This window comes from Leptosomus discolor, chromosome 13, assembly GCF_034619465.1.
Source record: "Leptosomus discolor isolate bLepDis1 chromosome 13, bLepDis1.hap2, whole genome shotgun sequence".
In the NCBI taxonomy this organism is placed as follows: Eukaryota; Metazoa; Chordata; class Aves; order Leptosomiformes; family Leptosomidae; genus Leptosomus; species Leptosomus discolor.
This window is the reverse complement of record NC_141403.1, coordinates 9,398,964-9,470,564: the sequence shown is the minus strand read 5'-3', so window position 1 is coordinate 9,470,564 and position 71,601 is coordinate 9,398,964. Positions and strand designations below refer to the sequence as shown.

Sequence of the window (71,601 nt, the reverse complement as noted above, 5' to 3'; positions counted from 1 at the left end):
CCTCAGTGGCAAATTGATGAAGTACAGGCTAGGTAAGAGGACAGTGAGTCGGGCTGAAAATTGGCTGAACTGCTGGGCTGAAAGGACAGTGATCAGCAACACAAAGTCCATCTGGCAGCCACTCACCAGAGGGGTACGCTAGGGATCGATACTGGGGCCAACGTGGTTTAACATCTTCATCAGTTAACCAGACAGTGGGACAGACTGCACCCTCAGCAGGTTTGCAGAGGGTACACAACTGGGAGGAGTGGCTGCTTCACCAAATGTTTGTGGCTGGAGAAACAGGCTGACAGGAACCTCATGAGGTTCAACAAAGGGAAATGCCAAGTCCTGCCCCTGGAAAGGAACCACTCCAGGTACCAGTGCAAGCTGTGGGGTCAACCAGCTGGAAAGCAGCTTTAATAAAAAGGACCTGAGGGTGAACAATGAAATGTGCCCATGCAACAAAGAAGGCCAACAGCCTCCTGGGCTGCACTAGGAGGAGCGTTGCCGGCAGGTGGAGGGAGGTGATCCTGCCCCTCTGCTCAGTGCTGGTGAGGTGAGTGTGTCCTGTTCTGGGCTGTCCACCACAAGAGACATGTAGAGCTACTGGAGAGCCCAGTGAAGGGTCACGAAGATGATGATGGGACTGGAGCATCTCTCTTGCAAGGAAAGGCTGAGAGAACTGGGACTATTCGGCCAGGAGTACAGCAGGCTCAAGGAGATCATATCAACATGAATAAATACCTAATGGAGGTGAGTAAAGAGGATGGAGCCAGGCTCCTTTTGTTGGTGCCCAGTGACAGGACAAGAAGCAATGGGGCAAATGAAATACAGGAAATTCCACTTAAACATCAGAAAGAAATGTTTTTTACTCTGGGGGTTAAATACTGGCACAGGTTTCCCAGAGAGGTGGTGGAGTCTCCATCCTTGGAGATATTCAAAACTGAATGGGATGTGGCCTTGAGCAATCTGCTTTAGCTCACCCTGCTTTGAGCAGGGGGTTTCGGCTAGACAGTCTCTGGGGATAGCTGCCAACCTCAGCCACCCTGTGAATTCATTGCTTATATAAAAAACCAAGAAGTGCTGTCTCCATAGGAAGCCCCATGGTACAGGCATGGGTGCAACCATGCTTTTCTACTGTTAATAGGTTCTATTAGAAAGAATTCACGTATAAACCTGCGGGATGTAGGTGCACGCAGGATCCTGACATCCGCAGAGAGAGCAGGGACCTTTTGTCACCTCTTTCTGGGGTCGATGTGGGATTCTTTGCCCCTCCTCACCAGCTGCAGTCCTTAGCGGCTGGGCGATCCCAGCCCCAGGTAAGGGGCACAGTGAGCATCACGACCTTGGTCGGTCCAGTGCGCTGGAGAGAGGAGCGAGCTGGTGGTGGGAGCAGCCGGCCGTGCTGGCACTGCGGCAGCTGGGGAGCCCTTCTCTCAAGGAGAACCCGCAGCTGATGTTTCCAGCCTACTTTCTAGACCTTTTGTGCTGATCCCACAAAGCACAAAGGGAATAGAGCAGGGCTGGGAATATGTGCGAAAAAATATCTCCCCCAGCCTTTTAGGTACCGAACAGAAGAAATATGTAACAGCACGACTTTTGCACCAATTCCACAGGGATAAAACCGCTTCTGAAAGCAGTTTTTGGTTGTTCAGGAAAACTCATTTTCTTCCCAGGTTTGAATTTAGACAAGGTCATTTTATTTTTTCTTCAGTTTCCTATTACTGTAACAATTATTATCATCAATGAATTACTCTGAACATCAAGCATACGGAGCAAACTATACCCTTTTTTTTACATCATCCTTTGAATGGTAAGTTTTGGCCTGCGTTTTTAACAAATGAGGAACCACCACTTACTCTGTTTAGGATTAATGCATTCCTGAGTCTTATTTTCAGTGGCTGTGAGGGAAAGACAACATTTTAAAGCAAATTAAGGTAGTTGGTATCTTCCCTAGTGCATTTTTAATGTATGAGACATCATAAGGACCAGAAAAGCATTCTGTGCTCTACAATACCATTTGACAACAAAAAAATTGCAAACCAAAGAAAGATAAAAAAAAGCTAACAGAATGTGTGGAAGACGGAAAGATACAGCCATGCTATTAGTCTCCAGTTAAATAATTTTACTGGGATTTCCAGCATACATTGAATGATAATGATAATTGGTGAGGGGATGAGGATGTTGTGATATTAATAAAAATGTAATTCCATATGAAACTGTCCTGTGATTTATAGCTAATAATATTACTGAAATGAGGCTAATGAAGGCAATCAATCCCATATAAACTTTTATCATAAATCTGGTTCTCCAAGCATTTCTGGTAGAAAAAGGACAGATTTGTCTTCTCGTCCCAGCGATCCCTCCTGACATGAGAAGTCCCACTGAAATCAATTGACAAGCAGTCTAGGGAGTGAGCAAAACTCTGTGGACGCACTTCTGTTCTGCCTCACTTCTGTAGTTCCTCTCTCGTGACAATGTCCTCAGAGCCACGTTGTCTTTGAGTAACAAAACTGTGCATCTGGAGCGCAGTTACAGAGCTTACTGGTGTTCTAATAAACTCTAGCTGCTCTGAAAGTTACCTTTGGTCCTGCTGACCTGGGCTCTGGTCACAAAGGCTTTTGCTGGGCTATACCAGTCTTCCCAGACCTTTGGGTATATATATGCAGTTAGCTGGTCTGCACCCACACTGCGTGGTTTCACAGGTGTTAGTGCTGGAGTAAACTGAAGCAAGGCAAGCTTCGCTGTGGTTACACATCTTGCAGGAGCAGCGCTGACTGCAGTGCACCTCCATTTCTTACTGCCACCTTTTCCCACCCCAGCCTGCCTTCGTCTAAGAAACCGAAACCCAGCTTCAGTGAGATTTGGCAGAGCCCTGAAAACCTATGGACAGACACTTTTCCTCCTCTTTGTGTTCCTTGCCTGTTTTGTTACCCATTTTCCTGGGAAGGGCCGATGTGGTTCAGAATATGTATCTTTATAGCATTGGGAAGAACAGCTATTTCTGCAGAGAAATGTCATGGGATGTATTCAAAACCACAGACATTTAAGAAATACTAGAAGTACTTTTACTTTGCTTTGCTTCAGGTACAGAACTCATAGTTCTCCTTACAAGGGAATGCCTACAATGAAATTAGTAATCTTGCAAATAGTTTTGCGGACATTAATGTGTGGCCATCCTTCTTAATAGACTGTGAAGAGAAGCTCCCCCACATGTTTATTTCCTCAAGACCAACACCTTCCCTCTAGGATTCTGGAAATGGGCATTCTAGCGGAGGTTGCTGTCTCCGTCACCATGCTCATTTAAATAAGTCAATGGCAACAACCTTTTTGATGTAAGAGAGGCATGATAAGATCTTGTTCAAACAGACAGCGATCATGTCTTTCCTCATCTGAAGAACCTTGCTGATAGCTGATTTAACACCTTGCATGTCCACCTCACCCAAATACATGAGTAGGCACAGCTATGTGACAGCAAGGAGGTACAATGGTGAAGGAAAGGATGTGAATACAAGGTTGGATTAAAGGTATGGCGTTATGGACAAGATCATGCCACCTATTTTTCTGTGCAAGGCTTTTTTCTGGATCGCAGTTCCAAGCAGCTGCTGAGGCTAGTGGCATGAAGCACGGGAGATTATGGGCAAAGATGTGTTTGAAACATCAGATGCTCAGAATAGCTGAAGTCTTATCTGAGCTTGGTGGGAACAGTCTGAGATACGACATGGACTGGAGAAACACCAGTGACACAGCAAACAAGGGAATGGCTACTGGTTTCAAAAGAAAAATGGTTGGTTATGTTTTGTCAGAAAACAAAATATTTTAGTTGGAGTCCTGACTGGTTATTTGCATTTATGAAACTTAGGAAACTTATGAAAACCCCTTACCGCAGAGCAGCTTAGATCCTAACGCTGTCATGCTGTCATCACTGTGAATTCCTTAATGTTTCTCTAAACTGATCTAATGCCATTAGATTGCCCCATGTCACATGTGTTGTGCCCGTGAATGCTCTCTTTGTCTCCCTGCTTAACACAGAAGGTGAAAGGCACTGGAGTTGAACGGATTTTTCAAGCCAAGACTCTTTGCAATCATAAATAAAATAAGTCCCTTCAGCTTAACATTCGTTGCCTCCTTTCTGCTCGCGAGACAGATGCCAGCGCGAGGAGAAGGCAGGTGCAGGGCGCCTCTTTCAGTGGCTTTTGAAGGAAAACAGGAAGCGAGTAAGTGGCAGGGAGATGTGTTGTACGTGTCTTTAGAAAAGCATTTGTAACTTCCAGATACATTTCTGCTAAGGAGGGTGTGAGATGCCACAGCTCTGTGGAAGCTACTGCGCTGTTGCACTCTCATCCACTCTGATGGCTGCGGTTTGTTTGGGAGTATGATTTAAATATGAGGATGTGAGGGATAATTTAGTAAATTACCAGAGAAACGACTTAAGAAAAAAGGCCTAATACTAGAAAAAAAAGTCTGCCTTAGTTGAATGCTATTAGAACTACAAAGTTTGTTTTAAACCGGAACTCCCCAAATGGGTGCTCTCCGTACACTGCAGCACTGTTTGAATCTGCGTATAAATACCCTGAAGTAGTAGCTGCAAAATGTTATCATTTACGACAACCAGTGTTTTAAGTCCTGAACCTAATGAAGGCCACAACCTTATTGTTGCCAATCCAATTATCGGTGTTAAAGCGAACAGCAGTGTAATCCAACCCCATGCTCTGCTTGGGTGTGTGGTGAGAATGTGGATGCTGCCTTTTCCCCCTGAGGCAATCCAACTCTCACATAAAACATTGCCATTTTTCAATAAGGGCCAGATTAGACCCAATGTGACCCGCAGCCTCTGTGAGATGCCGGACCGAGGTAAGTAGGAAGGAACAGAGAGTGCCATAGCCTCTCTCCCCTCTCTTTCCACTTCTATCAGCAGAGCTGGCTTGATGCGGGTGGAAACACTATTCTTTGTAAAGAGCTGGCACAATTTGCCCTCATTAGCAAAGCATGCCCACTTTTACTTGCCGCTCTTGCAGGACCTCATTTGAAACACCCTGCTGCAGGGATTGGGTAGAGTCTCTGGGATTTTAACTGTGAAAGAAGAAGTTTTTCTTGTAAACTCCTGCAGCTTCCTGGGCTTGATGAACTGCACTGCCTGGCACGGATTTCACTTTCCCCGTGACATTGCAAAAGCTCTAGCTCTCCTGTCACAGAGCCACTTGTTTCAGTGCCCTGCGCTAGTGAAGAAGCTCTGTGATAAGCCAGCTTTTAATTTTGTCTTTCCCCACTTTTGGTTTACAATCTGCAACTTGACAAAGCTGCGTGTCGATGACTGTGCCAAAAGCCCAGCCCCGAACAGGGACGCTAAAAGAGGTGTGAGGGTAGGGGAGAGAGTGCTCACAGGAAGCTCACAGAAGAATCGTGCTTTTAGAAGCTTTGGTAGGCACTTTGATTTAGTGCCATCAGACTTACTGCTGCAGGCCTTCTACTTATTGTGAATGTAGGCAGTCTAGGAAAAGTCCCAAGAAACTCTAAATGATGCCTTTCAACCTGAAAAGTATCTTCTGCCTCCCTGAGTTCCGAGGAGAGATCTGCCAAAGCCAAAAACGAGCGGGGACTCGCGAGGAGCCTGCCCTTTCATATGATAAGATCTCTCTGGAACAAACTTGTTTAATTGAAGTATACAGGTAGGCAAATCTCATGGAGTGTCAAATTTTTTCAGCAGAAAGCCCTGCTGGCTCCTTCAGGACGATGCCAGCCCAAGAGTGTTGGGTAGAGCTGCTGGAGATGGGCCACCTTCTGCGTGAAGGGAATACGCAGCGCTGGAATGTATGTTAACATACGCAAGACAGAGCTTGTCAGTGCCAAAATGTGGTTTTAAGTGCTGAACAGGAATAATAATAAAAGAATTTAGGAGAATTTCAGTTTGCTGTGAGAAATACTGACCCACAGCTGGGAGCCAAAAATAAGCTATTTCAGAGAAAGTGTTTACACACAGCTGAGCGGTTTGGGAAGCAGCACAGGAACATACACAGCAGAGGACCTTGTCTGCTTACCTGACTGTTGTCTTGTCCCCTGAAACCTCCACAACAATCCTGAAGTACTGCACTGTCTCCTGGTGCTCTTCCTCTCCCCTTTTCCAGATGAAGAGAGGCTGAGCTTATCTGCTTTGCTGATGTAGATACAACAAAGCACATTATGCTACGAACTAACTCCCTTCCTGTGGAACAAACATTAGGAAGCAGCTGAAGAGATATTTAAGACTCCCATGTTTCAGTGTAAACCAGAAAATGCCTGTTTTCAGGTTTTTGTACAGGAGGGTGAAGACTGTGAAATACAAAATCTTATAGGAAAAAATCAAAAAGGCTTATATCAAACTCTTCTTTTTAGTGGAAAAGTCTTCTCTGATGCCCTTTCCCCCTCCTTTTTAAAATAAAATTGCTGTACAGGGATGTATTCCAGGACATTGATAAAATTAGAGCCACTGGATGACTTACTCATGGAAATCTGGGGTATTTTGCGCAAAGAGTTCATGTTCAGTGTGTGAAAGGATTTTTTTTTTTAATGGCTGATGTCTGAAGTTGATCAGTGGCTTGGAATGTTCGCAGTCCCTTCGCACTTCTGAGTATGGACATTTCTGTGTCCGGGTAAGATCTCAGTGTTTTGAGGTTGGGGATACAAAGATAAATCCCTTTAGTGATTCTTTTTACAACACATCCAATCTAAGGCAGGTGTTACTACATTGTTTCAGATGATATTATCACCCTGGAAGAATACTAATTCAAAAAATCAGTGTTCGGCATTCCTACCACAAACATTTAAATTAGAACAACATCTGTTGTTTCTTCCTAGTTATCTACACTGAAACACGATTAATGAATAGTAAAATCTGAATCTGAATGGAAACCTCTCCTGTTCCCAGGTTGCAGTTGAGCTGTTTTGAATTGCAGAACTGAGGATGTGAGTTAAGAGTCTTTCTAGCAGCATCACAATGTTATCTCACACTGTCCTCTGCCATTTACTGCCTGGTCTCCCTTTAAATTCTTGCTCTTTCATAATTATCATCTGCAGTTGACCACTGGACTCTGAAACTGCAAACGGCTTTCCATATCTTTTGCTTCCTGCTGTATAGACTTTGAAATCATATGGTTTGTTTTCTGTCACTAAGATTACAAGTGACATGACTTGCAAGGAAAAAGGTAGAAAAAAATGGAATGAAGATAGGGTTGTCTTCAATTGCTGTAAAACGTGACAAAGTGTCACAACCAAAAAAAAAAAAATAAAAGAGCCCCTGTACGTAGAATCCAGTGCTGACTCAGTGGTGAATAGAAAAAAAAAATCAGAAATAAAAACTGTAATAAGTGGAAAAAGGAGCAAACAAATATTGATATGAAGTAGAAATGGTGGACTATAAGAATATAGATTTTAGGGAAAAATCCATAGCTAGAGTTCACACAAATAAGTAACCATTTTCTAACCACATCAGTGAGAAACAAACCACAAAGTCAATTACTGGCTGAGACTGTGGAAGTGTTAATGATGACAAAGAAATAAAATATTAATAACTATTTTGGGGGTTCCATGTCTGGAGAGGAGGAGTCTGATCTTATATCATGTATATGTAAAGAATTCTGCAGTTCATTAACAGCAAACTGGTATTATCCAATATCCTAGAAATTAGAATGTTAAAATCTGATTTAAATCTATGTACTCACACCCCAGAGTTCTACAGGAACTGGCTGAACAGATCTTCAGTCTTTTCCGTAACTTTTTAACAAATCCAGGAAAACGTTACAAGACTTAAAGAATTTTAACATTATGTAACTATTAAAGAAAAAAGAGAGAAATGAGATAACTAAGGTAATGACCATCTAGTTAGCCTGACAACAGTTCCAGGAAAGATATGAAAACCATTGATATGGGATTACAGCCATAAAAGCTTGACGGAGAGGAATACCATTAATGCCAGTGACAATAGTTTTCCTGAAAGTATGTCTTGCCAAACAAATATATAGAATAAGATTACAGATTTTTATGAGGCATATGATTTACTAGTGTACGAGACTCTGACTAAAAATGAACACTAGGAATCACTCAAATCAATGGCATGTTAGGTCAACCAAGTGTAAAATGATAATGCAGGCTGTGTCCACAGTCTGTAGTCCGGCTCCTGAATACCCTGACTCAGAAAGAAGATTCAATGTTTATACTAAACAGCAGCAGAACAGGAGCTCCAATGTCTGGTTCAACAGCAAAAAAAGACTCCTGTGAATCGTCAGTGTGCAGATAAAAAAAAAACTAATGAGAACACAGAGCTGAAAGCAAGAGCTACACAGGAGAGTTGTGGTGTCTATATTTTTAACGTGGAAAATGGGAAGATGTGCAGAAAAAAGCTAAAACCAAGATATCCCGGTCTTAACCCTCCAGTGAGTGTTAATGAGCTCCTTTTGTTTAGGCCACACAGAGGTGACCAAAGCGGGTGAGCACACCAGAGAGAAAACGCAAAGCAGTAAAGGCTCTTCCATCAAGGCAAACAAGCATAATGTGAACCAGCGGCTGCAAGTTAAAGCCAGATTAATTCAAACTGGAGCTGGGTATCCAGCACTGAACGGGACTAACCACTGGGACAAACTGTCAAACTAATGAAGTCTTCATTTCTTGATGTCTTCAGGTCACGCATTTCTGGAAAATGTGCTGTCACAGGACACAAGTTATTATTTATTGGTGGTCAAGTAATTAACTTAATACATGAGTAACTGCACGAAATGTAATAGTGCTACAGGAAGCCAGCTTGCGCTCCGAATGTGTGATTTCATAGCTTCACTGGAACTGGGCACGTGAGCACTTTGTCATCTGTGGATGTTTACACATTGATAAGCAAAACTTTGTAGAATGAATGAAGAACTGACTCTACTTTTGCCATCATTTTACAGAATCAGATGTGTTGCTATCCCCCGGCCACTTGACCCTGATCGATTCTCCCCTGTTCTCACCAGCTTCCCAGATGAAAAGCCAACACCTTTAAGCCAACACCTGCTTGTGCTCTTCCAGTGAAAAACTGCTCAGGCTCATTATTTAGCTAATCGTCTCCTTTTATTTTAATCTGTAGAAGACACTACTGCTTTCCCTGATTCAGTGCTTCTTTTTTAAACATTTAATTTGCAGGTAGCGGTTTTAACATCTATCAGTTTCACTGACAAAAAGCCACTTCATTTCAACAGGCATTAGATGAAACTCATAATCCTTCAGGAATCTCATCTAATGTTAAAGATCTGAAATTATTACAGTTAGGTAAATAAATATTTAACATCTTCTTTTTGCAGTTTTTTCCTCTGAGCATCCCATCTTCCTTGAATTTGGGTCTGGGTCTATCTTTAGTACTGCTTCCTTCCTAAAGAAGTACAGAACTATTTATGTAGGAGTTTTGCCATGTCAGGGCCCTTGGTTATCGTTTGCATTCTGTGTTTCAGAGACATCCTATTTCATCCTTTATCTCTCTCTTCCTTTTAGCCTACTAGAGGAAAAACAACCAACTCTCACTTCCCTTCTACTCTTCTATTGTCTGCAGGATTTCACTTTACTTATTTTGCTTCATCAGCAATTCCTGTTGTCCTTGCCACTTTTTATAATTCTTTAGAGATTTTTTTTCAGGGCTAAACCCTGTTCAGGAAAGGAAAAGCTCCAGGTGACTACAGTAGATTGTTCTCTAATTTTTTTAGTGTGCCCTTAATTACACTGTATTTTTTATTATTTCTTCGCTTCCCTTTTGAGTGTGATATTTTCAGTCCTTAGAAATGGCTTCCTATTCCTTGGATTTTCTTCAAAGAACTTGAAACTATCCCTTCATAGCTTTAGTGTCCTCCAGCTGTGTGTGTGAGTTCTCACAGGCGGCCGTAACAGCCCCGTTCCACACGTTTGATCACTGGCAGGATAGCTGCCAACCATGCCCACCGGTTTAGGAATATTAGCTTGTTCCCATTTTCCCTTCGTCTCTTGTGCGCTCTGACAGATGCAATTTTGCACGTAAGGGTTTTATACCTGTGCTGTAGAAAACCTGTGCGCACGCTTTCGGACCAATGTGTTGATCTTTTAGTTCCCCCCAAAACATGTGTATTGTGAAGTGAAACGTGCAAGGTGTGCGCAGGACCAGCCCGCTACCCCGTGAGCTGGCAAAGCCAAGAAGCACAGATTTACACTTACAGACCGTAAAACACACGGGGCCACTGAAACCACCCTTTGGTGTGGCTGTCAGGGGAAATGGGAACCCAGCTGACAGATTTTGCAATGTTTGCAGGACAGCCTTTGCCAATGTAAACCTGGCTCGCAAACATACGGAGCCTTTCACTGCAAATGGTTTCTCTTTGCTGTAAATGGTCCCTTTATTGAAAATGGTCTCTCTTTCCCTTTTCATCCTAGGCTATTTATACCACCCGACCATCCTTTTCCTTTTTGTAACACGTTACTTCAGCTGCAGAAAAAAATGACAGAAAAATAATATTATTCCAGGAATACTGGAATATTATTGCTTGTGATGAACTAGTTCCTTTCAAAACGTGCAGGGAGATTTTTCAATGTTATCTATCAGCTTGTGCTTTAACGGTCAAACGCAGAAACGTTCTGCTTACACTTCTAAATTTGGAAAAGAATCAAACTTGTTTGGGAGAGCAACCTGGCAAGAAATAAAGATAGAAACAAGACCATGTGAGGGATGATGGCAGGCCAGCCTCCCAGTCCGACGCAGGAAGCAAAATAGGAAGCCCCGTTCACTGAAAAAAGCTCGATGCTCCTTATGCTGTCGCTTGCCTGTGTTGCTGTATGGACATCGCCTTTTCTCTAAGGACACCTTGGCAAGAACTGAGATCTGGCTGAATTGCCCCAAGTGGAATACTCCAATATCCCACAGAACATTTCTCTCCTCGTAATAATATTAAGTCCTGTGTGACCTCAACTACTCTATGCTGGCAGCAAGGTAATAAAGAAAAAAATGAATAATAAAGGAAGTACAATCATCTCAGTCCAAATTTCTCATCCCTCGAATCAGAGAAATAACTGTCAGTTCTGTGGCCTGCAAAGAATCCTGCAGGTAGGAAAGCATAGTTTAAAATAACTGGTATGTAATTCCGCTTTTCTTTTTCTCAGCAACCTGGACAGTTCTTTGCATTCGACTCTCCCTTTTGGAGCGGTGAAAGCAATAAGTACTGTTGTTGAAATGTAACCTCTTAAGAAAATGTTGCTAGTCATTAATGACAATTTACACATACAAACTTCATCCGTGTTTGGATGCAGAATTTTGGTTCATGCCTGGCTTTCCCAGTACACACTTTTTAAGGTGTTTAGGAAAGGTATATTGTCTTTTGAAAAAAATCAGTAGCTGTATAACAAAAAATAATGAGTATATCTAGGTATAGGAAAGACAAGAATAGCTGTTTGCAGTCTCACCAGGACGGAGTATTATACCAAACGTTTCTCATTTGACAAAATGGAATGTCAGAGGCTGCGCTGCTTCTGCACGCCTGTCCTCTGAGTTCAAAGAGGAACTGTTAAGCCCTGGATCTGTGCCTGAGATTTTTTTCCCCCGATATCATCAAAGGGTGTGATCATTAATCCCAGTTAAACAAGAAGTCCGCATGTTCCACAGGGTCCAAAGCAGAACTGGGATTCAGGAGAGAGGTGCCCTGCTCCCGCAGGTGAGGTGCCACGCCGCTTACGAAGGTCACACTGGCTGGCCTTCTGCTACGTCCCACCCATCTGTTTGATCCTGGCTTGAGGGCCATCGCTATGCCTCCCTGCAGTGTTCAGCGTGCTGAGCCAAGGTAGTGAACACCACAAACAATGGATCTTGACAGAAGAAGCAGTGCATTTGTGTGTATTATAGTTATATATTTGGCATGTTTCCATAGTAAAGTCAACTATTGGGAGCTTCTACTCAAGCTTCAGGGTTAGATGTCCAGTAATAATAGTTTCTGAAGACTGATATAAGGTCAGTTAAGAGAGATGGAAACAGACGGCTAGTGTAAACCACGTGAGCCCCCCACAAAGCCCACTTAATTAAAGAGGAAAAATCTGTGACGTGGAAGTGGATGCCTTGGGACAGCTGTAACATAACGCTGTAACAGTGAGAGTTTCCTGATGATTGTGCAGTACGTCTGTAGGTGGCAAAGGACAGTGCACAGGGCACCATCAGTGGACTGTACCTAGGAACAAAAACGGACTGACAGAGCACAACGCTTTATAGAGGGCCTACGTCGTTAGAGGAGACCAAATCCCACTGACCTTGAACAAGGCTTAGATCATGCCACTATCTCCATCTGATTGTCTCAATCCTTTTACTCGAAGCTGGGTCCGTAAATGAACGAGTTGGTTTGTGCAGAGATTGGCCAGGTCAGTATCTGCGTTTGCGGCTGGAGTTAAATGCAAGGGCTCTGTCCCACACTCCACTTCATTGTGGAGACATACCCTTGAACTCCTTTGTTACTTGCACGCTCCACCATTAAAGAGGTCAAATGAATCTTCAGTGGAATCTAATCTGCTGATTAGATCGTGCTATGCCTGACAGATACTATGGAAGAAATAGGATATTTGCACAGAAAACAACTCCGCAGACATATGGGAATAAAGAAATGCCAACTATTCAGGAAGGCTTTACCTGCTATGGCTAATTTTGCAGAGAGATATGGGAAGAATGGAAAGGTTAAAAGGAAGGGCAACAAATACAAGTAGCTCAGTTTTTAAGTTCAGTTATGAATAGAAGCCATGAAAACTGTGGAAAGCCATGAAAAGTATTTATTGCAAAACAGGAACTCACAGGTCTGATAATGTTGCTCCTCATAAGTGTGAAATTCTAGAACAGACATCCCACAGGAAAGCCACTGCAGGAAAGGACTTAATAGAGGGCATGAATGAGGTACTGTGCTTCAAGGAGCAAGGGAATAAACCCAGCCTCCTAGGATTGTTTTTGGTTTGTTTTTTTTTTTTCAAAATGCAAGACTCTTTTTGAAGAAGAAAATGAATTTCCAGTCAGATGACCCAGAAACAGTGATGATTTAGGGGAATGTTTGTTTTTTCCCCAGGTGGTTGAGCAATGATTCAAAGGGACTGACATTAACAGAAACAGCTAGTGTGTGTTTAAGAAGTGATTAGGGAAAAAAACTTAACCACCAATAAAGCGAGTTTGTTACAGAAGACAGATATGCATATACAACATGATAGCTCCTGTGACTAAAACTCATGTTAAAAAATCTGAGTTTTCTGTTTGTACTGATGTCAGGTGCTCACTATATGAGGAAAAATACTTTTTTGCCTCAATAAGGTACACCACGGTTGTAGTTTGTTTGGGTAGTATGCATTCCTTTCAACCATCAGTAGTGAAGATAGTAACTAATGATCCTGCAGGAGGAAACTTGTGTTTCTGTTCTGATCTTGGGAAAAAACCCAGCCCAGAACATTCCACTTCTTTTGTCCTATTTTCTTTTCACCTTGCACGCAGCTCATGAACCAGTACTCTCTTGCTTCATTAATGAAGCTGCAGCTCAGTCCTTCTTCTCCTTCCATCTCACTTTCACACTGCTAATCATCTCTGCTCCCGTGTCAGCTCTGCACAGGAATCACGGGTACCATAGCTGAGCTGGGGAACACCGGGGTACAATGAGGCCCACACCTAGATCGAACCTTGCGGGTCAACAGCAGAGGATCAGGATGTTGTCCTCTTGGGGTACCAGAACGCAGGGAGGTCTGGTCACTGTCTTTACGTAGCCAAGGATGGTAAGCAAAGGGCACTTCCACCTACCATTGTAGCAGCTCTCTTTGACTGCCTCTGTTACCTTTCCTGGCTGCTGCCAGGGGTGGCAGACTGTCAGTGCTGGGTTCCCATTCCCCTCACTGTCACCGACAAAAGTGTTTGCGCCCCTGCCTAGAGATCTCCATTACAGAGGTCCCTTTTGTCCTTTCTTCCCTTGACAGAATGAATGTTGTCTAGGTCCATACATGGCAAAGGAGAAGGAAGGTCCTTTCATATCCTTGAACTGAGGCAACCTCGTACTGGGGAAAGACTTTCCTCAACCCCTACATCCTGGATGTGATCTGGATGAAGGGGTCACAGTAAAGAGTATGGAGATCTCAACCCTCCTTCAGAACAGCAGGGACAGAGCTGGGCTCCCGTGCTTATTCAGTGGCTCCCTTGTCCTCACCGGGGGCCTGTGTCCCTCCATAGGAGGGGCACAGTGCTGCGGGGTGAGGAGGAATGAGAATCACAGAATGGCTGAGATTGGAAAGGACATCTGGAGGGCATCTGGCCCAACTCCCCCGCTCAAGCAGGGACTCCTAGAGCTGGTACTCAAGGACTGTATCCAGACGGCATTTGAGTATCTCCAGGGATGGAGACTCCACAACCTCCCTGGGCAACCTGTGCCAGGGCTTGGTCATTTTTACAGTAAAAACCATTTCCTGCTGTTCAGAGGGAACCTCTTGTGTTCCAGTTCGTGCCAGTTGCCCCTTGTACTGTGACTGGGCACCACTGAAAAGAGCCTGGCTCCGTTCTCTTTGCATCCTCCCTCCAGGTATTTGTACACACAGATGAGATCCCCCTGAGCCTGCTCTTCTCCAGGCTGAACAATCCCAGCTCTCTCAGCCTTTTCTCACAGGAGAGACGCGCCAGTCCCTTCATCACCCTTGTGACCCTTTGCTGGGCTCTCTCCAGTATGTCCATGTCTCTCTTGTGCTGGGGAGCCCAGACTGGACTCAGCACCCCTACTGTGGCCTCACCAGCGCTGAGCAGAGGGGCAGGATCACCTCCCTCGACCTGCCGGCATTGCTTTGCCTAACGCGGCCCAAAGTTTCATCCACCTTCTTTGCGGCAAGGGTGCGCTGCTGGCTCACGTCCAACATGGCGCCCACCAGGACCCACAGGTCCTTTTCTACCAAGCCTGGTGGCCCCTAGCCTGTTCCAGCGCCGGGCTTGTTCCTCCCAAGGGAGGGCTTGCCCTCCCCGGGCGCACAGAACGCCTTGCCCAGCTCCGGCGACACCCGCCCACCCTCCCCGGCGAGGAGAGGCTGAGGAACACGCAGGGACGACAGAGCAGCAGCGGCCCACGGGGAACCCCAGCCTGGGCTGCGGCTCCCGCGGCTGCCCGCTCCCCTCTCCGCCGGCTGCCACCTCGCCCCCCGCCCGCCCCGCTACGATCAGCTACCGCTTGCCGGTCCCGCCGGGCGGCCTCGCCGCGTCCCCTGCCCCTGCCCCGCCACCCGAGCAGCCGCCGGCGGGGGCGGGCCGAGGCGCGGTGTGGAGCGCCGCCAGCCCGCCTCGCCCCTCGCACACCCTCACTCGCACACGCAGGCAGCGCCCGGCTGAGGGGAGCCGGGGCCGCTCGCACGTCGCCCGCCTATGGCTGACAGGAGCCTGATCGAGGGCGCCGAGCCCTTCCCGCGCCGGGAGGAAGCTCCGGAGTGGGGCTATGAGGAAGGTGAGGAGCGGGCGGCGGCGAGAAACTTTTCGGCGCGGCCGGGGCAGGAGGTGAAGGTGGGAGGATTTCAGTGGCGGAACGGGGGGGAAAATCGTCCGCCTTCCCCCCCCCGCCCCCGGCCGGCCCGAGCTGCGGGTAGCGAAGCGCCGTCCCGCAGCGGGCGGCAGGTCGGTCCCCACCAGCGGGAGAGCAGCGAGGGGCGGCGGCGGCCGCGGAGCCGCCCGCCCGGCAACGGTCGGAGGGGCCGGCGGGGCCGAGGTGCCGCGGAGCAGCCCCCGCCTTCCCGCGCCCGTGGGCAGCGGCGAGGCGGCCGGCGAGGGTCGGGCTGGCTCGGGGAGCCGCCGTGCAGCGCCAGCGTGTCCCCGTAACGGCTTTCCCTTGTGCCTCAGGAGTGGAGTGGGGGCTGAGCTTCCCCGATGCTAACGGGGAGTACCAGTCGCCCATTAACTTGAACTCGAGAGAAGCCAAGTATGACCCCTCGCTCCTGGAAGTGCGTTTGTCGCCGAACTACGTGGTGTGTCGTGACTGCGAGGTGATCAACGATGGGCACTCGATTCAGATCGCCCTGAAGTCGAAATCAGGTAAGCTGAAACACGGCCTTTGCTTTCCCCGCTGGAACTTGGGGTTCCTTAAAAACTGGCTGTGCGTTGTCCCCCCCGAGCGCAGGGCCAGCAGCTGCTGCCAGCAGCGAGCAGTTGCGCCCCTTCGGCGTGGGCCGCGGCCGGGAAGAATTGCTGTTGGCTTCGGTGGGAAAAGGAGCAAGCTTTGTATCGGGGGCTGCCAAACTGGGTGGTCGGTCAGGTTGCTTGAGGGCACGTCCAGAATTTCCTCTTGTGGCGGTGTCATCTCATTCACTGGCCTTAACCGCTGTCTGGTTCAGAAGCAGTCCAAACAGTTGCTAAGGCAGTGTGGTTCCAGGCTACTGCTCAGGCAGTGTGATGCCAAGCTGGTTTGTGCAGCTGGCAAAATTTGCCCTTGGTCTGAAGACTGTGTAAGTTAAAAGAGCTTTTTCCATCAATTTGTATGGGTTCTGAGTGCTAACTACAGAACTGGGCAGCTTAACTCCGGTTATACATGTGTGCAGTATTGATGAAGAGCAGGTAGCAAAGCAGTCCTCATTTCTTAAATGTTTTTTTTTTGTGTGTGTGTGTGTGTCATTCATCAAATAAGAATTAGAAGCAAATAATAAAAGAAACAATTCGAACTTAAGTGAAGTTGCAGTATCTTGTTCAGACCTTTCATCTGGGTAAACTATTCTGTATGAAGGAGACAATGTCAAGAAAATAGGGAGAAAAAAACTCCAGCATGCTTTCCAGCACTGTGATAGTTCGTACCATGTGTTTGGAAGAGCATCCAAGTTACTCTAACCAATCTTAGCTAGTAACAGCCTTTTGGGGGCATTTAAGCAGCTGAACATTGTCAAACCATGAGACATTCCAACTTTTGTTTCCTTCTGAGGTCCCAGTAGTCCTGGGAGCTACAGCTGTGCTGAGAGTGGTGGAGTCTGTTCAGTTTCACACTGAATTTTTTAAAAAGGAAGGGTTTGTTATTTTAATAATGATGCTTTCCTTTATAGTTTCCTTTCCGTGATAAATTCCGTTTATTGCAATGCAGAACATTTCTTTCCACAGAATTTTGCAGATTTGTGGTAGACTAGAAACTTTCAGTTAGTAAACTTGAGTGTAACTCGGTTTTACTGCTCTCATCAGAAGCAGAGCTCTTTTCCTGAGGAGTAAGGTTCTCTCTGCAGGATCAGGGAGGTTCTTGAATTCTCCTGTGGAGGAAGTGAGAGTGACCGCAAACAATGTCATCGCTTGCATGCCAAAATGCAACTCCTTCCACCCTACCTTTCACAAGGGCAGTTTGTAACTTGGTAGCAATAATTAATAAGATGGGACCAACACATGGAAGTGCATGTGCAAACCCACTGAAGACTTAGGAGAAGGACAGGCTTCTTTTGAGACTGGAATGCAGCATGATGCCAGAGTGGTGAGTCTTGAAATATCAGAAAACATGAAATAGAATGCAAGTTTATGAATGAAGTGTGGGATTATGATTTAGGAAATCTTAGTTTAGTTTCAGCTTTTCCTTAGATTTCATTCTGTTTCTAAACTGGGAGTAATTTTTCAGTTTTGGGGAGGGGGAAGACAATGTTTGTCATCCCTAACAAGAGGAGAAAAGAGTTAATAAGCTGTGTTTGACCTAGTATTCTGGCCAGTTTTCAGGGATTGCGGAAACTCCTGCAGCTTCTTTTCCTCACAGGGGATCTCTGATGACAAATCCATTTAGCCAGATTATTTTAATGGGAACTGTTGAGCACTAAATGCTTTTGAAACTGTGTCCAATTAATGTAGAAAAGATCCTCATCTACTGTCATGTTAGCACTCAAAGAAAAACTTCTTTGTGGAAAAAAGTAAACTGGTTAAGATACATATTAAAAATCAATTTGTCCTTAGTGGTGATTGATTTTATCCTTTAATTCAGGGCACGCAGTCCATCTGGAATCCCCAAATCCTTCTTATTGTTTAATTGCAAACATTTTCAAAGCCTTCTTCCAGTTTGAGCGTCGTGCATATGTTGTACATTAGGTGGAAGAAGCATGACCAACCGTGTGATGGAACTGTAGATTGAAAAATGCTTTAGGGGCTATCCTGCTAACAGAGGGACTGCTCTTAAGCCAGCAGCAGACTGCGCAGTGGATGACGGCTGCAGAATCGTTTTCTAGTGAGGATCAAACACTGCTGAAAGGCAAAGTGGAGTTAAACATGTTTCATGCATTGGCAAGGATCAAGATTTGATGAAAGGCAAAGGAAAGATAAACATACTTCGTGCATTGAAATACTTTTATCATGGGATCAGTGTTACAACTTAAGCCTCAGAAATAAACCCTTTGAAGCTCCTGGAGATCCAGACCTAGATCATATAGAGAACATTTTTTTCCAGTTAGGCTTTCTCTAGGAGCAACATTTTAAAACAAAGAAAACACTCCATTCTCCTAAAAAATAGCACTAATGGAGTATCGTGGTTCTTTTTATTCGTCCAGACTTCCTGAAATACTTCAATGAATTGTTTCCCCTCAGTGTTCACAAGATTTGTAGATTTGCCCTATAGGATATAGGTATAGATAGGACGGAGATAAAGCAAGTTTAAGAACCGAATCTGAATCTATAACCACATTTAGGACATTTCATTTTAGAAACCCTAATGGCTGTTAGATTAGATACGGAGAATTATTAAAGGAGGATTAATTGGGATATTTATTTTTTTCTCCAACGTAATTGCTTATGAAAGCCATAACTGATCTGTTTTCTTTCAGGTTTTTTATAGTTGCATACTTTCACTTTTGTGTTTGTATAGTTGCAACATGATTCAATTGCTTAATTATGTTTTAGTGTTATACTGTGTCTTGTGCTCCAAACTAAGGCTGTTTAGTTTGCGTGTCAGAATAACTTTATATTATGGAAATTTAGTTCCCTAAGGCTGTAGGTTATGCAATTAAATAATCCTTATCAATTATCAGAGATTGTAAAAGATTCATTCAAAGTCTATGGAACGTAATCTAAAAATTAGTGGATTCTGGGGAAGACTGTGAATGCCCTTAAGTAAAATCCAGCCCTGCCTCGAAGCCAATATTCAGTGGTTTCAGTGGGAAGTTACCTAGAGCTTGTGCAGTAATAGTTGATCTGAAGCAGCTTCAGAAATCCCTGGGCAAAGTGTTTCCATTGATTAATTCCAAAGTGGGTTGGGCCTCACAAGGTACAACCGCTTGCTGTTACTACTTGTGGTGGAGGTCTCTATTAATGCAAAAGAACTGAGCTGCTATATAAGTTTTGTGTGTGTGTGTTGCAATTGTGGACAGATGCTTTGAAGAAATTCTGGATGTTTAAAAGACTGAAGTAAAAAAAAGCCCTGGCTGCCTAGAAGCTGTTTTTAAGTCAGTGAGGTGTGTTGTTGCCCCTGGGTGTAGGTTTGATTATATTTGGGTATGGTGGCATTCTGTATCCCAGAAGCCTGCCAGGTGGTATGTGACTGAACAACTTTACCTGGCAGAATATTGGCAATCAAGGGTTTTCTATCCGTTTCTGTGACTCATAGCAAATACAGGTGATGGAGGTTAACATTTGGACAAGTTTGCGCCAGTTACCGGTTCAATTTGGAACCCCCACCATCTGTTTAGAGCACACAGCTACTGTCTTGATAAGAGCAATAAACACATTCACTCTCCTGACTGATAAAGGCACAATGTTTTTATGTTGTGTTATGACCAGCTGTTCTGCCTCAGAAAACAAGAGTGCAGCAGGGCAGCGATTTCACCGCCTGAGTTCGTGTTCTGTACCTGCACGGTGCTTCAGAAGTGAGGATGTCAAGTCTGTCAACTTTTCTCCTCTCTAGTACAGCTGACAACAAAGAAGCTTGTGACAATCTCCCCGTTGTATTTGGATGATATATGCAGTGGCCTGTCTGCTTCCAAAGCCAAATCCCTTACCACTTGTCTTCTTTCCCAGTGTTAATAGGGGGGCCATTACCTCGAGGACATGAGTTTGAACTACACGACGTTCGATTTCACTGGGGGAGAGAAAACCAGCGTGGTTCTGAACACACGGTTAATTTTAAGGCCTTTCCTATGGAGGTAAGAGTGACACTGCATTGCTGAACACCTGCTAAATGCAAAAGATTTTATTTCATAGCTTGAATTCCTGGTAGTTCAAAAGAGAGTTTCTTTTAGCTCAGCATTTTACTGCTTTATATTTCAACCACAAAGCCGTCTTGCTGAGGTGTGCTTTAGTGCAGGTAAATTAGGATATGCATCTGGAATAGAACGCCTCCAGCACTCATCACATTGCATGATTAATTGGTCATAAAGTTAACTTGCAGAATTATTAACTTCTGTCTTAATAATATTAGTGTTCTAACAAGATCTGCCGTTTCAACACTTCCTATGTCACCTTGACTAATAGCTACAGATGGAAAGAGCTAGCAATAATAACAACTTAGGTAAATTTGGAGTAAGCGTGGAGCAATTTGTTCATGAAATAGCTTTACATACCTGAAAATTGAAGATTATGTGATATTCTTGGGTACGTTCTGGAATATCTCAATCAATGACAAAATTTTGAAACACAAGCTGAAAGAATTTAGCTCTTCGTGGGGTGGGAGTTTGGGCTCCTAGGCAACTCAAAATGCTGGGACCTATTTCTCCTGCCCTCCAGCAGCCTCACTTCCCGCTCTCCCATTGCTTACACTTGTCCAGGAGTGGCTCGGAGTATCCCTTAGACCCCGGCTTGCAAAACTGGTTTTAACAGATACCAACCCTGATGTTTGGTGACTTTAGCTTTGCATCTTTTATTTCATTTGTTTTGCATTTTTGGTTTTAGAGAAACACAAGATTTTTGCAGAGTTCTTTGAGTTATTTTTGCCTCATTTATCTATTATAATCCCTCATGAGCCTGAAACTGTTTCTTTTTCTCTGTGTTGTTCAGTGCTAGGAAATTTGTTGTTGTAGCGTTATTTCTGTTTGTGAGGGCCAGACTACTGGAGCAGACCTCTTTATGGAAAAAGATAAAAAAAGTATTAGAGCAACTGCAGAGCTAAGTGTAAAAAAGCTTGTGGACTTGCACCATCAATCTAATTCTCAGCATTGTTCAGGTTTAAGAGTTGTGGCTCAGATTCTGGTCTCCGCTGCTTGCTATTTTGCACCGGTCCATCAAAATGAAGTCACTCATAGGGGCTTTGCAGGTTGAGTTGAGCCAGATCATAGAATCACAGAATCATTTAGGTTGGAAAAGACCTTTAAGGTCATCGAGTCCAACCGTAAACCTAACACTGCCAAATCCACCAGGAAACTATGTCCCCAAGTGCCACATCTACACGTAGATCCTCTTTGCAGGTTGATTTCGGGCAGATACTGGCGATGCAGGAGAATTACTTGAATGGGGAAGACTCATCAACCAAAGGGAAAGCAGAGGAATGACCTCTGCATCCTGGTTACCTGGCGTAATAGATGCCACATGATTTATATGGGCAGCAAGACCTTCAGGATACTGCAGTGTTCCCCTGAGGCAGGAAGGACCTTGTTCGTTATGAAACAGCTCTGCTTAGTGCTGTTCCTCAAGGCTGATCCAGCATGTGGTGATCAAGAAACATTGACATGAACTCTGTTGAGACTGTACTTGGGAGTCCACCAGGGTCTCCTCTCTCCTTGTTTACTAAGGATCACTTTGCAGACAGTCTTGGTAGTCTGTGGGAACAGTCTATTGATAATCTGCAGAAACCTCAGAATTCTCTACTCCAAATCAATCTAGAGGAAAATATACTTGACTAAGAGATGCAGAGCAACAAACTTTATCACTCATGAAGGGATTTCATTCTTCACCGGCTTGAAAAGCAGCACGGCAGCTGCACAAACAGCGTTCTGGCACAGTTGAAGAACGTCACCTGGAGGTGAGCAAGTTGGTGTTATCCCATCTCTTGCATCTAAGCGGCTTTCAGCTAGACTCTGATCTGCAAGAAATAATTACTGGTGCAAAAATTCTGTAGCAGAAAAAAATGCACTCATAATACACTTTAAATACAGTGTGAATATTCAGTTTTGCAAGCAGATCCTTATGCAGTTTAATTCTTCTGGCAGAAAATGACAGCATAGCCTGTCACATCCAAGGTCGGTGCATGCAGGTGTATTGGCTGAGCCCATTCGTTGTCTTCTGCCCCACGTTGCAAGAAAGTGCAGGGCAGTTTGTTCGACAGATGAGCTGCATTTCCTTCTGCTGTATGCACAAAGAGCTGCTGTATTAAATCCATCTCAAATGGTCCAAATCAAATATTATACTTGAGCCATAATAAAACAGGTGCTATAAATGTTTATGAAGTAGTACATCCGAGACTGCAGAATGAAAGATTCTCTTGTTTCCATTCCAGCGATTGCCCCATCTAATTTTTTTTTCTTTTGGTGGAGAACAATCGTTTTGATCAAGGGACAAGGAAATTTATTATTATTTTATTAACTTCTAACATGAGCATTGGTTTGTACGGTGGTTGGAAATCGCATTCTGAACACATATGGGGCTTGATTTTCTTTGGGTTTGTTAATTACTGAACACAAGCGGCGATGGGTGCCTATTTTGGCTATACACAAGCAGTCTGGTGTAGTTTATGCTTCCGTCCTGTACTAAACACAAAATAGGCTGGCAGTTGTTTGTACACAAATGCATGCCTAGAAACATGTTGAGCACCAAGTGTGTAAGTTTGGATCTTCTGCCAGTGGAGCAAGTCTAGTAGGACATTTTCCTAAAAAACTGGAAAGGGTGTACAAAGCAAGTGGTAAGGATTTTAAGTTCTTTTTTCTTGGTGAGGAGGACAAGTCAAGGCGATGAGCAGTAGTATGAAAACATAAGTGCTTGGTTTAAGTGGGTGCATTAACATCACAACAAACTAGGCCCAGATTAGATACTCCATTATGCTCTTATGAAACCCGAGCAATTCTTCAGAAACCAACTTGTGAGTTTGAAGAGATCTCTCTGAGGTGACTATCTAAGACCGTTTATTGACTGGAGCAGCAGTCTGGTTTTTAGGACCAAAGACTGCAAGGCTTTGTTTTATTACATTGGACGGAACAGTTATGGAACAGCTTCAGATTATCAGTGGAATGATCTTTGTAAAGGATGACTTTAAAAAAGAGTGTTATTTTTCAAAGTTTGGAAGAGCACTCCAGTTACTTCCTTAGTCTCTTCACCTTTGATACCATAACTGCTTTTACAGAAATTAGGTAATATCCTGTGTCTCTTAGTGCAAAAATCTATCATTTCTTACTAGACAGCTGGAGCCTTTGCATGTGGTTAGGATATATAGGTTTGTGGTGACGTGAGTGAGACTACTAAGTTTATGTAACCTCTGGAACAGCTTCTTGAGATAATTCACACTGTCGAAAAACATTGTTCATGTGGTTTGGAGGCTGGGTTCATTGTTATTTCTGTTATTGTATGAAGTTCAGCAAAGATGTGTTTTCCACCTTCCTTGACTGAAGGAACCAGAATGTTGCCAGTAAAACGCCAGGGTTATCATTTTCACTGAAACATCTGGGTTTGCAGTCAGGAGGACAGGACAAAACAGTAAATAGTTGTCACAGGTAAATACTGTAACACATCTTTTTAAACAAAGGGAAAGCAGAGGGCTGTACCTATCCATACAGTCCTCTTCTCTCTGTTCCATGAACACAAGAGCATGAAAGCTCTTCTTGCCTTTCGGCCAGAAATTGGAAGGAGACATTGCTCCAGAAAGGCTTGTCACGAAGTACTTCTGCTGCGTGTGAAGGGTGTTATTGTGCCTTTTGACCAAAGCTGCTTTGGCCACCACTTGTGCTAAGTATTTAGTAATGGTCTGAACACTGAGAGGCTGTTTCTTGCCAGCAAATGGAACAAGGTACCAAAGATGAAATTGTGCTTTACAGTACACACTTCCACAGAGCAGTAAAATCTACACTTACACGTGACTTACTTGAACCTGATGTAGGTGTAAGAAAGAAAGGGACGATTTGACAGCTTTTTTCCTCTCCTTCCTGCTAAGAGTATGGATTGGGGAAGGAGGAAGAACAAATAAGATCTGATGAAACTCTGCCTCTCTCCCTTACCTTTGATGTATAACAGGGAGATAGAGGGAGGCAGGAGCAAATTGCTATTTATTTTTGTTGTTAACAAAGTTAAAATAGGGGCAGCTAAAGATGAAGGCCTGTTGTACCTGATCTCTGTATAAACACAGCACACTATAGTGCCAGGCCAAGCCAACTTACAGTCAAACAAGACAGGAAAGACAGCGGGAGAAAGTGAACATATGACGGCATCAGTGCTGTTTTATGAAAAAATAAAAAAATGTTTTCACTGCTTCTGAAGTGGAGGGAAACAGGGGAAATTGTGCCTTAAAGGTGTCTCTTCCTCTTAGTTACTCAGGTGGTGGTGTGACTGAAGGCACAGTCTGACTATAAGGGAACAGTTGTTTCCAGGCCACCGCTCTGAAATAAAACTGTATCTGAGAAAATACAAAGGTTCCTTTCACCATGTGTAATACAACCAGGAGGATAACTCTCTGTAATCCATCCTCTTTAAAATGTAGGATTATATTAGCTGTGAACCACGTGAAAGCTTTCAGTAGAAGAAGATTGGCAGAAAATAATTTTAAAAATGTTTCCAAGATGTGCAGGAAGATTAAAAACTGTATTGTTGTCTGTCCTACAGTTTTTGAGTAGAACAGAAGGAAATCCAGTTGCCGGAAGGACCAGAATCAGTTCTGTACAGGAAAAAAAGATGTTCCTCTCTGTTGTGTGATGAAGAGCAGCCGGGCTCATTCTGTAGAGTCTTTCAGAGTGACTGAAATACCTGCTGCCGTGAAGTTAAATATAATGCAAAAAACATACCCTACCCTCAATCTGATTTAAACTGTTAAGTTTTCTTTTGTTCACGTGAAATGGTGCCTGCCTAAGGGTCTCATCAAACAGAGTTACAGCTTTGGGGCTTCAGGTTGGGCTGTTAACGTTACGCTTATCTACTCAAGTCTTTACAGCCTTCGGTGTGGGGATTTCTCTGTGCCTGGCTCTGAGCGCAGATCCTGCACACTGTGCATTCCCTTTCTGGCGTTTCTTGAGAGGAGGTGTCATGCGTTCAGCACGGAAATTTATTCTTTGCCGACTTTTAATATTTTTTACCAATGTTATTTAATCTTGCCATCTGTTTTAATCAGTTTCTTATTAGCTTGTTAGCAAATTATTTGGGTTAAAAAAATAAAACAGAGTATTTGTGATTGTAACAGAAGGCCAGGGAGGCAGCATGTATGCAACATATCTTTCCCTCTTCATGTAGAGACTTAGAAGCTGCAGTGGCACTGGGTAGGTGTGAATGACAAGCAGGATTTAATCTGTAATGACAGTAGTTTCTAATATGTGAGCTCAGTTCTGATATCTATGGATTTTTGCCGGTAGCTTTAATAAGATTATGATCCCAGTCACAAACCCTAAAAGAAGAGGTTTTAAACCAAGGAGTAAATCCTGTTGCCTTAGCTGATTGTATTGATTACCTGCTTGTGAAAAAAAATTAATTAGTTCCACTCACTTTGGCAGCACAAGACCTACGGATGAAGAATACCTTGCTTAGGCAGTCATGAGTTGAACAGGAGGCAGAAAGACCAGATTCCAGAAGGGTTTATTAGCTTCGTGCTGAGGCCTGGAGCTCCACTCAGAAATGATCCAGGTTTTTTGGTGGAAAATTAACTTGTTACTCAAAGGCTTGGACGATTGTCTAAGTTTTGGAATCATTGCAGACGAATACTATGAGCTGTGATTAAAGCAGTGTGTCTTCTAAGAAAATGATGACATTCATGTAATAGCTATATCCCTGACAGGTTGTGAGTAACAGATTAATAATAAAGTAGATATGCCCATTGGACATTATCTAATTTTTGAGGACAGGTATGTGGAAAAACACAGGAGAATCAGGCCAGTATCTAAGCAGGTGTTTTCAGTTTTGTTTTCCAAATACAGAAACTATTTTTTACACATTGTGTAGATGCCATTTAAGAACATAACAATAATGCTTAGTTTTGCAGAGCACTCCAGGGGCAAAATTGGTCCTCGCACCAATTCCAGGGCTGTCAGCGAATGGTATTGTGTGCAACCCTAGCCCCATGTGTGCAGGTATTTTTCTGCATTTTTCTATGTACTGTACACTCCGCAGTCCCCTAATTGATGTGACTTCTGTTTGGTTTTTTTGTAGTGGTGCAAAGCTGAGAGGTCTCCATCCCCTCCCAGTATACTGAGAAACAGAAAACCAGTGACAAGATAAAAACAAACTTGCCATCATTGTAAAAGCACACGAGTGGCTTGTGACTCTTGAGATTGCTAGTTGCTAAGCTCTTTCAGTGTTATATTTTTATTGTGTGTGAGGGTTAGTTTGACCTAAATAGGCACATGCAGTCTTGAAAGTAAACTTTGGTTCTAGGTGATTTGTCAACATGAGCTTGGATTGGCCCTTGTTTCACTCGATAGTGAATAGCAAACATATAGCTTGAATTTTTCAGGGGATACATCTATGTGCTTTGTATTGTGGATTCGTGAAAAAAGCAGGCACAAAAATGGGCTGAAGTGCTAGCACAAAGATGCTTTTAGCTTGGCTGGCGCCTGAGAAATGCTCAGTTAAGCTCTGGGGAAGAACTGTACACATCTTCAGAGGCAGCAAATGTGATTTCCCTTCTGTGCAAAATCTGCAGTTTATTTATTGGGTTGTGGAAGATGTACAAGCTGGCAGACACCAGGTCAGAGAAGAGTGGCATTAACGGCCGATACTGAAGCTTCTTTATCCTTTTATCTCTCTTTTAAGAGTTACCTTATTTACAGCCAGTTGTGTGTGGAGAAGCTTCATGGCTCATACGCACCTAAAACTCTTTTGAGGTGGCAGTTGCAATAGTCTGTGATTTGTAACTTCTAGCAGGAGGAATTTCAGTATTGTTTTGAGAAATAAATGGTCCAAACTACAAATGGCTGAGCAGGCTAGGGGAAACTCTTCTAAGGAGAAATGTCACAGGTGGAGAGAAGTTGGGTGAAGGAAATGAGAATGGGAAAATGAGGAGTGACTCGAGAGGGGAACCCTTCTCTAGGCTCCCTGTGCCATCTTACCTCGCCTTACTGGTTTAGTTCTGCCAGAAGTTGCAGACGCTCTTTGCGTTTCACCTGTAACAGACGTTTTGCACCAAATTTTCTTGCAGTCATGCTGGGCTAAGATGTGATGTTCAGTCGCAGCCTGTAGTGACAGCTGTGCCTTCTCCTTCCTCTGCTTTTTCACACGAGTGTCTTGGTGACAGTGCTGGATATGGAGGCTGCTGTCATGACATCCCTTATCGCAAACCCCATTCCCAACTCTGACGAGATGGCTGCTTGTGTTTTCTCTCTGCTGTGGAAGAAGAGTTTGTGTAGTCCCTTAGAAGATGGGGATTTTGAAGAGGGTTTGAACCCTGGTTTGAGCACAACAAGATGGCTGCTGGAGTCTCTTCTTTGCCATTTTCCTTGGCTGTGTGCCCTTGACGTGATTTGCTTCAGTTGTACATTGTTTCTAATTTCTGCTGTGATGGTGGCTGCCCTCCACTCACATCTTGCCTCACTTTCCTGGTGCCTTGGTTTTCCTGTTTGGTTTTCCTGTTTGGTTTTCCTGTTTGGTTTTCCTGTTTGGTTTTCCTTGGTGCTTTGCCCTAGCCACTAGGCCTAGCTGTTTTTTTGTCTGAGACCTGTCACTTGTGGAAGAAACTGGGAAAGGAGGTTCCTTATTTTGTTGTTTTCCACGCTGCATGCTTGAGTCAGGACCAGTTCCTAGTCTGGCCCCAGTGCATGAGTGAGAGACAGAGATATAAGCCCCAGATTTTGGATTAGTTGTGCTAATGGTGCGCGCACGGCACTTAAGAGGTGAAGGATGAAACTTGTAGATCATCTAAGAGCTGAAAACCTTTGAAGGCTTCCACAAGTGTTTGCTGTCATGCCTGGGTGCTTCACAAGCACAAATAATGTAATCCTTAAAACATCACTGCGAGGGAGACAAGTCTGCTGTTGCCAACGAACTGGTAGAAAACAAGTTCAAAGGGATTAAATTGTTTGTTCATGGTCACACATGATGCCTTTTTCAGAACTGATGGAGAACTGACTCATGATTCCTAGATGCTTGAGTTCTAGTAAGACTTTCAGACAGTGTGGGACCAAAAACCTAAGGTTGGAAATCCCAGTTGAGCAATTTAACCGCAGGACTCTCTGGTGCCCTGGTCCATAGACCACACTGTTGCTGATGAGACAGTCTCATCGGTCGTTCCTGCCTTCTCGCTGTGCCAGCATTAAGCCATGTAATGAACTGGACTGGGGAACAGTTAAAGTTTAACAAAATTTGGGGAGTTTATGGAACTATGGGAGAGGAGAAAAATACAACGCTGTTATGCAATCTGCAAACTTGCAATTCAAGAGAAAACTGTTGGACATGCATAACAGTGTTTATTATTTCAATGGAAGCTTATCCAACCTCACAGAAAAAAAAACATAACTGGGTTTCCTGGAGGAGTGTGGTATGGAAGAACAACTGCTCACTGGAGAACAGTCAAGATTATGGCTTAGGAAGATAATATGCAGCTGCAGATTCTCATCTCTTTAGAGAGACCCTTAGCTTTGAAACACAGAGAACTGTGGGATTCAAATCAGTTATTAACAAAACTTAGTAAATTAGCAGGGAAGGAGTGTTTTTTATTCTACCTTCATTAGAGAATCTATTGTTGAAAATTAGATCAGTGATTTAAATCCTTCTACACACGAACAGTCTGGCTTTAAATCCAAGACAACAGATTGCAGCCAACACGTTGTGGAATTGGACACGCTTACATTAAATGCTTAGTCACATAAATAACACTTCCAGAATAAAATACTTAACCCATAGCACTTCGTGTTTTCTGTCTTCTCGATGGCATTGCTAGTCTGCAGTATCACCAACTATTCATCAAGGGCCAGTTCTTTTTCCAAGCTTCGCTCTTTCTAGCTGTGGAGCTCTAAAAGCACATGCAGACACACACATATGCCCACTCAGGTTGGCAAGAATCTAGAGTAAAAACAGGCTGGAGAGTCCTGCACCAAAACCATTGCTTTTTCCTTCCTGGCCTTCGTAGTTCAAGGGAAGGAAAAAGAAAGGCTTGAATGTGTATTTGTTCGTGTTAGCACAGGTAAGGGCAGACCCAGGGCACCTCAGCCTAGATGTTTGCTGGGGCCAGACGTGGTATCAGGGAACAATAACCTGCTCTGAAGTGCTCCTTGCTTCACACTGAGCAGAAACTTGGCACAGTGAAGAGCCCCATGTATGAATCTAAGAGTCATAACTGTGTAGCTTTTCATTTTTTTACTGATGGGGTTGATACCACAAGTCAGCAATCTAGAAGCAAGGGTATTTTGCCTTTTTCTTTCCTTTTCTTAGCCAGTATACTTTTATTACAGTTGGAAGAATGTTAATTTTTGAATAATTCTTGATTTCTTTCCATCTCTTGTGCGCGCCAGTAGAAATAAGCAGTGCTTGCGCTTTCAAACGGGAAGAAAAAGTAAATACACATGAACTACAAATTACAGCATCCTCAGTTTCCTCTGTACCCTTTGATGTTTTGCCAGTGATTTTCCTAAGAAACAGGCCAGCTAATGTTACATGTCAGCAGCTTCTGTGGGCAAATGAGGAGATATTTTGATCTTCTGTTCAAGGCCTGAGCAAAAGGGGTCTCGGTGGGGTTCGGAAAGCTTTCTGCAGCTTGGTGTCCTTCACAGAAGCTTAAGATAGTTAAAGATGTTGGTGTTGTGGCTGCGTTAACCCTGAAGACAGTTGGTGCCCGTGTCTCGCCTCCCCATGAGTGCCGAGAGCACTGCTGTGGTGTCTGCCTTTGTGCCATCCTCCTTGTGTCCCCTTTGTCTTTCCTAACCTTGTACACCGCAGAAATGAAGCCTCTCTCTGAAGAGTTAGGTTAGAAGCGGGACGTGAGATTTGACCTGTTGTTCCTTTTTATATTAAGTTTAAATTCATTTTCTTTTTATTTTTAACCTTGTCATGGTTTAGCCTGGCAGGCAGCTAAACACCACAGAGCTGTCTGCTCCCTCCCTGGTGGGGTCGGGGAGAGAATCGAAAAAAAAATAGAATTGATGGGCTGTGATAAAGGCAGCTCCTTTGCTGGATCACAAAGAGCAGCACTCCGTTGGATTTTTTATGGTTCCCGTTACTTTTCTTTTTAGCTTACTCTTCGTAGCTGGGGTCTTCTGCATCTCTCCATATACGTCAGGACTTCCTGCTGCTAATTTCATTTTTTCAATGGACCAGTAGTTCTTTGCCATATAAGAAATGAGGCCACTGCATGTGATTAGACTGTTCAGAGGGAGCACGATTCCTGTTTAATATTAGATGTTGTATGGCTTACCCACATAGGTACTTCGACGGCACAAGCTGTTTGCCGTGGCGACTGTGAGAGCATTTCCTGATGCTGCAGGTAACTCAGAAGTCCCACTATTCTGTACCTGTTCAGTGACACACCTGAAGGTGTGCCACACTATTGCCTAGGCTCCTTTCGCTGTGGCTTGGCTGGCTTTTTGAAAAGAGAATAGATTTGGGAAGGCGTCTTTGCAACCCTTCCTTTTATGGTCCAACTGAGATGACTTTATTCACAGCCATGTTACAGCTCTGCCCTCTCTGAAAGATGTTCACGGAGAGGACACCACCAGTCAGCCAGGGTTCTGGACTACCCCGTTGTCCCAGTCAAGTGTTTGTTCTGCATGTTTTAGCTGTGAATGTAGCTTTTGACCCGAGACTTACAGTGTCTCACACTGTGACTGCAAAGTTGTTTAGACGGTATCTCCAGGATACCTTGTACTCTGCTGCAGCTGGATTTGTTTGCACCTAATTTCTCTGATTTGAGATTACAGACTTCTTTGTTCAGGGAATGTCATCTTGTTCCGTACATACTTGGAGCCTGGCTACACCTGCTAGGTCTTTAACACTTCAGTAAATTGTAACAAGCAGAACTTCAGCAGAAGCTGTGCTTTCCCTTCTCCCACATTCTATTAATCAGGAGGTTTTTAACGCTGACAGTGTTGTCATCTGTGTTTCTTGGTGCTGCTTTCAGAGGTCTGTCTCTGTGCTGAAATTAGCATCGCTTTCAAAGGTGGACACAGAGTTCCCTTTATGTCATTTTTTAATGACAATGATCTATGCATGAAATTGTAAAGAAGATTTAGTTTCTACTACAATTCAGTGCCATTTTGGCACCTCTACAATAGAAGCATTGAAAAATTCAAGCCTACAAGCATAAACCGAGTACACTGATTAATAACCCAACTCCCAGTGCTACCTCCTAGCCCTCTTCTTGATTTTACCCAGAGTTCATGGTCTACTCACTTGCTTTTATTTGCATTTGCATTTTTGAAGGAGGCATATTTACCTTGACTGAACTGTAATGTTTAACCATGCAGGCTTTGTTTTTGTTTCTTTTTTTTCATGGCATGAGGTATGTACACGTACTCCTGCTTCTCCTAAGACATTTTCAAATAGCCTCTGTATCAATTCCATTAACTTTAATTTCCTAAACCTCTCCTTCAGGCTGTTAATAACTAACTTTCTATTTTTTTATTCACTTTTCTTGAAGCTGTGTGCCCTGGTCATATCCCTGGTCGGTCCCCTTGTGAGGATTTGGAACTTAATTACTGTATGTTGTGGTCACTGCCAACAGCTTAGTCAATTGCTTCCTGAAACAATTCGGTGCCAAGTCAAGTATCAGCTCATAAATTCTCGTGCACATGTATAATAGCAAGACGCAATTTTTCCATATTTTGTCCTCCTGTGATGTTGTTTTTGTGTTGTTGAAATTACTCATCGTTATTGTCAGACTAGGCTGTGTTGTCTTCCATTAGTGCCAGCTGAAATCCTCAGCTTCGCTTCATCCTTCTCAACCCAGGAAAAAGACTTTATGCTGGCCCTAGTTAGGTAGCCAATGTTCCATTTGTACTCTTCCCTCCTCGGCTTTTATGGCATGTGGTGAATGAAACTGGAATATGCTGATCTCTGACCAACATGGATGAGTCCAGGAGAACAGTTCCTAGCTCTGCGATCTTTAGCAGAGCAGCTCTAAAGCTGCTGTAATATACCTTAGTGGTTTAGGTTCATCCCTGAGATGGTGTTTATGTGGAATCAAAACAGAGTTTCAGCTCCCCTCCCTTTCTCAGTAGTTACAGAAATACGACAAAAAGCAATATGATCAAAACTTCCAGACTAACCTGTTTTAGATACAACTCTGGCTAAGATGAGGTGATGCAGTATTCACCTATTAGTCTTTTGAGGTACAGTCTACATGAATTAAAATAAGAACTGGGAAGATTCGTGAGCAATTACGTATCTCTTATCCTTAGGTGCCTTCTTGTCCCGTGATATTACTAGACTAAGCAGACTTTTCTGGAGCTTGGAGTTGCTAGTTGCACAGCCAACAAGAAATAGCTGTATTAACCTAGTTCTCACCAAGGAACAAAGCTTTCCAGCAGATTAATTTACACATGATGCAGCATGCACTGAAGAAAGAAGCTTTTGTAATAATTAGCTCCTTAGTAAAGAGTAAGAGTATAGAAAGTGGAAAAAATACGATGGGCGGTTGCAACAGCAGCATAGATTCAAGCGAGCCGAGTGACGATAGTGTCACAGTCTGATGTTCTACTAGGTTAACGTGCAGATCTGAAGAGGAGATCTTTCAAAATGACGATCCTCTACTGTGTGCAGAGCGCAGACCGGAGCCTGTTAACCGAAGGATCCCCCACATCACAACCTCTTGCAGTATGGGCTGTGATTCTCAGCTGGGCTGCGGCAGGACCTGCAGTCGGGCTGGGCAGGTGTCTCGTGTTGCCTCCTGCTGCCTCTGCTGCTGGTGGTTTTGTCAGGCATAAGTCCCCTGTAGGGCCTGGTGCCAGGGAGGTCAGGAGGAGTTTTGCTGGGGGCACGCTTCCCCTTGACTCCAGTGGGGTGTGGGCTTGGTGCTTTGTTCCAAACTGCTTGGCTTAGCCAGTGGAAATGTTGGACAGTGTGTTATAGGGATTCCAATAAGGGTTTCAGTAGTTTAGCAAGAAGTACTCATACAGAAAGCAGTTATAGTGTGTGGACTCTTTTTTATGGTATCAAGTCATTCCAGATTGTGCGGGTTTATAGCAAATTTGTAACGTTAAGATAATATAAGAGTGCAGAATCGCTGGAGCAGAGTCCTCCTTCTCCCCTAACCATTACTCAGATCTGTCCTAACAAAAGATGAGCTGTGATTTATTTCAGAGCATGCTTTCCTATAAGGAATGACCCCATCTCGTGTCTGGTCTGGCACTTGGGTGACAGAGGCGCAGCAGCGTGTCGCAGTAAGGGACACAGCTAGCAGCATCTCTCCTGACATTGCAGGAGTTGGGTAAGCGTAGGTGAAACATGGTCACCAGGGGTGGGTGACAGAGGGTCTGGGGAAGAGGCGTCATTCAGGACTCAATCAAGAGGTGTCACTCATGGGCAATTTGTGCCTGGGCTCCTCAGCAGAGACTGCTGGGGACAAGGGACATAGGTTGAAACGAGAGAGCTTCTGATTAGGTACAAGAAGAAAAAATTCTTTGCTGTGGAGGAGGTCAAACGCAGAACAGGTTATCCAGAGAGGTTGTGGGATCTTGTTTTTGAAGATAGGCAAAACCTAGTCAGCCCAGGCCCCAAGCAACCTGAGCTGACTTTGAATTAGGAGCTGACTTTGAAGTTGGTGCTGCTGTGAATGGGGGAGGGAGGCAGTTGAACTTCAGAGGCCGTGTCCAACATTAATTATCCTGTCATTATATGTTTTTATGTGTGAACTGGGGATAAAGTAAGGTCAGCAACAGAGCTTAAAAGATCATTTTTGCTCTCAGTGAGCTTAGGACCCTGCAGATTTTCACAGAGCTGCCAGGGCCCCAGACAGGGGAAAAATATACTTGCTTTTGTAATTCTTGTTTTTTATTGAGAGAAACTGGCTTTCAGAACTGATAAATGTACTAGGTCATATACAATAAGCCTGTCATCCCAGGGGCTCAGATTCTGTGTAAAAATCTGCTGTCCCAGGCCTTTTCTCTTCATATAGACATAAAAGATATTTCTGTGGTAGAGAAAGGAATGGATTTAAGTGTAGGGTTTTCATTTATTGATTCCAAAGCCAGAATCTCAGGTCCTCACTCGGTTTTGAGAAAGTCTTGATTTGAGACAGGCCCCTTGTTAGTGTCAATGTCAGCTTTTCCTAAGCAAGGACGTTAGGACTGGGATCAGTAGTCTTTTGGTTCACTGGTGACTGGATGAAAACAGAAAAGATTCTCAGAAATTCTCTTGTTCCATACAGAATAATCTTCTGTGGGGTTTGCTCTGCTACCTGGAATAATTTCTTAATCTTTCCTGTGAAGGAGGGTCTCTCCAGCTGTTTGCAGAACAAATCAACTTTAGCAGCACTTTATTATCATTTGCCTTCATGAGTTTTCAGTTTATCTGATTTTAAGGAAAGTCACTGCTACAATTTTTGATTTACAGCTGGAATGTTAAAAGGCTCCAAATAATGTTTTATCTAAGAGAAAAATGTATTTTTTGAGTGCTGGGGAGTTTCTCACAGCTTTGTGATTATTTTGTAAAAATATACCGTCTGTCATGCTGAAGCAGCCGCCAATAATTGGTAGCAGCAATAGCTGACTCATTTTGGTTGTATAGAACCATCATGACTTCCGAGTATCAAAACGTTAGCTAACAAGTTGAGCAGAGCCTCTCCTGCCGTCCTGACATGCGCAGCTTGTTGGTGCTGCAAATGAAAACTGCACAACGGTGAGCTGCCAACACACTGCAGCTGATTATTTAAAACCCCACATGGTTACGTTCGTACTGGAGACTGGCACCCCTTGTGAGTACACACTTTTTCTAGCTGGCTCACATCAGCGTAGTCAAATACAGCGTGTTAATCTAGTGAGCCTCTCTGGCTGTTGCTCCCTGTGAGACGCAGGTCCGTGGGTATGAAGCTGACAGTGTGCACGGGCATTATGTTGTACTGGCAATTTCAAGATTTGTAAAAGCGCTGGAGTCTTTCCTCTGACTCCCATAAATATTAATAAGAGTTACAGGCCATGTTGTTTGTGGACTGTACTCTCTAGAATTCAAATTTTGTAATGTTTGTAGACTTTTTGCCATTTTTTTTTTAAACTGTTATCTGATATTTTCATCTGATGTCATATGACAAAGAAAAGAGAGCAAACAAAAGGCAGAACAGCTCCAGAGAACCACACAATTACACAGGATAAATGAAGATTTGAAAGCAACATTTTGCTACGAACACTCAGGCCTTACTACTTCCTTGCTAATATTTCCCTTTCTGAACCACTTTCTCGTGTACTTATCCAGCCCCCTTCTGAGCTACATTTTTCCTGCTCTGTAGAAGAATTAATTAGATTTGACTTCCATTTATTTAAGTGCCTGTTGACACCCGTTTATTTATTTCAGTGTGCGTGCATGAGCTTATCAGAGTTAGAGCAAAAGATGCTCCTTTCTCTAACCTGTCTGGTTTTGGACTTGCACATAATTAGTCTAATCCATTTATGAACCTGATGATACTATTTGGCACCACAGTGTTTGTGAGAGCAAGTTTACAACCTACGGTCTAAAAAATAGATCACTAATCCACCGTAATTATCGCCGCCTCTAAGGAAATAACACAGTAGCATCTTAAACAGACCAGGAATCCATCCTGCCCCAGGCTTTATCAGCCCAGTACAGAATGATGATTCTTGTTCCAAGGAGCCTACTGCATACTGTGAGCAGAACCTCAAAGTTGCACAGACCTTTGGACCAGAAAGTGCCGACTGCCTATTTTGGTACCTTTAGTAATGTTGATTACTAAACCTGAACCTTGTCTAGGGGTGTCCACATTAGCCTTAAGTACATCCCTTTTTTCTCTTTCTGTTATGGTTTTTTTTTTTAGTAGACCATCCTGACTTCTGGTGGAAAGGAGGGAGCCTGGAGGGGATGCAGAGACCTAAAGATACTCTTAAAACGCATAGCTAATACTTAACTTACTCTTCCCATGTCCCCCGGAGATGTGGGAAGAGGTGCTGCCCAGTAGGTATGTTCACAGGGTCACAGGATCACAGAATGGCAGGGGCTGGAAGGGACCTCTGGAGATCATCCAGTCCTACCCCCCTGCTAGAGCAGGTTCACCCAGAGGTCCTTGGAAAGCAGTTCCACCTGCAGGGCCTGTCGCACTGTGCTGCCCCTTTCATGCAGCAGCTAGGTGTATTTTGGAGCACATCTTCTTGTTTATGCTGCTGCATAGACTAATTCTAGACCTCTGAATGCTTTATGGTATTACACAGCGGTTTTGGTGTTAATTTTCTAGCTGAATCTGGCCTTATCACAGGAGAGCCTCTGCCCTGATGAGCCTGCTGCCTATGACAGGACAACAATCTGTTTCTGGATAAACTGGGGTCATTGCTGGTGCGGTCTGAAGCGCTCGCTCATTTTCCTCTTGATAGGGCTCAGCATTTTTGTTTCAAATCTTCAGAAGAAACCTACTGTTGTCAGAATGCAGGCAGATGCCAGATTAGACTTCATCTCCGCAGGAGTGTGACACACACACTGCTGAATGCCACGGCAGCTTTAGCCAAGACCCGCCTGTTGACACAGTCAAAGTCATGGTCTCTTTACATTTGACGATTGCTTCAGCTCTATTGTTCCAACCACCAAAGGACAAGCTCGCTTTGACTTTGCCAACCAGCCGAGTCACAGTGCCATGCAGCGCTGTTCTCGCCACGGCAAGGACATCACCGTCCTGACTGCAGTCACCCCAGACTTTTTTCTGTCATGCTTCCTTCTTAATGTCACGATTTTGGTGAGGCTGGTGGGACTCCATGAGCCCCCTCCAGTGGACAGCTGATGCAAAGGCCAGGCTGAGCCCGGAAAATGCATCTTCTTGGGTGGTGGTGGTTCTGTGTCCGCTAACGCGAGCGATGGAGGCCAAAATCTCAGTGTTTGATCCTGTGGTTTTGTTCCTTTAAAAGCCAAAGGCAAATCAAATGTGTACCAAAGCTTTTTATAGGTGATAAAATACATGACACCAAGTACGTCTGTGGGTGACAGATAGCTTAGTTCTAACAGGGAGCATTTGTATGTCTAGAAGTTTCGTAGCCATGCACAAGTACCTTTGTATTAGTGTTCTCATGTGCAAATTAAATATATTCTTTAAGAAAAATGTTTCATGTTTTAAGCACAGCAGATGCCTTTGATCAGCATGAATAGAATTATTTGTAGATAATTTGGAATTTAATTCAATTTGTTCATTCAAAATTTTATATTGACTTTTGAAATGATAAGTCATCAAGAGGAGTGCCCAAAATTCTCATCGGAGATTAAATAAGGGGAGAGTGATGGCTTGAGGAACTGGTCTTCTGAAATGCTGAGATGCCCGAGTGAACTCGTGTTGTCTAAGGGGCAATAAGCATTTCACAGAGGCTGCTACTGTGTGGAAATAACACACAAAATAGGAAGACACACTATCTGTTTTTTTAACTAATTTTGCTGGAGGTGGAAACAATGATAGATAACAGGGTGACATTTTAACTTCTTAGACACACGACTGAGCAAAACATTGATCGTGATTTTACAACGGGAATTAAATCTAAGAGTTTGTGTTTTTTTTAGCTGTTTTATCTACATAGAATGTGCAAGAATTGTTGGCAGATAAACTTCAAAGCAGCTGTGCTTAGGATGTTGAAGCTCTGCAATGTTATCAGACCCAGCCACAGAGATCACAATTTAGCATTAGTGCTGAGAAAACTCGTGTTTGAAATGCATATTGCCTCTCAGTACATAGTGCTGTCCCTCCCTTCCTCCCCCTCTTCTTGCCTTCCTCTTGCCTTTCCACCCTTCCTCCGTCCCTCCCTCCCTCCATTTTTCCTGCTTTTCTACTCTTCCTACCACCCTTTCTTTCTTCTGCTCTTCCTCCCTCCTTCCCTCCCTCCCTCCTTCCCTCCCTCCCTCCCTCCCTCCCTCCCTCCCTCCCTCCCTCCCTCCCTCTCTTTCCACCTGTCAGTCTGTTTTCCAGCACTTTCCTCTTTCCCCTCTTCCCCCATCTTCCTTCCCATCCTTCTCCCTCCCCTCCCTCCCTCCCGCCTGCCAGTCTGTTTTCCAGCACTTTTCTCACACACCACTTCCCGAATCGTGCTGTGACACCTCACCAGAACAGACTGTGTGGTGACCATCTGGCCATCGCCTCCAACAGGCACTGCTACCCTGTGGAAGGCGGCAGTTGAGGGCTCACGTTTTACTCTTCAGCATCCCTTTTGCTGCTGTCCCTGAGCTGCTCCTCCGGCCGTTTTTCTCTGCTGAACTTGGTGTTTAACCTTTCCTGAAATCGCTTCTCCTGCTCTTCCTACTGACATTGGAGCGACTCATCCTGGGAGGTGCTGTGTGAGACCAGTGCCGTGAGGGTAGTGTGCTCAGCCAGCCGGTCGTGTGTGTGGGCAGCCTGGGTCTGTATCCGCATCCTGCCGTGGAAGTGAGCCGGCTGGCTGAGAAGCGTCGTTTGTGGGTTTCATGAGCTGACGTTATTTGGGTATTCAAGGTGAGGGAGTTGGTAAATCATCATTAGCATCATTAGCATAGTGACTTACACCTTTATCTAAGTATTTGGTCACTTGCCATGCATCGCTCTCTGCAGCTGACCTTTTTCCTTGGGATTCCTGATGTTTATAGCAGGAGTGCACTTACATAGACACACACAGCAGTAGGCGTGCACGTACGTATATTCGCTCATGCACACACACCCACGCTGAGGCTTTGTTAATTGACGTTAAGTGCTGGTGTTTTTTTCTTACAAAACATATTTCTCTACTGGTCTATTTGCACTGCTTTGTTTTAGCTTCATCTAATGCACTGGAACTCCACGCTGTACAGCAGCATTGATGAGGCAGTAGGGAAGAAGCACGGCATAGCTATTATTGCTTTGTTTGTGCAGGTAAGTTCCCTGTGTTGCATTTGTTACCATGCACTGTCATTTGTCTGAGGAAAACGAGTTCTCTTCCATTTTCTTTCATTTTTAGTGATTTCATAAAATAAAAAAATGTATGACTGCTGGTATTCTATTCAAAAGGTACTTCTCAGTCGTGCCTTCTGTGTAAGTGCTAAACAAGCAGTTCTTGTTTAAGCAGGATGTTGGAAGGGTGTTAGTTAAAGAAGGGATCGTCCATAGTCGCCCATCTCTCCTGGACTCTGGCCATAGCAGACATCCAGACTCCATTCCACAGAGGGCAGCATGAGGGCTGTCAGGAGGGGCAGGTGCTTCGCTGGCTCTGTGATCTGCTTTCCTCCATCCCTGGCCAGGCCTGCTGTTCAGGGACTGAGGAGACAAACAGAGGAGGAAAGAGGAAAAAAACCCTACTAACCTGTTGGCACAGCCGAAAACTGGTAGTAGGGTTGTGCTTTCCTGAACACAGGGACACGTGTGTGTCATCCTACAGGACAAACGTGAGGTGGGGTCATACTAATTCTTCAGAGATGCCAGCCTCAGAGTGTAAGGAGTCTTGCCACGGACCCTCAGAAGAGCCTGTGACGAGGAGGCTAAAGCTTCCTGGGGAGAAGGTGTGGCACCAGCTGGGGAGTCAGCCCCCTAAGCTAACAGCTGGTTTCTCCAGGGCTGCACCCTAGAAGGGAGTTTTTCAGTTTTAGTCCTCAAACGTCAGTTTCTTGTCCCCCTCATGAGAAATGGCAAACTGTTTTATTGAAATGCATTTGGAGGAAGAGGTTTAGAGTTCACGCTGAGATCAAATGGATTTTCTTTCACAGTGATGCTATTAATTTGTCGTATTTCATAACGAGTTTATGGGTGCCTTTGAGCTTTACCTCTGTGTGAATTTAAAGGTACATTGGTTACAGCTCCAAAATTCATATAGAACTGCTAAAAATGGAAGTTAGAAAGTCTTCAGTTTTGTATCCTAGAGGGCTGTGTGATAATTGCTTATGTAAGTCACCTTCTAATTCCAGCAGAAGTAACCTTCGAGTTAGTTAGAAAGTTATATAGAAGTTCTTAAATAAATCTGAAACTTCAATGATATATTTTCCATTCCTGGTCTCTCACCTTCATCACAATTAAGCAGTCCAAAGGGCTTTTTCATTAGCCAAGAAAGGCATCATTTAATTACAATTGACCAGGGAAAAATAGTATTTATGCTGTTTATTAGAGGAACAGGGAGAGGATATTTGGTGACCATTTTTTTCCTGTTAAAGGCATGGAAATAGAGTAGTTTTGCACCACAGTTCTCAAACACATAATTTTAAGGTCAGTGAAAATATTTTCACTGATTTAAGTGACAGCCCTTGGTGATTATTAATTTAGAAACAGTGTCTTTGAAGTGATTTCAATATCTTTTATGCACTTTGACGGTTTTAAACTGAAATCCCATTCTGAAACAAAAGAAAATCCTCTTAAATTCCTAGAAATAACAAAGTACTTTTTGTTGACATTCAATTGTTTCCTTCCAGTGACTACTGTGCCATTCTATTCCAAGAGAAACAAAAAGCAAACAAGTTTTTCAGGGTCTAGCTCTCCTGTTCTCACTCATGCCTGCTTCACTCCTCGCCCCATATGTGTACATGTTGGCAAAGAAATCAAGTGGCAGGCCACTCCGAGTCTTCCTATTTTGACAGTGTTGTTCTGGAAGTAAAACCTAGGGTCCTAGAATGGGTGATTTAGGTCAGAAGCAGCTGAAATCAGTGTGTAGAGTGAACAAACTTCATGGAAAATAAGAATCTCTTATTTCAACAGTGGGTTTCTTTTCAGAGGCCCATCTTCTGTGCCTTAAAGGCGCTCGGTAAAGGCAATGCTGCCAGCTGCCAGGAGCTCAGCTTTCGCTGGCAGGGTCTCAGAGATGCCGTGAGGGAGGGGATCTGCCATTCTGCTCTCTGTGGGCAGGAGAAACTCCTCCGAGCTTCAGAGACTCCTTTGCAACGCTGTGGGAACAAATTCAAAAAGTGTCTGTCGTGCTTGTTCACTCTGTTCTTTTCTGTGTACTTTCCTGACAAAAACTGGTAAAGACAAACTGTACCCTTCACGTCTCTGTGCCATGATGCTGCATGATTTTGACTCCACATGCAAAACAGCGTTAGTCAAAACTTACCAGACTTACCTGTGACTCTCTCTCTTGTTCTGTGAGTTTCCGTCTCTGCTTTAAAGTTAATTACACCTCATTTACTTTTGGCTGGTGGCTTTATAGTGATGTAGTTGTTTGGAGTTGCCATGCGTCAGTATTTGCTTAACAAGAGGTTGTGTAGCTTAACTAAAAACAACTACAGAGCTTACTGTGCTGGTTGGCCTCTGTCTTGCCTCACAGTTTCTGAAAGAGCAAAATACTGAAACTCTTCTTTGCTTGCTGTATTTCAGATAGGAAAAGAACATGTAGGCCTAAAGGCTGTCACTGAAATTCTCCAGGACATCCAGTACAAGGTAAGGCATTGTCTGAAGAAACGCTTCCTTCACTGACCAGAGGGAGAGTAAGTGAGCGAAGCATCTTTATGAAGCCAAGAGAAGGGTTTCAGATGTGTCTGTAGTAAATCCAGCATTTGGTGGCCTGCATGAGAACGTCAGCATTTTACAGTATTTGGATATTAAGCAGCCTTTTAGTTACTTCCTTTTCTGGTGGCCAGAACGTTTGATCTCCTGTACCAGTAACTGATTGCAAACTCTGCCTGTTCAGTGATTGTCACGGGGTCAGTCTGAATGCCAGCACTGCAGCACACTTGGTGACCACCAGCAGCAGTATCTCCAAACTTACCTCGTTTTAATTTGTAGAGGAAAAGAATAGATGAACGGAGCACCCATTATAACTTGAGGGGGGGAAATCGGCAAAAACACAGTGTCCTCTGATCAGGTGGATTATGTGTGGGGGTCCTGAAGGACAGAAAATAAGCCCAGCAGGTCTGAGGAGACACGAGTGCTCTCCAGAATGTCAATGCTATCTTAAATGACCTTGGGCAAGCTAATGACATCTCTCTGGTTCATGGTCTCTGTCTGTAACATAGAAATAATCATACTTACCTTTGATTTTACAGGATTTTGAGAGGTATTAATAAGATGTTCTGTATTGGTCTGGAGAGATTAGCCGTTCACTTCAGTGGATGCTGAAGCATAGAAAAATTAGAAGCTGTTATTAGAAGGGAATTGAAAATCTTCTTTTAGTCAAAAAATACATGGTAAACTTCATCCATGATGTTTAATGTTGCAAACTTGTTGTTTATGAAGGTGTCAGAGAAAACAGTAGTGTATGGAACTCATAACTGAAAGGACAGCCGAGCAGAGGAAGGTCACGAAAGGCCTTGTCATTGTGAATGTGTTACACTAATGACTTTCAGAGGGTCAGCATCAAACCTACTTTTGGCATCCATAAAATTCTCTTGGGTTAAATATGTGGAACCAGCTTTATTTGTGTTATCCACGTCAGGCAAGGAAAAGCTCACTTTGGCCCTTGTTTTTTAAACTCATTTTGTATGGAACTCCTGAATTTCATGTAGAGAATTTCAAGGCTGGGACCTGGAAGGAGCCCAGGCGCTAAAGGCAGAAAGTTAACAAATTGCTGAGAAAACCTTAGAAGTAAAATACAAAATAGAATTAAAAAGTGTGTTTGTGTAGCTGCAAGCACAAACACAATGATGATTAAATGGGGGCTATTAGGGAAGTTGCTTTGCTCAGGAATTCAAAGCATAATGTTATAAGAACACAGAGTGTGTTTTACCTCTCCGTTCATCATCATTTTAATAAGGAACTAGAGATGAGATTGATTTTATTCGTTTTTTCAGGGAAAGTCCAAAACAATACCCTGTTTTAATCCCAACTCTTTATTGCCAGGTAGGTGCCTTTGCTTACTTTTGTGTGTGTGGATTACAGCTAATTGCAGAGGCTGAGATAATCTTGATCTGAAGCACAGCCTAATTGCAAGCCTGAGAGAGTGTCCCGTGAGGTGGTAATGCGTTTGCACCTAGTGCTGCTAACAGGGACAGGGCTGAAGTCCCTTTGGAACTTAGGATAAATCCTCACCTTCGTGTTGTGTGAGTGGGATGTGACACTGTAGTCCATGCACTGCTGGCAATGCTGTGGCTAGCTTTCTTCATGAGTTACCATTCCACCCAGAGAGGCAGCTGTGTGCCCTCCTTTCTCTACTTTGGCATGAAATAGGAAGCGTGAGGTTACCTGCTTACCAGGGTGGCTTTTTGGCAGCATCAAAAGGCAATGCCATAGTGCAATGGCAATTGTATAGCGTGCAAGGAGTAGTGGCAATGGGAGGCAAATTCAAATTCATGTAGCTGAAAGTTGAAGAGTAACAGTAAGAAACAACCACTTCCTCTACCATGTCTTGAAAAACAATCTGACTTTTTAAAAAATGCATTTCTAGAAGAGGAATATTTCTGCAAGGAGCTAAATTCCATGTCACAGAGGCAAGATCTTTAATTTTCCAAAGTAATCCAGGTCTACATTAAACTATATTAATTATATCAAAAGAATATTGGTTAGGTTGCAAAGTCAAGCGCTCAGCAATTAGGAATTGCAGGAATTAAGGCTGCCTGTGCCACTTCGTGCATGTGCATTATAAAACATCCTTTAATGGCGTGTCCATGAGCTATTTTTCACAGGACCCCTGCCTCTCAGGTCCTGTTCGATGCTGATCAAGCCGCACACACCACAGTTTTCCCAAGTCCTCTCTAACTACGTGTTCCTCATTTTCTAGGTGCCTGACTTGAGATCATGGGGTCTGATGGGCAGGAGTGCTTACACCTCCAGCTGGAGTCAATGGGAGCAGTGCTCTGACTGCGTTAAGTGCTATAGAAAGTTAACTACTCTGAGAAATCAGGTCCTAAGCATCTCATATTGAACACCTCAAGTGAATAGATGCATTTGACTGTATCTTTGACCGTGCCTCAGTTCCCCAGCTTCAAAGTGCGGGGGGAATCTGTCCTTCCTCACCACACTGGGGTGTTGGAAGGATAAATTAATTCATGTTTGTGAAGCACTCAGACACTGAAGAAATGAGTGCACGAGAAATAGGAGAAATTGTAGTCCTCCTAATAAGCAGGATTTGGATAGCATGGGGAAAAGAAGACCAAGGACCATATATTTGATCTGAGAGATCCAAATGTTATTAGATGCTTTTCAAAAGAAAATCATCCGTCTTTGCAAGTAAATGATGAAAGGGTCTCTAGAAAAGACATACGTGATGATGTAACAAGATGGTGTCACAACACATGCACAGGATGGGCTGAATTAATTCTTGCCGTTCTTAACTTTTGAGTGTTTGATAATGCAGCTTGCTTTCGATGGATTTGCTCTGTAACTCCCTAACTGGGAAAGAAAATTCCACCAACAAAATCCAGTCACTGACAACCACAGGCGTCATTAGCAAGATTTAAAGCTGCTAGTATTCCTCCGAGCTGGTAGTGAAATGGCAGTAACAAGTTAGGGCAACCGAGCAAGGTTATTTGTTACCAGTCTCCCATTCTGTCCTTGTCAAGCTAGTCCCAACCTTCCCCCGAGCTCTCCATGCCACGCTTAACCACCCTTCGTCTCCAGTGCCGCTCTAGGGTTGCTTCTTGTCCCCTTTTTATAGTCAGGCAGTTTCCTCTCTATACTTCGTAAGCGGTGTCAGGGAGTCATATGTGAGCACGGCCTACAGCAGCAGAGGAGAGCTCTGCTTAGTCTCATTTACGAAGCATGGTGTGACTGAAATCTTTGAGAAACTGAGATTAAAATAATCAAATTCAAAAAAGTGTAGTATGTAGAGTTAAAACTCTGCTTGGGCAAACCATCGTATTCTTGAGAGACAACTGTTTATTCTAACAGTTATTTATAAACCTATTAATAAGTTTCTAAACCAATTAAAGTAAGTTTATTCTTAAATAAACCTTGATTTTTTTCCCCTGTGAAATTCAACTCACTTTTCCAAAGCTAGGAGGCACCAGTGCATCTCCTCAAAAAAGTCGTCACCAGAATTGCAAACTGAAAAGTTTGGCTTGAGCTGTTGTCACAGAATTTTTCTAAAAACCGAAATATATTCATCCTTAAGACATATCCTAAATGTAGAAATCAGTTAAATTTGATCACCACAGCCCCTCTGCCTTCAAAATGGGATGCCTTGTGTAGCTTTTGGCACTAACAGGAGTTCTTCCCCACCGTATTATTTATTTGCGGTGTTAGTGTAAGGAGTTGCGCACGTGTGACTGCTCACGTCTATAAAGTGGCATTTTCGTCTTTCAAACGCTCATCTGCAGGGGGAAGCTGCTGTAATACGATGACCACAGGCTCATGTACATCCCCGTGAGAACGTACCGCACTGTGCTTGGCAGGTTATAAATTCACACCTTCGCTTACTGCATCCTAAATTCATATGAGCAAGCCCATGGCTGTCACAAGCTGTCATAATTGAAAGACACAATTGTTGTCCTTAATGTCATTAAAATTCCACATTTCTTTCCCTTTCAGACCCTCTTCTGCGTGACTACTGGGTGTATGAGGGCTCTCTAACCATTCCGCCCTGCAGTGAAGGTGTCACCTGGATATTGTTTCGCTATCCTTTGACCGTGTCCCAAGTGCAGGTAACGGCTGTATGTAAAGTGACCTTGGGATATGGCTATGAGCTAAAGGTTGTAGCGTGCAAATATATATGTCAGGACGTTATACCTGTTCTCCTGGAAGATCCCATTAGATCAGTACATGGCTTTTCAAGTAAAGGTTAAGCCTTTTGAGTCACTGAAAGCAATGCAAAGGTCAGAGATGAAAAACCTTGTTACCATTTATCTGCATTTAAAATAATTCTTTATTTAAGTGAAAGAAAAAGGAAGAAGTCAATGGGCAAAAGAAGTTCAATTCTTTGTAATTGTAAGCTTTCAAATACCACTGCTTTTTGATGTTAAAGGAACAAAAAAGCACAGGGAGACACTATGTCCTGGAGAATGAAAAATGTTAACACAGTACAGGTGAACTATATTGCATTGAGCTATATTTAACTTACCTTGCTCTTTTTTAATTCTGTTTTATAATAAATGTCAAAGGGAAACTACCTGTTTAAATTTGATTTCACACGTGTGTATTTTAAAGTGTTTTTTTTTCTTTTTAAATTATATCTACCAGTCATGTGAGCCGTTCTATGGAAAACATTTCAAATCTGTCTATAAATAATCCCAGTAAAACCAATGAAAACTCCTGATGAATACACTCCCGCAGTCTGTGAATCCCAGCTGGAGGAGTGTGGGTTCAATTTAAGTGAAACTGTCTAGAATCCCTGAAGCTGAATGCGTTAATTTTCATTGCCTGCTCTGAAGCATGTGCAAACAGAAGGGAAAAAAAGTATAAAAGGTGATAAATTCAGATTTAAATTACTTCAGCTTTAATAATATAAAATTTTGCTACTAATCCCAGCACAATGTTTTAACAGTTTTAAGGATTTGAAATTGGCAGTGTTTCTTTTCATAGGAAAACTGAATTCTAGTTTCAATCATAGAGTATAAGCAATAGCTCCCAATCAGCTTATTTGTATGGTAGCTGCGACTTAAATGTATCCTGTCATGAGTCTGGTATTTTTTTGCTCGTGAAAGCTTAAGTCTTATGGCTGCTTACTGCTGAGTAAATGGAAACAGAACTGTGTTGGCATGATTAGATTCAGATTAACTTTTAAAGGCAGAGTGCATTTTGTAACTTGGCAGCTAGTTGTCCAGATACGGTATGGGTAAATAAGAGGCCTTAATCAGAAGTATAAAGATCATAGCTATTACACTGAGACATTGTATGGTATTTTATTTCCTCTAGTTGCAGATTTTTTAGTCTCTATTCCCTTTTAATCCACTCAGTGCACAGAGGAGGGCACAGTTCAAGCCATCCACGTGCGGTGGGAGATGGTGAGAGGGTGAATGAAAGAGGCGTTAAGCAGAGAAATGCAACTTTAGTTCATATGATTGTGTACTCATTTACCACAAGGAAAGAGCATGTTGGAACGTGGGGTGAAGGGGGTGTCTCCAGAAGAGGATATTGTGCCTGGTGGAAAAGAGTGACCCATAGCGCCTTGGAAAAGGGCGTGACTCATAACCCCGGCCCTCTTTAGGTGAGGGTAGCTGGGTCGTGTTGCCGCCTTGCTTTGGTTGCTATAAACCCAACCCAGCCAGAACATCCCAGTGCTGAAGGGCGCCCAAGTCATGGAAGGGCTTTTCTTCTGCCGCTGACCCAGCATGCAGGTGAGACTGGCCCTGGAGCAGAGGGGGTGATTGAAGCAGGTTTGTGCCGCTATGATCCATGATACTTGGTACTTGTTGAAGATCAGCATCAATTAGAAAAAAATATCCTCACAGCTCGTTGTGGATGCAGCAGCATCACAGTCAAGGTTGTGTAGAAGAGACTTGCTAAGAACATGAATGACTTTTGCCAAGGTGCGATAAAAATTTTCCTTGCATCAGGTACCGCTTTCAGATGTCAAATGTGGGGACAAGTGAGTAAGAGATGGCGATTCTGGGATTTCAAAGTCAGCCGGGACTGAGAGTTCTCCAGGATCCTCAAAATAAGATTTGGGGGTGCCAGAATATTTTGTTACAGCTTGGACATCCGAGATTTTGACTTGAAATTAGCATTTTGGCTGCAATTAAGTATCTGTCCTCTTTTGTGCATGCAGGCATGAGTACCTATGAGTGGTTCCATTTAAGGAGAGATTAGAAATGCAAGGGCTTTTGTCTGCGGAGAGTGAGAGGCTGTAGTATAGCATACACCATTCTGAACCACCTGTGGAAGGCTGGTAGAGGCATTCAATTTTATTAAGCCTACTTGTAGTATTAAAACATAGATTTCAGTGCAAATGCCTTTCTAATGGATTTAAATACATTATTTTTACATGTGTCATTAACTTGTAGAATTTTCTTCTATGGGATACTAATGAACACGGCTTGTGAAACTTCAAGCGATTTATATAAATACTGGTAGCATCTGTGGTTATAGCGAGTAAGATACAGTGTCAAGGCTTTCTGTTTTCGTTTTTCAGGCCATAAAATAATCAACTTCTGAGTGTCAATAACAAGTAACCGTAAAGCACGACAGAGTCTGATCTGGGATAGGTTTTCTTGCCTTCCTCTGATGAAGCTTGTTAATATATTGGAGACAAGATACTCATTCACATTCTCGTTTTCTGTAATTAACATAGCAGTACCGAGTAGCTTAACAAACTGTGGGTCATAAGGGGAAGACATGAATAAAATTGCAATTCTGGTTCATGGTCACATCTATGTATTTTCAGATTTACTTATTTTGAAACAGTGGAGAAGTAACGATTTTGGCACAGGCATAATAGGCTGAGCATTGCAAAGCAGAGAACTTTTTCTTTTGTTTCTCCTGAAGACATTTGTAGATAGGGAAGCTCAACTGCTGGGCTGCTTTGCTGCTGATCGAAGTCAGTGTAAGGAAAGGAGATTCATCTCCATATGCAGCTCACTGCAGCAGCTGGGATCAGAGTGGGTTGGTTATGTGAGCAGCAAAAGAGCAAGCCAGGACTGAGCATCAGGCCGTGTTTTCCTGGAGGCCGTTGCCTCACTGGAAGTCATTTGCTTTGACATGAGGGTTCCCTTCCATCAGAGAGCTGTTTCCTTCGTGGGTCTTTGTGTGAGATCTGGGTACAGCCGGCGAGCGGCTCTTCTCCCCTGGAGAAGGGCTTTGCAAGCCGGGTTCTTGGAGTTTGATTACTGACCTCAGTGGCAAGGAGCTTGTCTGGAAAGCTGCACCCTGTGGTGCTGTTTCTGCACGTTGCTGCCCTCCTTTTGTGGTTTTTATCATCCTCACTTGTCTTATGTTGAAATACACAGCCCAGAAAGAACTGCATTGAGTGCTTCCGTGAGACACCTTGCCCCTGCGCAGACACAGCTGGAATGCAATGGGAGAAAATAGAAAACTCCCTCCTATTAGGCCAGTAAAGAGCAGGAAATAATCAACAAAGGCTTGCTCATGCTTCTCTCCACTAGATTTTTAAAAAATGGGACATTTGTGAATAATGTCCTTTGTGGTTCAGTGAAGCCTAGAACATTGTCTAAGCCACTCGGAGTAGGGATTTTAAACAATGATGCGGCAAGGAGCTGTAGTTCTGCTGTACTCATTGTCAGATGTCTTGGTTTGAAAAGACAGGTGTCTGTGGAGGAAGGCAGGAGCCTCCCTTGAAATGGAGAGTGCAACCCCCTTCCCTCCAAACTATTATAATTTTGAAATTAACGGGCCTTCAGGCAAAGATATGGGGAATAGGAATAACAGTTCTTTACTAATATATATATGTATATAACACAAGGCAGGGAAAAACAAACAACCCACTGGTTTACACTGACAAGAGTCAGGAATACAACCTGACACCCTGTTAGGGTGGCAGTAGCAGTCCGATAAGATGCTGGCTGCAGTCCTCCTGAAGTGATGGGTGTAGTTCTGTGGAAGCAGCAATCAGGTAAAAGAGTCTGGTCTTCCTCCGAAGGTCCAGTGGTCGGCAGGTAGCTCTTGTCCTCTGGAACTCCAGTGGGGGAAAAAGCTCCTCTGGGAATCCAGTGGAAGAAAGGCGGCTAGGGTGTTCAAAATCTCCGTTTTTATTTGGCATGGACTGCTTGGCTCCTTCCCCCCCCCTCCCCGGGCGGAGCATCTCACAATGGGATGGGGAGTCGTGAGGCAGTTCCTTGATGGGCCATTAACAGGAGATAGCCCAGGAGCGAGTTACCGATGGGTCAGGCGATAAGGCATTGTTGTGCCCATTGACAGGAGATAGTCCAGAGGGGGGAGGCAGGGAGCACCGCCCCACCTGGTCTCAACAGCTCCTGAAGATGGTAATAGAATATATTTTTCCTTTTGGCACATTTTACACTGTAACCCAGGACACAGAGCTGGCTGGTTTTGTATTGAATGACGAGGTCTCTAGTCCTTTTGTCTGCCTCACTCAAAATCAAGACCTCCTAAAGGACAGAAATGGTAACTAGCATATGGAACTGGAGTGGGAATTGCGCAAAATTTACGTAGTCTGTGAAAGAAAGCGCTCTCAGAGGTTCCCAGTACTCTGTTCACTGGGTCTTGGGAGGTGTCATGGAGGCATGTGGAATTTTCAAGCAGAAGGATAGCGCTTGTATTCCTCATACAGCAGAAATGTTTGTAAACATGCAAATACTTGGTCTTGTGTGTTCTGTTCTTCAGCAAACATTTAAGTGAAACAGATGAAAGCAGTGTTCAGGATCTGAAGACAGGGAAGTGGTGAAACCAGTCCTGCAAAATTCTGCAAGACATGAACTAAATGCTCTTACTCAGTAGAAATGTGACGGTTAACATTCTGGATTTATCCCTTCACTGGTTAGAATTTGATCCTGAATTTTGGTGTGAACAGGCCTGGATCATCCTTAGTGTCTTCTGGGCATGAGAAGAACTTTTATAAATGGCTATTCCTGTTGAAAGTATGTGAGTATCCAGGGGGGCTTGGCCGGGTGCCTCTAAAATACCTGTTTCCTTGGCAGCCCTGCGGGGTGTACTTCACTGCGTTGACTTGTGAGGGGTTGGGAGGAGATAGTAAGTTGTTCTGTGTGAGATGAAGCAGGATGAGTGGGGCACACATATTGCCTTATCACATGACAGTTTAGTAGGAAAAGTCGTGTCAGCACAGCTAGTGTCCTCTTCTGAGAATACCGCTTCTCAGGGGTGGAGCAGAGCACAGAGAGGCTCTGTCATGGCGGTCTGAACCATGACATGAAGGATGAAACGAGGAGGCTGGTGATCTCTGGAGCAGTTCCCCATTGGAGCAGGGCTGCAAATCTTGACTTCCCTGACGGCTAAAGAGCTTTCCTGGGGATCAGGTCAGTGCTCCTTCTCTGACTGAAGGAACTGGAAGCTGCTTTGTGGGGAGTGCCTCCTGGAGAAAGAGTTCACTGTGGGGATGTGGACAGAACAGTTGTAGATGCGGGAGGAGACAGCTCACAAACGCCAGCTTTGCAGAGTCTGCTCTTCCCTCTCCTTCATCTCTGTTTGTTTGAAGTCTCTTGTTCTCAAAAGATCACACGGCAGCCACTTTCTTGTAAAATGCTCCTTCCTAAACTGCAATTATTTGAGACTTTCCATGGTTGATTCACATGGTGAAAGAGGCTCCCTGTACAAAACCCATTCAGTGATTTACCAGCACTTGACTCCTGATGACTTTTTCAGTTCCAAGCCTATAGTAGGTTTGTTTTCAGTTTGCTTTAAACAAACAAACAAAATCTTCCTAAACAGGGTTTTGCCTCTAAAAGCACCTTCAAGGAGCTTTACAGTTTGTTCTGCTTTTCATCTTTTGAGTCTAAGCTGTTGCCTTCTATCTCGGCTGCAAGAAGCTGAGTGTTGATTTCTAAGCACACTGGTTTTTGAGGAAAATAAGCAGAGCAGAGCTGGCCTCTAAATCAAGCACGTAAGTCTGTATCAATTCTGCTGTAGAGTGGAAAACGACAATGAAGGCAGTTGTCTTCCAGGTTGTGGTAAGGAAGTATTCTCTGCAGGCAGTGTAAGAATAAAAATGCCATGACCTGCTGTTTAGTACCTCATTTCTTTTAATTCTGGAATCACACTTGCTTCCTTTCTGTAATCCTTCACGGGGTGTTTTTCATGGAGAAATCAACTCTCTGTAATCTGAGATGATAAAATGATTAAATACTTCAGGCTGCATTTTGCTTTCTGTGTAGCTTCACTTTCAAGGCACAGCTGAGCTGGATGGTGATGGGGGTGAGCACAGGTACAAGGGCTCAGGCTGGGGCGGGCAGCCTTCGAGTAGGTTTGCTGTATCCAGCTAAGATAGCTTGTCAATATGCCAAGGCAAAAACAAACACTGGTTTTTTTTTGTAGTTGTAACTACTTATTTAAAATACCAGACTCTTAAAAGCAGCACTGTTGAACAAGAAGGTACAATATTGCTGAGGTATGCATTGATTTTCTTAGTTTTTTGTCACACAGAGCTTGATGCTGATACTAGGGATGGAGATAGAAGCTGCTCACAGTCTTCCCTACACCAGATTAGGTTTAGAAAAAACTTTAAAAGTGTCTATGAACAGGAAATATATTTGTTTTGGACCAATTGAGATGTTTTATATATCGATTTTTGTTTGTATTTTAGTTACACTTAGCACCTACATATACAGAACTTTTGGCGTGGTATTTTTCCATATAAAATGTTTACAGACTTCCTCTAAAGCTCAGAGTCTGTCCAGAATTCTCCTGGTTTAGAAAATAATTTTTGTTTAAATGCAGCAACAATTTCAGGCAATAAATAGATCACTGGAAGAAATTCAAAACTGTTTGTAGTCAGGTTACTCATGAAATGCACTGCTCTGAAGAAGCCCTGGGTGATGACTCTCATGGCACAGCTGTGAGGTTGGTTCATAGGACGTAATGGCTAAGAAGATCACAGGTCCCAAAAGGAGTTACAGAAAAGGAAAGGATGAGTTTACTGAACCACGTGCATAAAAATTCTTATTTTTCTCTGCATGTTAAATGTACTGACAGTGCTGACACCTATTTTGAAATGCTGTTACTGCTGTATATTGACCTCAGGGTGTGGAGCCTGAACACTCCAAGTTTCAGAGCTGCAGAAGCGGCTGGGCAAGGCCAATTTGGGTCATTAGTCCCATAGAGAGGAATGTGTCTCAGCTTCTTCATGTCTGTCTTTCTGCCTTTCAGATAGAGGAGTTTCGTCGTCTGAGGACGCATGTTAAAGGTGCTGAACTTTTAGAGGGCTGTGATGGAATCCTAGGAGATAACTTCAGACCGACTCAGCCACTTAGTGATAGAGTCATCAGGGCTGCATTTCAGTAGCAGAAGAAGAACAGCAAAAATAAATCTTTATTCAGGTAAGTAAAAGCTTAGCAGAAAAATCAAAACATTGAATTAATTTTCATAGGGAAGATTCAGCTAAAGGAGAAAACGCACTTGGGTCATTTCAGCTAATGTTGTGGTGCATTGTCACAACTGCAAACTTTGGCACTACTGTTTTATTTCATCCTGTGGTATAAATGTTTGGTTCTGTAGTGGATGGAGTATTTTGGTTACTATTAGGTTCTTTAGTGGCTGGAATCTAACAGGCGATGGTTGTATTGACTTCAGTAGGCAGCGGATCAGGCACCGTTAGAGCACAGTTACTTCTTGTAGCTTTAAATTTCTCCTGCTGCAGTGAGCAACAGCACAGGGTGCCTAGGTTTGGTGGTGGATTTCCCCAGTTACTGAGGTGCACTGATAGGCTTCTTACTGTGTTCTGAGGAGACATCATCGGTGAATCTTTCTAGTGTTATCTGTTAAAAACCACTGTGGTAGTTCTGGCAGGAGGCCTTCAATTCTCAAAGGAGGCCTTTGGGGTTTTTTTGGATCCCCTCTCTCTGCTTTACAATGATGTTCTTTCCCAACAAGGTTGAATCTTGGCCAAAACCAGTGTAGATTCAAGAGGAAACTAGGTAGCTTCTGTCATGGCTGATTTTTTTTCATGTTTCATTCATCAAAATAGTTGTTGCTTCTTGGCCTCAGTGATGTTTTCAGCCTTCATTGGCTTATAGGGCGAGCATTTAAGGCTGACGTTGGATTCAGTGCATAGGAGCTGATACACATGTGAGCCTGCGTTATCCCCGCTTCAGTTACTAAAACTTCCCATGCCATGCTCCCCTTGCCTCTATCAGTTACAAGATAAATTCCCTCAATGTTCAACAGTTCCTCCTAAACCTCATTATACTTAGGTAATCAATGTTTTCCTATAATGAAAAAGCTGGTAATGAGATTCTTGGAGAGTTAAAGCAAATTTGCTATCAAGGACTTAGTGAGTCAAGACACCAACATTTATGGTTGATTTTGTGATGAAGTGGTCCCACTTTGATACAAATAGTAAGACAGCTATTTGAAGACAGGGAAGTCTTCAAGAAAAGAATTAATCTGTTCACTCCTTTAATAAATCCTGCTACTTTTTAACATAGTAGCATTTTTCATCTACTGTCCTACAATAAACTTTATTTAAATAGTAAAAACATTGGGTACTCCCCGTCACCCTATTTTACCATTATCCATCCACTATTAAAAGGCATCAGTTTTTCTATCTGCACGTTTCTTCAAAGCCATATGCTCACAAGAGAACCAGTTCATCCGAAGCGTCACCTGGAAGCATGCTGCTGACAGGTTTTGATAACGCTTTTGGGTGAGGACATTTATTTGTACATTAAAGTCTTGCCCTGTCTAGGTCAGTGACGGAACTCCTTCGTTCAGGTCGGGCTCTGTTGTGGAGTTAAGCCTCTTCAGAGCACGCTCTCGGTCCAGCCCCGACCTTCATGTGAAGTTAACGAATGATCAGGCAGCAGATAACCTCTGAAAGGGATAGATAATTCAGTGCTTCCAAAAATGGATCCAGTAAAACCAGGTGGGAAGATTATCTTTCCTCCCACATGAGACAGAAGTTATTAAATGGGCTGGGACAATGGCCAAATGTTTCGTGGTCTTTTCATGTAGCATAGGCATTCACTGTAGTGTGTGCATTGAAACATTTTTAAAGTAAGGGTTTGTTTGTATTTCTTAACGCTATTTAATATCCGCGTCCCAGAAGCTAAGCAAAGAAAGCAAAACATCGGTCCTTTTATTAATACTGTTTTCTCACTTCCGTACTTAATTTTGAGCACATCCCTAAGCCCAGCTCTCAATTATATGGTTCTCTGCAGTCACCAAATGTTGTCACTTTAATCTTGAAATGGATGTTTCAAATTCATCCCGGCTTCTGCATAAAAATTACTTGGGAAAATCATAGCAATATTAAAGTACAATTTTTCTCAGAGAGTGAATAATGCCCTCAGGCCAGTGCAGGTAATTCAAGTCTGTAACAGTGAAATTACCTGACACGCTGAGTTTGAATTTTAAGCGTGAAAGAATTTCCTTTACAATGCTGGAATTGAAATGTAAAAATTTCCCTTTTGCTTTCATGTTTGAAATTTTATTACATTTGTCAATACTTACAAAGATTTGTTTTAAATAATAAGATTTATCGTGGCCATGCTTCACAAAATAATCTGCAGTTTTAATTCCCAAATGATGGAACTTTTAATGTAAAGCGATGGTCCTCACTGTACGGCTATGCTAATTATGGACTCAAGCAATGAGAAAGAACTGTGACTCCTGGCATTGTGTAGCCCGCAGAAGAAATGGCACTTGGCTCTCTACCCCTGACTGAACTATTTATCAGAAATTCACCTGGCCAGGTCTTCTTTTGAGTCTTGGGATGCATCCATCCAAATAGCGCTGAACCAATCAAGGCTTCACAACATATCTTTGCTATTGAGGTTGTCTCTGGGGAGCTGGAAAAATGAAGCGTAAAAAGAAATGGTGTGGCTTTGATCACCTTTCCTCTGTGCAAAGAGGGAGAAAGGGAAGAAGACAATCCTGCCTACCTTGTGGTGATTTCTTTGCCTAGTTCTCTCCAGGAGGAAGGTGCTGAGGAACAGTAGCTCCTCACACAGACCTCAGGCATCCTCACAATGGACACCTTCCCTCCTTCCCAGGAATGGGTAATGGGCCTTAAGCTGGGACTGCTGACATGATTGCTACCAAGACTTAGCAGGTGGGGAGGGAATAGTTTGCAGGGTGGCATCTACATAGTGGTCCAAGAGGGAGCTTTTCTTCCTTTCAAAGAGGAGATTGCCTTTTGTTTTAAAGCTCTGATATGTCTTGAATATTACAGTTATGAACACGCTGGTGGACTTCTTTTCTGACACGATGCCCCTCTGCCAAGGCTGCTGGGACTCCTGTCAGTAAAGTTTTCAATATTTTATTCCAAGCTAGTCTGGTACAGCCATTTGAAGGACCTTGAGGAACATTAGTTTTCCATGACCTCGTCACTCCTGTCAGGGAAAGACCCAGTGGGAAGAGAATTGGAAAAAAAAAATATCTCGTGGGTTGAGTTGAGAACCATTTAATACTTGAAATAAACTAAAATAATAATAATAGTGATAATAATTGTAAAAAAATAGGAGGATGACAAAAAGAGAGAGAAATAAACCCCAAGACAAACAAGTGATGCACAGTGCAATTGCTCCCCAACCGCAGATGGATGCCTGAGCGGTGATCGGCACCTCCCGGCCAACTCCCCCGAGTTTATGTACTGGGCATGGTGTCCTGCGGTATGGAATAGCCCTTTGCCTAGCTCAGGTCAGCTGTCCTGGCCGTGCTCCCTCCCAGCTGCTTGGGCACCTCCTTGCTGGCAGAGCAGGGGAGACTGAGAAATCCTTGACTTAGGATAAGCACTGCTTAGCCACAACTCGTGTATCAGTGTGATGCCAATGTTATTCTCATACTGAAGCCAAAGTACAGCACTGTACCAGCTCCTAGGAAGAAAATTATCTCTTTCCCAACTGAAACCAGTTGTCTCAAAGGTGCACATCCCAGACACCGTTTATTTTGTATCTGTAAATAAAGAATTGTCTTCCAAGTATGCTGATGGCTTATACCTACTCCATCTGCCTATGTACATTACTCTGGTTTTCCTGAACTTATTTTTTGTGACTGATTCAGGAACTCCTGAAAAAGCATCAGTTTTTAGATATGCAAATGCACGTACACGTTCATACAGACACCTCCGTCTTTGGTAGACCTCAGACTGTATGTAGCTGCAAGTTTATCCAATGTCCCGTAAGTTATGATAGAAGAAATTGATTTGGATTAAACCCCATTCTTAATATAATTACCATTTTCCTAGTTGTACATTCAAGATTAGAGGAGGAAAAAATAAATGACATCATTAAAATACCAAGGTTGTGCTAGGCCTGAGGAACAGGAAGGGGTCATTTAGGGTGGGAGGAGCAGAGACAGCATGCGTGGTACTGCAGAGGCTGTCTGCGTGGTGCTGAGAGCTCTGAGCAGGCCAGCAGAAGTTGCCCCAGCAGTCGTTTCGCAGTGAGGGGAGCGGGCGAGGTGGTGACTGTGTCTGCTGGATGGTGCAAATGACTTGCTTCTGAGGCTGCTGAGCCGCTCTGGTGGCAGCAGGACTGTGCCACCCTTTCCGTGGGACATTGCAGAGGGGATCCGTGGGAACGAGCTAGCACTGAGCAGGGAGCGGGGTGCACTCCTGTCTTTGTGGTGTTGCACATTGTGTGGCCACTAGAGGACAGACCATGAAGGGGCGTTCGGATAGGGCGAGCTGTGGAGCTGTGCCCTGCCTTCGAGAGACAGAGGTAAGAGGGGCACGGTGCTGTGCTCTGTATTGCTTTGCCTAAGCAGATGTCAGAGAAGTTTGCCTTTGAACGGAGGGTTATGTTACCAATCAATGGATGTCTTCACTCCCAGTTCACCTTTGAGGTTCCTGCAGTTCACAAACAAGTTGCTCTGTGGAAGTTCTTGCACTCGGGGATTTATGCTTTTCTGTTGTGAGCTGGAGCGAGCTTTCAGCAGCCATGCATCACTAGGCTGCTACGACCATTCTTCTCTTTTTCCGGGTTTAAAAAAACCCCAAATATTATCAGCACTAGTTCTTTAGAAATACAAACGCCAATTTCCTGGATTTGATGAAATGCAGGTATTTACGCTGCTTCTCAGCAAGTGGTTTTTCATCGCTCATTGTTTGTCTCCCTGAGTTTAGGGTTTGTGGTTAGTTTAATTGTTAAGTTTCAGTCTTTGAAAGAAACTTGACTTCCCATTATCAACAAAACCAGCTATTGTTCTCCTGTTTTTAAGAGCTTATTGTGCAGTGCCCAGCATGCTGCTGCCACTTCAGAGTACTTGACTGTAGGACAGAGGGCCAAACAGCTTTGGCTTGTGAGCCACACACCGTAATCGGAGACCTACTGGAAACACACCGAAACTTTTGGGGCGTTCAGGGGGAACCAAGAGCTTCAGGAATGGCTGAAAGATGGTGCCTTTTCAGGGTGCTTCCCACCACTTCATTGTAACAGCAGGGAATGGGGTGTGCACTGAGGTGGTGAGTGAACCCCGTAACGTCAGCTGAACTTGTCTTCCCACTGCTGAGGATGCAAATCAGTGAGTAACAAAACACTTCTGCCGCTTGTGTGGCATGCCTCTGACCCAGGAGCCACAGGCTGGGGATTTGGTAGCCACGGGCAGCCCGAGAGTCATAGACTGGTCACTGCTGTAGTAGGACTTTATGTTGTGTCCAGCGTAGGGAGTGCTCAAGCCCTAGATGAGGAAGGAAACCATTTTGAGTTGTAGCTGTTTCCAGAATTAGTACCATATTGGAAAGATCCTTGTTCAATCCTGTACTGAGCTCCTCTCAGAAATACGCAGATGTTGGTGGCGGAATGGAGAACAGTCAAAGTCCCTTAGCACGTAAAGAAGCAGCAAAGAAGAAACAAATACTGTGCTTCCTTTTCAAAGTTAAAAACCCCATGGGGTAGCCTAGGAATCAGGCCCCTGCTCATGCTTCAGGTAAGATACTTCATGCTGACAAGGGCTCCCAAATTTTGTGACCTGTGACTCTGTCAGCATCGCTCATTCTTTGCTATCCACAGTGCACTGTTATCATCAACTTTTTTATGGAAGACATTTTGAGAGTATAATTTCCAGCTGCTTACCATAAACCATGGACGGTTTGTACATGGCTGCTTGGGAAGGGATAACGTAGCTGGGAGTGCCTGTCGTCACAACCACCCTCCCAGCATGTTTACTGGCAATTTCAACACAAAAGTTAGAGTCTGAACAGACACCGAAACGCTGCCATGTTATTTTCACTTATGAGGAAAATGCTGTGAATTAGTGGTGAGGCAAACTGGTAGGAAGCTTCGATCACCTTTGATAAAACTACACCTGTTTTTTAAAATACAGAGACTCCAGATTAGGACGTGTGAAAGACAGTGATGTAACAGCTCTCAAATGTCAAGGATGTTAGAAGGACATACAGGTACATGTGTCCAACCACAGAGAGAGAACACCTGCGGTGCGCGTTCCTCCTTCAGCAACACGTGTTGGGGGCAGTGGGAGCGCTCTCTGTTCCACTGGGGTGAAACCACAGGGAGTTTTGAGCAGGACATTATGCTACTCCGTTGAAACTGAAGATCCAGGTAGTCACAAGTCCTTACTCTTACTGGAACTTGTCATTCTAATTATTTCATGTGGATGAACACAATGCAGTGGCAGTGTACAAATTCCTGCTAGGCAGACAGCAATGTTCTAAAAATAGATCGCGGCCAAAACTGACCAAGTTACGTGGGTTCATGACCGAGCGGTGCTACAAGGCAAAACTTACTGTGATTTTTAAAAGATTTTTATCATCCCCAGAGCTCAAGAGAAACGCAAGTACACTGCAGTTGGGTAGACATTGTTAAATGCCCACAGAACTAGATGTGGACTCAATAAACTGTGACCTTTTCCTGGAAGGAAGGCAAAGTGTTTCGGGAAAGAACAGGATTCATCAGGTAGTCAGTCCTATTTTCTGACGTGCTGTCAGGTGGGGTTTTTAGGAAGGCGTAGGCTAATGGTGATGTGTAGTCAGTGGTAAACTGGTTTTGCCACCCATGGCCTTTGATTTTTGTTGAACTCTTATTTAACTTTCTGGTTTAACCTAGTGTTGAGGAGGAGAAGGCAAGATACAAGGAAAAAAATAGACACAATATGGTAAGGAATACGGTAAGAGAAAAGAGGTGGGAAAGCTCTCCAGAAAGCAGATTGACTACTTTTAAGTAGCAGAACAAAGTTTTTGATCCTGTGTGGTCATCTTGACCTAAGGCTGCTGCAGTGGGTCACCTTATTCCCTCCCTGTTGGACGGCAAGGTGTATGATTGAGGCCATCCCATTCCATTTCTCCGTAGTCTGTTTATGTGCACTTCCTCAACACTTTCGGAAGACTGAAAAATAATCCCTTTCATGGAAGTTTTCTTGTATCTTCTCGTTTAAATGTGTTCTCTCTATTACTATGGGAACATTGGGACCTTTGGTTCTTAAAAATGCACCAGCTTGGCCCTGTCTTTGCTCCTGCCGCTGCTCCTTGATTCTGAGATAAAGTTACAGTGTTGCATTTATCCCAGTTTCGAACAGGAAAATTTATTCTCTGTGTGGAATCCTAAGTACATAAAATTATATGAAAGAATTAGAAATAAATATTCTTGGAAACATAATGTTTTTTTTACATGCTGAGGATGATTGCTGAATTTTGATTGACCTTGTTAATATTTCTTTTTTTTAAAACCGTGGGTATTGTGATAGTAGCTCTCAGGTATTTACACTTTATGGTGCTGATCCTGAAAGCTTTTATTCGGGAGTGGTCGTCTGGTCTGCGGGGGACTCCGCCAGAGGCACTGGGACTCTGTTTGATACATGTAGGACTCAACCCAAGCAAAGGAAATTTTGGAGGCAGAGCTATAATCTATAAACAAGCAAGGCCCCTGGGCTACTTTCTCATTATAATACACATGCCCATTTGTATAATTGTAGCTCAGATATCAAAATTCCAAAAACTTTTCCAAAGAGTAGGAGAAGCAGCTTTGTATCTCCGTAAACCTTCAGCCTGAGCAGTGTGGTCCTTCACCGCAGACATTATGGAACAGTGCTATTAAGTTGGCATGGTAGAAAAATTACTCTTTAACAAGAGTAAGGGGTAAGTGTGAATAACAACGCTACCGACGTATGCAATCAGTCTTTTGTCAGACAATGCGTTAAGGATTTCTATAACAAACACAACTGAAATCTTCAGACCAGCTTGTAATTAGGCTCCTTTCCAAAAGGAATCTATTAATACAATATGCTGCCCAAATCCCAGTTCAACTTAATTTCACTGACTTTGATTTTTGGACGAAAAATATTAAGCTTGAACTAGTGAAAAATGTAAAAAGTGTGCATTCAATTAAGGAATAATTACATACTCCATCACCCGTACTTTACACTGGGGGTTATCCAAGAAAGAAGAGAGATACTACCCACTGCAGTGTATGAAACAGTTTTCGTAATGAGTTTAGCACTAATTGAGATTGAGAAAGTGTCAGTGTGCCACAGCATTAGTTTCCCTACACAGAACCTTAAGAACACACAAAGTTTTTGGCTTCTTTTGAGCTTCCTCGTTGAGATTTTTCAGTCTAATTGGCTGATCCCGTATCTTCTGCCCATGCCAGAGGAACCTTTCTGTTCACTTCGGGGAGGGGGCTGGTCCCTGCACCCTCCTGTCCGTAGCCCACTGAAAGACACACCAAGAGTTTTTCCAGAGATGGGGAGTAACTTGTTATTATGATGTGGGTTTTGTGTAGCAAACCCCAGGAAGAACCGGGCATGCGCTGTGCCGTCACCCAGAGCGGAGCTGTGGCTAAAACCAGCCGCCCTCCGAAAGCAGCTGCGAGAAAATTCTTCGAGTTGACCATCAAACGGTCCTGCTGCCAGACACCGTGGGGGTCGGGGATGTCGGGTGATAACTGGGGACCACATGGAAATCACGGCACAGATTGTCTTGGGGGTAGGCACTGACTTCTCGACAGCGCTGCGGGGGGCCGGCAGCCTCCGCGCTCCCTTCCTCTCTCAGATGAAGGGTGGGACCTCTCCAGGGATGTGTTGACTCTTCCTGCAAGCCGTTGTAGCCCCAGGAGGCCACCTGCACCCAAGTGACCACTTGCACCCAAGCACTCACGGGTTTTTTGTGCACGTGTGCTGAGCTATAGTGAGCCCTAGGATAACCTGAGGGGAAGAGGAGGTTGTTAGTGCAGCAGAATGACATGGTTTGGTGCTCCCACACCTCCCGCTTCCCGTCGGAGAGCACTGGGGCAACTTGAGCAGCTGATTTCCTAAGGTTATGGTGAAGCACATGAATATGTGTTTGCGTGAAACCAAGTACGGACTTGCCTCTGCTGCTAGTGAATAAGAATATTGCTGCTATTGGGAGGGACAGACTGGGTGATCCCTTTCTGTCTCCTGAGCCCACCTGACTCCCGTGAGAGCTGTGTACTCAGCACTTGGTAGAGCCCCTGAAGTAGTAAATAGTGAAACAATCTCGGTGACTAGTGTATTTTCCTTTCTGGTTTACTGCCATGCTCTCCACGTTAGGATCAGTTACCTAATGGATTCAGAAAGCCAATTGTAAAGTTTTGTTTCAAGTTCATTATTTTACCACTGCATTTAACTTTGCATTTTTATTGCCATTTCCTCCGTTTCTGGTAAATCTTCCAGCACTGGCTTTACCCTAAAAGAGAAGAATCCGGACCATTATGTCACTGAAGTATATACCCCGAAACTGCCCCCACCTGCTGTCATGAAATCCTGCTTTTGGTTTTCCGTGTCTCCCTGGCTGGACATAAACAGTCTTTCAGACCCACTGTGGAGGAATTTCAGTAACATAATTGTTCCATTCTCTTTTCAGAGAGGGGGAAGACAATGCTCCCACAGTGCCCTCAGATGAGAAATGGAAACTTCGAAGGCTGCTGCTTCAGTTGAACCACAAAGCCTGTATTGTTCATCTTCATCTAATTCAGCCTTGATGGATGGCTGGGACAGTTCGTCTGTCCGCACGGTCCAGTGAGATTCTGGGAATGGGACTGTACGTTAGCAGAAGAAAACCCATTAAATCTTCCAATTCATGCTGTTAGCTGTTTTTAAACGGTAATTATCATTGCTTATATAGTTTCTTTGCCATAGCGTTTGATAGTGGTCTGTGATCCAAATAGCACTAATTGTAAGCTTGGTATGAATGTTAATATGTAGAAATGCTCATTACTGTTTTGAATGTTAGATTTAATTTTATTTGTATCATCTCTTGTGCTGCCAGTAACCGTCTTTTCTGTAGAGGGGAGGTGTGTTCTCTAAAGCTAATAAAAACATTGTTTGTTCACAGAGAGTATTATGTAAATTCAGAATTAATTGTTGGGCGGAAAGGAGCACTTTTCTGCCAAACTTACGCACTTAACGTGGTTTATCTGAATAAAGCTGAATGATGTATGCATTGCTAGGAACCTTACTGAAATAAAGGACAGTTTCGAAATAAGGAAAATTAACTGCTATGACAATAAACAGAATCATCTGGGTTATTTTCTACTTGGTGAGTCATGGAACTTTGCAAAGAAATGTTCAGTTTGAGCAGCAAATGATCAGACTTTGTCCTCCTATGAATTATGACGGCTCCGTTTGTCCCGTACGGTGCTGAGGACGGTGGTCTGGGTACCCCTGCTCTGTGTGTCCTGAGCTCGCTGCACAGCCTGGGGGTTGCCACGCCGGGCCACCCGCGACACGTCTGACAGAAGGGCTGAGGGAACGGTGGTCTAAGGCAGCTCGCCAAGCTCACAGCTCCTGATTCCTGCAGGACACCAGGGTCGGCGACGTGGTGGGCAGCAGCTCGGATCGCCGTAGCTCTCGGTGGGGTCCGCTGTGCTGCCCGTGAGCTGGGCGAGGGGGTGTGGGCGCTGCTGGCTGCTTCATGTGCCATAGCCGAGCGCGCCGCAGAGCCACGGGCTCCCCCGGGGAGGCGCGCGGCTGCCCCGGACAGCGTGTGCCGCGGTGAATGCGCGGAAAATGCGCAGCGAGCAGCCCGGCGTGACGTCGTCTGTTTGTTCTGGGCTTGGCAGAGCAGCAATTGGGAAATTGCTCCTCGGGCCTGCAGAGACTTGTGTTTCTTAGGGTTATGTTGAAGGAAGTGCCTCTCCACCTTCCACCCAAGTTTAACGAAGTAACCCCTTCAACTAGTCAAGGGGCTGGATTTGACAGGAACCTGATAATTTGTCCTAGTTGTCAGGTTTCGTACTAAAATCTTGGAGACAAAAAAAACCAAAACAAAGCTCTGCGAGGTGGAAGTCAACTAGTTTCTGTCAGGTGAAGCCCTATTCCTGTCTCCTTGCACTCAACTCTGAAGGAACCCTCCAGAAGTGGGGCGGACCATGTTCTGAACCTGGCGGTTCCCAGGTCACGTGCACGGCTCATCCGGGAGATCTTTTCCCCTTGTGCACGCGATATTGTTAACTCCTGAGCATTAACTGAGAGGAACCGTAGTGTTAATACAGCAAATATTGACATTGTGATGAAATCTGAACTAGATTTATTCTCTAAATAAACATGTTCCTTATCTTGAAGCAGGCTGATACCATTCTGGCTGTGAAATACAGATACATTGCAAAGCAAATGATGTAATGTCTCCACCAAAAAGTCCCTGATTTCCCTTTCCTGTGCTCCCTTCCTGTGTTTGCTGTTCTTTCCTGCATTGCCTTGTGCGGTGAACTTGTAGTGGTATAAATACTGCTGCTGAGGAACTGAGGTTGGTGAATTTGTCTCCACATTTGTCAGACTTTATTCTAGTCTTGGCTTCGGGAGAGAAAAAGACCCACTGGTAAAAATACTGATAGCTGTATTTTGTCTTTCGGATTAGAGCTGATGATAACAACAAATGCATCCACAAATCACAGCCTAATTACAGACTGGTCAACCCACATCCGTGGTGTGTTGGGAAAAGTTAAGTAAGTCTTTGTGGTTTTGGTATGAATCTGCAGGGAGGAATTTGCAGGACGGGCTCTCTGTGTATTGCTTCAGTTACACGCAGCCACGAGAGGTTTTATGGAGCGTGGTGAGGCGCTGCTGCTCTCCGGTTCGAGTTCCATACACCTGCCTTTGTATTAACATTTTAAAGAAATAGTAAAAACTGATAAACACCTCCTCTTCAAGTGTACAGCCGCTAAAATTCTTCTGAATCAGCTTGGTGTCTGTCCTGGAAGTATTTCTAAAGGCAAACAGTAGCGTGTGTAATGCTCCACGTGAATTTAAAGATTTATTAGAGATGTGAATTATCAGTTTGCAAGAGATGTTGAGGAGTTACACACTTGTTGATCAAGAAATCAGTGACGGAACGCTTACAAGCAGATTTGTGCCTCAGGGCAAAAGGAGGGTGTTTGGAACAGGGAGAAATCCAGCTCTTGGGAGCAGGCAGGCGAGTTGGGGCAGGACGTCCACTGTCGATGATCTTCCCTCTGCAGGTGACATGTTCTTCGGTTCCTCTCTGGTTTTCTGGAGCTCCCAGGAGAACTGCGAGGCTTTAAGCTCTTAGCTTGACTTCAGACTGGTGTGATGTGCTTTGCACCCTGGGCTGTGCTGGGTCTGCTCCCAAAATACACCTGGGAGGTGAGCGGGCATAAACTGGGGTGGGTTAAAGGACAGGCTTGATGCCAGCGGCAAGCGTGGTGTGGCAGCTGCGTGCAGAAACAGACATGAGCTGGGACACCGAGTCTGGGAGGAAGAAGAGGTCCCTGGCCGGCATCCCTGTACGCCTGCTGAAGGTTGAGTCATGGGTGTTCCCGAATCCCAGAGGGTAATCGAGGATGACGGTCGCTGAGGGTTTAAAAGTGCTTAACAACAGGGCAACAGAAAGGAAAAATGATTTTACTGGGAAATTTCAGCTGAATTTTGCTGAGATGGCAGAATCGAGGAGGAGGGGGCGATCCCTGCGCAGGCGACTTCACAAGAAGTCACACATCAACGTTCTCCAGAACCTGCCCGGGTGCAGCTGCCGTGAGCTCAAACTCACCTTCATCGACCTGATCAGCGGGCACAGCCCTGGTGCGGCGATGGCCCCGTGTGAGGTAGTCCTGTCGTGGTCATCACGTCAGCTCCAGTGAGAATGAGGAGCAGCCTCCTTCCTTGTAGAAATGGGGGCATGATGGCTGTGGAGGGAAAGGGGAAACCCTCTCTTAGGGTGAGGACTGTGGAAAGAGGAAAATTTTGGCTGTTTCTACCATGCTGTGTGTACAGAGGCAGCGTCAGCTCTTTATTTCTTGTCCTTGGGCACCAACCCTTATCCCAAACCCTGGCTGTTCACCATGTTCCCTGTGCTGTGTTACCTCCCCCTGCCCAGATGACAAGGAAGAAGAAGTCAGGTCATAACACAAACTCCATTCTTTTAAAAAGTAAAGCCCTTTTTAAGGCTGGAGCTTCAAGCGCACAAGCGACACTTGTGGTTATTATTCAAGGTGATGGTTGTGTCTGAGATGGAGACAAAACCATCTTGATCTTACACAGACATAAACTCTTTGCCTCGCTTAGGCTTCAATATAAATATACACCACGAACAGTGCTTTCTGAAGTGCCTCCCATGCAAACATCTGACAGAGGTGAGCATGAAGCAGATGAAAGCTGTGAGAAGTCAGCGAAACACATACAGCTGCGTATGATACACTACATCAGCGGGATTTGAAATAGCAGGTATAAAGCAGTTCTGGAAAATGGGTGTTTAACCTCCTGTGGTGAAGATACCAGAAATTTTTTTGATGCACTATAGGTCAGTTGGAAGCGAATTTCATTATCTTGAATCATAATTAGAAAAAGTCTTGGGCTCTTCAGCTGGATAATCATGTGTGTGGCTGAGCAGAAAGAAAAATAATTCAAACCAGAGGTAGCGGCAAAATTTAGTCATGGCTTAGGAACATGTAGTAATTCACATAGATAAGGGAATGTTTACTCAAGAGACAAATAAAAACCAAACACAGAAACCCCTGAGAGCTGTGTGCTCTTGGCAGGGAAGCCGGTGATGATTACCAAGTGCAGGAGTCTCGGCGTGGAGTTACGGGTTGTGACTCAGCAGATGAGCTGCAGCGTTTTGAACCTTCCTGATTTCTTGGCGTTCTGCATTTTGACTGCCCCAGTTCCACACAATTTAAGATGAAATCCGAGAAACGGGCGAGGCCAGAGCACCTCAAAATAGCCATGACTAGGGCCGTAATGAACGAAAAAAGGACTTGCAGAGCCAAAGAATCTGTTTTCAACAGGACTCGAGGTGTCTGGCCTTCAGATGGCTGTGCAAACTGTTTACAGGTGCCCTGCAAAGATATTTAATTGCACTATATTATCCAGCCACTAGATGTCTGCACACTGTAGAGCTTCAGGCTGGATTTGTTCCCCGTAGTAAAAGGCAAACAAAGAAAATTCCTGTCTGCAGATGTCTCTCTCCGTATCAAAGTGGCAGCTGTTTTCTCTGCCCTGTGCCCCTTGTTCAAGGAGGGGTCTGTGGGCAATGAGGCGTTCTGCAAGAAAAATTACACGTATGAAAACAGGCTGGTTTCTATTAAAAATGGAAAGGAAACTGTAGATTAAGCCATTTGTCGAGATCACACCCACTCAGGCAAAATTCACAAATAAATGCCAGGAATCAAATCTGGATTGCCACCACCTCAGTCATCACGGGCTCTAATTATGCAGGCATGGAGCCGCGGCAACCCGCAACGAAGGCAGTGGCCAGTTGGGCTGCAGTAGCAGTGGCCCCTGGAGTACAGGTGGCTACAAAGTCTGTCCTACGGCCCCTGTGGCCCCAGCAGCCACATGGGCTCAGGGCACCACCGCTCTCCTGGCACCGCCACGGTGGCATCCGAGATCTCCATGGCGGCAGCAAAGCCACCAGTGGCTTTGAGGAGCACCGTGAGTCCTGGTGCTCATTTGCCTTCAGCTCTTCAGGGAATCCCGCTGGTTTTTGCCGCTTCTTACTTGCGAAATGGAGCTCATCTCTTTGGTTTGAATGCAACCAGCACTGTTGGGAAATGCAAAGCTGAGAGCTGCGAGTGCTGCAACCCCGGGTGTAGCCCCCAAGGGCTTCCTTCCTAATAATAAAGATAAGGTAATAACTTACTACGTTAAAGCAACAGACACGTATTTCCTGAACAATAGGGCAGCCCAGCCTAAGTGTGAGCTGCACGGGCAGATGTTGACGTGCCTGTTTGGCACGAAGACTTTTCTCCTGGGATTTCCCCAAGGCACAGTGACCAGCAGCGCTTCCCAGGGGCTTGCTGTGCTGAAATGCCAACAACGGGATGAGGGAAAGAAATCCTCTGCTTTCAGGGCCGGTACCATTGCCTGGAAAGCAAGTATTGCTCCAGTTCAGGTACCCAGAGGTCCCTGTTACCTGTGTTCACAGTCGGAATCAGTGAAGTCTGTGAAGTTTTGTGAAAACCACTGGTTTATGCAAGGCAGTACCTGCGATGCCTCAAATGAGCACTGCCAAAGAGGCAGCTTAACCGTGTCCTGTAACCCTTAAATCTGAACTCTGCCTCCTCCCGCCAAGGCTTCCCCACACCTGTATCGCGTCGCTTTTGTTTGCCTGCTCCAAGACACAACCTCCTCCTGCTTCTCCAGATCAGGTGCCTGCCCTTGCTGGGCGCGTTCTTTCCCAAAGGCGCTCAGCAGCGGGAGCAGCTGCTTTTGGTGTCCCACTTGAAGTTACAGTATGTTCCTTTTCCCAAAAGGATTGGGGTGGTGTATCGTGTTCAGCTTCCCCTGCTCCTTTACATCCCCTGGTTAGTTAATCAAGTAACAGTTCTTAAATCCAGTTTCTCATTAACAAAATTGAATCTAATATTAAGCATTCATTCTCATGTTGGAGATGATTGCCATAATTGTGGTTAGTGTTCCATCACAATTAACTTTGTTTTTAATCACGAACAGACTGACAAGCTCAATGCACACCCTTTCCATTTGGTAAATGCAGGGAAGGAAGATCCCACTGGTGTCTTACAGTCACGAGCTGCAGAAACTTTCTGCTGCCGTCCCTAACGGTGAGTGTCAGATTTGTGAAGCTGAGGGACGGAGCGAGGAGGACGTTTCTTTGTCTCTAGGAAGTGGAGGTGCAACCCATAGGTTGCCATTGCCACTTCTTTCGGCATGAGAGTGGAATCCTGTTGTCCTTTATCTTGAAGACTAAACTGTGTTGTTCATCGCATTGCTGCGCAGTAACAGCTTTTTGGTTTTAATTCACAAAGCACCTGAAATTAGTTTGGGCAGGTGATTTGCCTTGAGAGAAGAGCCTATGGTGGGCATAATCTTGGGGTCTTTAAAGTAAGGAGCCAGTAAAGCTCTTGGAAGATGGGTCTTTGTTTCACCTGCAAGGAAGGAAAGTGCCTTTCTTGATATTTCTGGGTTTTTTCTGAACCAGAAGGAAACTTCAGTTATGTCAGAATACCCTAAATTGCCGAGATTTCAAATTTCAACCAGTTTTAGTCACGTTCTGTAAGACTTCTGTTATATCAGCTGAATTTTTCTTCATTTAGCCTCCAGCTCCTTTCTAGACTGACCTGCATTCCTCCTTTGGTTTTTTAGGTTATTGCTTTTATTTCTCAAAGAGAGAGAGAAAAAGGGGAATGCTTTCTGAGAACATATCTGACAGTTGTCCTGTAAATGAAGAGAGTGACCATGTGTGGTCTATGGACTATCTCTGAATAGGAGAGGCTCCGTGGTCTCAAATATTCACCTCCTCTTGCTAATTAGCCTGTTAGAAAAGAGCAATCTGGAATTACTTTGGTAATCTTTCATCTAGAAAGACATCTCACTACACATACATGAGATTGCTTTTACTCAGCGTTTTAATAATGCTGCTTTCCCACCAATTTCTGAGAAGGAAGAACCCAAATATCTTCAATTTTGGTGAGCTCATTAGGCAACAAGAGACCAGGTGATGAGATCCCCCGTCTCTCCTCACTTTCCTTGTGCCTGTCCCTTTCCCTAACAGCCAGAAGGAGGAGAGAAAAAAGTTTAAAACCTGGTTTCCTTCCCAGCAACGAGTCCCAGCTGACATTTTAGCTGTGGTGGGCGTCCAGATGCAGGGGCAGAGCTGCTGTCACCCAAACCAAAGCAGTTGCACCTGTAAGAGGAGGACATGTGGCTAAAGGAAGGAAAGGAGGTAGAAATCTGTCAAGTCGAAATCTGCTCTCAAGAGTTTTTCAGTCACTAATTTAGTGAGATCATGCAGTATTTTTTCTCTCCTTAGTCTCTTTGGTTGTCTTTCATTAGATTTGAACGAGATTTTCTTCATCTCCACCAGTCAGAGTGCTCCCGTTCTGTAGGTGCGTTCTTCCTCCTCGTTTCCAGCCGTACAGCCTTATGTTCAGAGCCGTAGGAAAAACATACTCCAGTCCGCGTGTGCAACCCAGACTGCTTCACCACAGCGACTTGCAATGACTGATGGTCAACCGACATTAAAGCGGAAAGGTTCATGCGATTTGGCCTGGTCTTTGTCAACCAGACCACAGATTTTCACCCAGTGATTCCTTCATCAGGTCGAGAAGCTTGCATTGACCTCCTGCTTGGTCTTGAATTACCTTTAATCTGTATTCTCAGGGCTCTACAGCAGGTACGATGGGTAACCGTATTTGTATAACGTGCAGTTTTGTACATAGATTTCACATCTTTTGCTTCATGTGCTTTTTCCCCTGGTTTTTTTTTTTCTTTTAAAGTCAGATCTCATTCTTTTTTGCTCATCAGCTTTTATCCAGCTTTCATACTTTTTACTTTCTTTCTAGATTCTTTCTGTCACATACCATTTCTGTCAAGAGGGGCTGTGCTTCCCCGGCGTAAGATCTGTGTGCTCCTGGATCATCCCATGGTACAAATCTGATCTGAGTGAGGCATGGGCATATTTCTGGTGAGTTAGCCAGAGCACAGGGTATGGATGTATACCAGGCTTCATCCCAACTATGGGTAAACAGATGATGTGTATTCAGCATAAAATTAGAGTGGGCAGAATGAGCTAAAAACTGATCTGTCAAGACAGATTGAAGTTGTACTAAGAATTCAAAATATTTGGAACAAATTTGAACTGACAGACTGAAGTTGTTTTAGTGTTTTGTGTCATATGGCCACAGGGTTTTTGATCTTGTAATAAGCATCTTAAAACAGGTTTGCCTCGTTTAGACAACTACAGCCTCAGTAACGCCAGTGTCAGCAAAGTAATAAACTTCCTAATATTAAGACCAGAAAGAATCCTTCGGGTAATTTCACCTGATCCCTGAACAACCCAGACAGTAGAATTTCTTTCATTAATCCACACTGTATTCAATAACCTCCCACTGTTCTTTAATATCAAAGCCCTGTGGTAGAAAATACGTGAAGCAGCTGGTAATACGATGTCGTTTGGCCAGTGCAGTCGACACATCATTTAGGGAGCACGTGTCTGGGCTTTGTACCTCGAGTCACTCCTTCGCTCTGAACCTTGGCAAACCTCTTAGCTTAGAAACAGTCATCCTCAACCGGAGTCTCGGCACTCCCTGAGCCCCCTCCTTTTGGAGGGTGTCCAGCCCAGCACACTGACCCATACTCTGCTGTAGGGACAGGCTGGTGGAACACACTTGCCCTAGGACGTTGCTCCCAGCTGCCTTTCAGTTGCTGCTTGCGGTCACCCCCAGAGCATGATATGAGAGGGCTCTGCTGCTCTTTCCCTTCTGGGAAACTGCTCTCTGGGAGCCAGGGGTGCAGGCACTCTCCTCTGGACCGAGGAGGAGAAGTTGCTCATGTGGACCTTGCCAGGAGACGGTGCTGCTCGTTCCCTTCTGCCAGCAGGGATGGGGCAGAGCCCGAGTGTGCTGCTCGGCTCAGCTCGGCTCAGCAGCCCACTGCTCCCCCGGTACTGGCAGCCAGAGAGCCACCAGTGGGACAGAAAGAGGAGCTTAGGCAAGTGCTGGTCTTATCAGGGAGAGGCAGGCACCAGCAGCTGCCTGTGCTCAACCCGTCTGCGAGAGCGTTCCTCTGCCATCGCCGTGCTACAAGCCGAGCGCTGTGGCTCCCAGCATCAGCCTGGCTGGGAGATTGGGTCTGCTGGTGCTGCCCCTGGCATCTGGGCGGTGTCCGTAGCTTAGGGTAGGGCACCAGCCATGGAGAAGGGACTGCTGTGGCTGGTGGTTGCCACAGCAGGGAACTCCACTGCCTGCTG

The 71,601-nt window shown here is 44.2% G+C and overlaps 1 protein-coding gene across 1 annotated transcript; it reads left to right on the top strand.

Moving 5' to 3' along the window:
* The first annotated feature begins 15,343 nt into the window (after positions 1-15,343).
* CA8 (carbonic anhydrase 8 (inactive)) lies at positions 15,344-52,811 on the top strand. Its single transcript, XM_086472668.1, has 8 exons — positions 15,344-15,422; positions 15,812-16,003; positions 19,928-20,052; positions 38,871-38,966; positions 41,388-41,450; positions 42,800-42,848; positions 45,474-45,586; positions 52,677-52,811. The coding sequence occupies exons 1-8, from the start codon at positions 15,344-15,346 to the stop codon at positions 52,809-52,811; spliced, it is 852 nt and encodes a 283-aa protein (XP_086328794.1).
* Positions 52,812-71,601: the final 18,790 nt, after the last annotated feature.

Bases quoted from the DNA above. Each gene is read 5' to 3' on its own strand.
- CA8 (XM_086472668.1), top strand. From the start codon at position 15,344: ATGGCTGACAGGAGCCTGATCGAGGGCGCCGAGCCCTTCCCGCGCCGG. The intron at 16,004-19,927 runs GTAAGCTGAAAC...CTTCTTTCCCAG, and splicing joins CGCCCTGAAGTCGAAATCAG to TGTTAATAGGGGGGCCATTA. The intron at 20,053-38,870 runs GTAAGAGTGACA...GCTTTGTTTTAG, and splicing joins TTAAGGCCTTTCCTATGGAG to CTTCATCTAATGCACTGGAA.